Source organism: Aotus nancymaae, unplaced genomic scaffold (genome assembly GCF_030222135.1).
Source record: "Aotus nancymaae isolate 86718 unplaced genomic scaffold, 86718_ANA_hifiasm-v0.15.2.pri h1tg000008l, whole genome shotgun sequence".
Taxonomy (NCBI): domain Eukaryota; kingdom Metazoa; phylum Chordata; class Mammalia; order Primates; family Aotidae; genus Aotus; species Aotus nancymaae.
In genome coordinates, this window is record NW_026988419.1 from 6,543,750 (window position 1) to 6,604,697 (window position 60,948).

Genomic DNA, 60,948 nt, shown 5'->3' on the forward strand with positions numbered 1-60,948 from the left:
TTCCCTCATTAGGTTTAACTATAAAATTTGATCACGAGCATACTGTGCAGTGTTTTTTGGAGTCTCACTTTAGAGTCTCCACTTTAGAGACTCAATTTAGAGATTGTCAGTGGGTTACATGAAGTGTCCATGGGTGTCTGGAGCATCCTGAAACTGTATCAAAGTTGTACACTTTCCAAACATTTTTAAAGGAAAAGGCACTCTCATGTTCTCCTCACTCTGTGCACTTTGCTCTTGGTGTGACAAGGCATTTAAAGATGTTTCTGGCATTTTTTTTATTTGTAAGGTGGTGTTAACTAAATGGTTATTTGCTAGAAATCCTGAGTTATCAACTGTATATATCTATAGTTTATAAAAATAACAAAACAACCAAGAAAAAAAAAAAGGAAGATTTTAGATAGTATGATTACATGTAATTTCAGGTATCTTGGAAATAATTTGGGGGTTTGGACTGAAAATCTTAGGATTCAAAGCCACTCTGAGCCCACCATCAGAACTGTGTTTTTTCTAATCCATCACATGTAGAGGTCTTATCCAAAACCAAATAAATCACTGTCAAGCTGCTTAGGCATCTGTACGGATTAAATCAAGATTCCAACATGAAATAATTTGCATACTAAAAGGAAATCTGCCATTTGAGTTCATCTAAGTTTTAAAAGCATCTATGTAGCTCCACATTTTTTCAAGGGAAAAATTGTTAGCTGAATAAGCAACACCTGAAATTACAAGTCCCATTTGGACCACCTGTCATGGTCACTGTGTGGGACCTAGGGTCATTTAAAGTTTTTGCTATGTTTAGTTGGTAATATCCTGCATGGAAATAATGCCTTTTCATTGAATCACATAGTTTTAAAATGCTTGTATTTGTTTTTTTATGCAAAGAATTTTGGAAGGGACAAAAATAGTTCACATTTTTCATTTGGTTTCATTTTGTAAATAGATTCACGTTACAAATGTTTTAACTAAATTGTGTGGAAGAACTTTAACTATATGTGTCAGTCTTGGCTGGCTAAATTTAACATCCCAGTACAATTATTTAAAATGAATTAATTACAAGATTGAATGAACTATGAAAGGAAATAATTTTTGGACTTTCCAGAGAAATATTCACCAATTTGACTCTGAAATTGCTAATTCAGACAATTAATAATCTAGTAATTAAGTCTTTAAATAAGTAAAAAATTCATCACTCTGATCTGTTTTCACTTACTGATGTCTAAATTTTTTTTTTTTTTTTTTTTTTTTTTTTGAGACGGAGTCTTGCTCTGTCACCAGGCTGAGTGCAGTGGCACGATCTCAGCTCACTGCACCCTCCATCTCCAGGGTTCAAACGATTCCCCTGCCTCAGCCTCCTGAGTAGCTGGGACCACAGGTGCGCACCACCACGCCTGGTTAATTTTTTGTATTTTAGTAGAGATGGGGTTTCACCATGGCCAGGGTGGCCTTGATCTCCTTACCTCATGATCTGCCCACCTTGGGCTCCCAAAGTGCTGGGATTACAGGTGTAAACCACTGTGTCCAGCCAACTTTTTTTTGTCCAGTCAACCTTTTTTTTTTTTTTTTGGTGACAGACGCCCAGCCAATTTTGGTATTTTTTTGTAGAGACAGGGTTTCACCATGTTGGCCAGGCTGGTCTCAAACTACTGATCTCAGGTTATCCTCCTGTCTCAGCCTCCCATAGTGCTGGGATTACAGGTGTGAGCCACTGTGCTCGGTCTGATATGTCTACTTTTAAAAATGACTTACTAAACCATATTTATCTCTAACAATGTTCAGCGTTCTTTAGTTGCAGAGTATTTTGAAAATTTGGTTTAATTTTAGAATTGGTTAACTAGTTTTAAATTCATAGCATACTATATCCCATCCCATGGAATGTTAAAATACATTGTACCATTCCATTTGTCTATTTCTTCAGACTATCTCTGCTAAAAGAGCTTTTAGAAAGAAACTGTCAATAGAAACCTGGGCTTCCTCAGCAGAGCAAAGGCTTGAGAAGAACACAATTCACTGTTTTGTATTTGAATGCATGTGTGTGTTCTTTCTGTGTTTGTGTGTGTGTGTGTGTGTGTGTGTTCTTTTAAAAACTCTTTTCATTTGTACGATGACAGATTTCAGATGGGCATTAATCTGAGCGTGGAACACTATGCCCTGGTGTTTGGAATCAATCCCTTCATTGCCTTGATGATTCAGCCCATCATGACGATGTCTGTGGTTGACAACCAAGGACTGGGGCTTCCTGTTGACATTCAGGTAAGTGCATGGCCACTGTGCTCTCATGGACAAAGAGGCATATTTTCAAAACTATGTATCTGTATCTATTTATCTTTATACTTTTAAAATCAGATTTATTGATAAATAATTTACATGCAGTAAGTTCACACTTTTTATGTACAGTTCTATGAATTTGGGCAAATGTACAGCTGTGTGACCACCACAACAATGAAGATAAAACGGAGTTTCATCAGCCCAAACAGTGCCCTTGTGTTCCTCTGCCGCCAATCTCCTCTCCCCACCCCTCATCCCTGGCCACAACTGATTGGTTTTCTATCCATATACTTTGTCATTATAAAATGCCATATCAATGGAATTATTTTATATATAGCCTTTCGTTTCTGGTTTCTTTCACTTAGCATAATGTCTTCAATGGAATAATTTTGTATTAAGAAATAGATTTATGGTGTAGTTAAGGCACATTCTATTTCTGAAGACACTTTTTCATTAAACAGGTGGCCTTTTCACTTAACAGGTGAAGGAATGAAAGAACTGCATAAAATAAAGCTGTAAGGTCATTCCAGTGGAAGTGGTTCTCATTAGCTACAGCAAAAAGTTTTTCCTTGCCCTAGCTAAAGTTCAATCTCATTAAAGATTAGTTCACAAATTCCATAAATCTACTCCTCTCATGGACAAAATCGTCATTCTCACCTATCTCTATAAATAGATAATTCCTACAAAATGTTTAGAAGCTATCTTCTTTAAAAACAAAAGGCAAAAAGAAATCATTTCAGAATACAAAATTAAATGAAGTAACACCAAGACATTTTTTAAAAATCAATTTTGTCATCACACTTGTTCAACAGAGGAAAAGATTGCTTCCATTTAATAAATCTTAATGCTAAGATTCATGTATGCTTGTTTGAGGCCATTCAACATGCAAGTATTACTTTCCAAAATAAAACTTAAATTCTTAATTTACTATCTGGTTGGCAAATTGCTCTTCAGCTTTTCAGAAATCATTCTGTGTATCATATATTAGAGAGAGAACAAGCTTGAAATCAGCAAAATCTGGTTTTGAATTTTGATGTTTATTAGTGACATGTTAAAAACTTTTTATTTTGGAAAATTTCAAATACATAAAACATTTTGAAACAATAGTGTAATGAAACCTCACCTTCTCCTTACTCAACTTTAATGAGTATCAATTTATGGCTAATCTTGTTTCATCTGTACCTCATGAGATTTCTCACCCCTGCTTATAGATTATTTTAAAGTAAGCCCTAAAGTGCAATGCTTTTTTAATGTCTCAATTTTCTCATTAATAAAATGGAGACTATAAATAAGACTTCCTTATTCTTACACAGGTCAAGTGCTGGCCTCTAAACCACACTATTCCTGGTCTTTAGTGTTGTCAATATACAAACATCTCTCTCTCTTTCTCACTTTTCCTAATTGAAGAAAAATAACATCTATTTACATTAGTCAACATGGTTAGGAGGCACTTACCTTTTCTAAAGACTTTTACATTAATCAGCCCCAGATATTTCCTTTACTTTTCCACAAATCCATTATATCCTAATTTGAAATGAATGAATTCCTGTAACTGAATTAGGTAAAATAAGACTGGAAATGAAAATAACCCATCAATCCTATTCTCCTTTCTATCACTATTTTGTGTAACCTAATTTAAGTGTCTTGTTTGTTGGCAAATCAATACCTTTTGCTCTTTCTTCAAAAGGGAGGAGGTCACACAAGCATTAAAAGCTGAAAACAAATCTAAAATATGGCAGAAAAATTCAAGCTTTATCTTTTGTATCCCCTGATACTTCAAGATTTCCAAATCCTTTTATCTTCTTGACCAAGAGAAATATAGATTTAAGTCACTCCTCTAAAATCTTTGTATTGCTACCACATCTTCTCTGCTAGTCTCTGCTGACATCCTCGATGCTGGAACAACTTTCAATTCAGTTCTTCCAGGGAAAGTTATGTTAAAGCTTAGTTGCTAAAGAATAGACCAGTTTACCCAGGTACAGAGCAGGATAAGCAAAAACATACAGCTCAAAGGCATAACAGAAGACAAATCCTATTCCTATAAAATATTTCCCCGGACCAAAAAGAAAAAAGATGTTATTAAAAATGGCTGGTCCTGAACACTGTGCTTCTTACAAATTGGTTTTTGGTAGAAATCTAATTAAATATGCTTGCATTTGGTTTTTAGAGCTAATGATATGGAAATACATTGATTAGTAACTCCCAAATCTGTCTGAAATGTCCCTTTGTCCCTGACTCCGCACTCGTGAGATTCCACTAATAGGATGCCAGATGCCGTTTGTAAAAATTGGAATCTAAAAAGTAGAAAATACAAACTGAATCAGCATTTTTCTCTGACACAGAGATTCAGCAAAGAGTAGGCTGCATCAAGACCTCCTGAAGCAATTCCTTCATTTTCTCAGCTTTTTTCAAACTGCTATCACAACGTAAGCTATTTAAGGATTTTAAAAGATCTTAGAGGATTTATAAAGATCTTAAAAAGAGGTTTCATGACACATCTTTGAATATGACTGAAAGATTAGGGGAGGAGACCCATGAGAAAAGTTAAAAGAAGCATTTTTATCTCAACTGGAAAGAGCTGAGGAGTAATTTAGTAATAATTACTAAGCCAGTTACAGAAGAAGTGGTAGATATAATCATCTTTACTGAAGGCGTAAGAATATAATGTGGTTGCCTAATGATATAAAATGATTTTCTGGCAGAATCTTATTTCCAAAAATAGATGAAATTCACAAGTTTGAATATAAGAGGGATTTGGAGGGGGTGGGTAAATAACCACACATCTCAAATAAGCTTAATTTTTTTAAAAAAAATAAGCCTTTAATTAGGTAAATGAAGTAATAGCATCCCACAAACTTTACACCAGAACACCTGACTCTTGGCTACCTGTTACCAGACCTCTTCATCCCTCTCATCGCCCACCACTTCCCCATTTTCATCCCCTAATTTGCAGAGATAACTTTTGGAATGGGAAACAGATGGAGTAAGTGTCCATTTCTTCTTGATCATGGAAATTGACAGTAAGACCCCTCTGTCATTCACTAATTTCCTTCCCTTCACTGTCCTCCTCCCTGGATGCTGTTGAGGCTTAGGACGCAAAAAGCAACTCTTGCCACCAAGTTTGGGGAGTACACATAAATTTTTAAAAAATGGAAAAGGCCAGTGGTGCCAAGTACCCCCTTGATATCACAGAAACCACAGCTGCTGTGCTGCTCTGCCTTCATTTTCCTTATTGGAAAATGCACAGCGACCCTGCCCAGTGCTCACAGCCAGCAGCCGGTGACTCAGCCAATCTGGGACCAGCTGATGGCCTCTGATTGCACCCTCCATTAGATTAACCAGCCAGCATAACTGGTACTTTAATCTACCTTTAATTAAATAAAAGTTAGAACTATGAAAATGGATTTTTAGTTGCAACCCCAAAGGGATTAGTAAAGAGAGGGGCACTCTGCATAGAAAGATCGCCTCCCAAAAAGTCAAACACAGTGATGATATTATTTTAAGTGCATGAAATGAGGATTCGTTTGGATTTGGAATCGGCTCACATACATCAAATGGATATTTTCCAGTGTGTGTAGAGCATTTGGTATTTAAGAGTCTAGATAGCCCAGATGAGCGCTCTCACTATATTCATGAACTCAAATGCAGCATGTGTGTGGTCTATCAGCCTTAGGTTCCACTATTTCATAAACTATTTTTTGGTGTCTTAAAGAATAGCTAAAGTTGAAGGCCAGGTTCTCTTTCTTTTCTTTTTATTTTGAAAGTCTTGCTTTGTCACCCAGGCTGGAGTACAATCTCGCCTTCCAAGTAGCTGGGATTACAGACACATTCCACCACACTTGGCTGATTTTTGTATTTTAGTAGAGACAGGGTTTTGCCATGTTGGGCAGGCTGGTCTCGAACTCCTGACCTCAGTTGATCCACGCACCTCGGCCTTGCAAAGTGGTGGGATTACAAGCATGAGCCACTGTACCTGACCTAGATTTTCATTATCAAACAAAACAAACTCCTTAAATGGATTTTCAGAGAGTTTGGGTCCTGATCATTTAGACATTGCCTTGTTTTCTTACTTTTCTGTCTTAATGGTGATGGTCTCCATGCAATTACCTTAGGGGGAATGGGATTGAGGATTGAGCTTAAAGGAGAAGGGAGTACCATGGCTTGAATATGACATCAAAGCTCCTGCTGAGGCTTGGTGCCCAATGTGGCAGTGTTGAGAAGTGGTGTCTTTAAGAGGTGATTAGGTCATTCAAGAGGGATCAATGCCTTTCTCCTGAAAGTAAACTCTTCCTTGCTTGGGGATGGATTAGTTACCACCAGAGTGAATTGTTAAAAGCAAGGCTGTCTCTCATGTTTGGTCTCTGCATGCACACTTCCCCTTCCTTCTCCACCATGTTATGACACAGCACAAAGTAAGCCCTTGCCAAAAGTCAGCCAGGTGCTGTTGCCTGAACTTGGACCTCCCAGTCTCCAGAACCGTGAGCTAAATAAGCCTCTTTTCTTTATAAAAGTTTTAGTCTCAGGTATTCTTAGTCAACAGAAAATGGACTAAGACAGGGACTTTAGGGTTGTTTGAAATTTAAACAAATTTCAGTAAGTGTTTTAAATTATTTTTTAATTAAGAAAAGCTTATTTATTAAAGGCAGCAGATTTTAAAAAATAATAAACTCAGAAAAGCTTACTTTCATTAGGCAACAACAGACTGGATATCAGAAAAATCTTTACACCACAAAACCCTTATTTCATGGATATAAATTTAATTTAAAAAAAATAAATGGCTGAATGGGTAAGAAACTAAGAAAAATCCTCAGATGCCAAAGCAAGACCAGGATGCAGAAAGATAGATAAGGAAACATTGACTCTGCTGTGTGTGCTGGGATTACAGGCATGAGCCACCATATCTGGCCCAGATCCTCATCCACATCCTCAGTAAATGGTGAATCAGAACAAAATACAAAATGACAGGGAGAAAATTCCTAAAAAAGAAGACTAATCTAATCTGGGTGGAGTCTGAAGAATATACCCTAAGTATTTGCCTTTATAAACCAGCACTCACATAATTCTGGAGTCCAGTTCCTACAGGCTAGACTTTTTTTAAGCTGAAAACTTAGTTTAAAGTGGTGCTGATTGGCAATGTCTCCAGGCACCTATATGTATCAAAGGCAAATGATTTCTGAAAGAATGTACCTCAATACAGGAATCAAAATATTGCCACAAGAAAAATTCCATAGAATGTGAGATTATGCTTTTTAAAAATTCAGAATCATACAAGGATATGAAGTTTCATGAACAAGTCAAATGAAGTAATAAATAGCAGAATCAGACCAACAAAGATTTGACATAGAATTATCAGTAATAGAATACAAACTAAATGTTTAATATGTTTACACATAGAGGAAAATAACATCATAAGAACATAACAAGGTACATAATTAGAACGTCATAAGAATAGAACAAAATAATCATGGATTTGGGGGGAAATAGAACTACAGTCATGGGAAGCATAACTATGTTTTGGTTAATGATGGACCATGTATATCAGCAGCCCCAGCCTTTTAGACACCAGGGACTGGTTTTGTGGAAAACAGTTTTTCCACAAGCCAGGACAAGGGGAATGGTTTCAGAATGGTTTCAAGTGCATTATATTTATTGCACACTTTATTTCTATTATATTGCATTGAAATATATAATGAAGTAATTATACAACTCACCATAATGTAGAATCTGTGGGAGCCCTGAGCTTGTTTTCCTGGAACTAGACACTTCCATCTGGGGGTGATGGGAGACAGTGACAGATCATCAGGCATTAGATTTTCATAAGGAGCACGCAACTTAGATCCCTCACATGCACAGCTCACAATAGCGTTCACGCTTCTAGGAGAATTCAATGCTGTCACTGATCTGACAGGAAGCAGGGCTCAGGCAGTAATGTGAGCAATGGGGAGTGGCTGTAAATACAGATGAAGCTTCTCTTGCTCACCCATCTCTCACCTCCTGCTGTGCAGCCCAGTTCCCAACAATCCACAGATCCTGGTACATACAGGCCCTTGGTTGAGAACCCCTGGCATACATGACAGTGGTCCCATAAGATTGTAGTGGAACTGAAAAATTCCTATCACCTAGTGACATCGTAGCCATCATGATGTTGTATCACAAAGCATTAGTCATGTGTTTGTGGTGATGCTGGTATAAACAAACCTACTGCACTGCAGTCTTACAAAAGTCTAGCACATGCAATTATGTACAGTATTTAATACTTGATAATTATAATAAATGGCTGGGCGCAGTGGCTCATACCTATAATCTCAGCACTTTGGGAGGCTGAGGCGGACAGATCACTTGAGGTCAGGAGTTCAAGACCAGTCTGGCCAACACGGTGAAACCCCGTCACTACTAAAAAATATATATAAAACTTAGCCAGGCATGGTGGCAGTTGCCTGCAATTCCAGCTATTCAGCAGGCTAAGGCAGGGAGAACTGCTTGAACCAGGGAGGCAGAAGTGCAGTGAGCTGAGATTCCACCACTGCACTCCAGCCTGGGCGACAGACCAAGACCCTACGAAGAGCAACTTCCAGCCCTGAAGCTCCATTCATGTAAGTGCCCTATATGGGTGTAGCATGTTTGATCTCTTATACGCATTTTTACCGTATCTTTTCTTGTCTTGTCTTGTCTTTTCTTTTCTTTTTTAAGATGGAGTTTCACTCTTATTAACCAAGCTGGAGTGCAATGGCACAATCTCGGCTCATTGCAACTTCCACCTCCCGGGTTCAAGAGATTCTCCTGCCTCAGCCTCCCAAGTAGCTGGGATTACAGGTACATGCCACCACACCTGGCTATTTTGTGTGTGTGTGTGTGTGTGTGTGTGTGTGTTTAGTAGAAATGGGGTTTCACCATGTTAGCCAGGCTGTTCTTAAACTCCTGACCTCAGATGATCTACCCACCTTGGCCTCCCAAAGTGCTGTTCGTCATGCCTGACCTTTTACTGTATCTTATCTATGTGTAAATATGTTTGGATACACAAATGCTTACCATTGTGTTACAATTGTCTACAGTATTCAGTACAGTAACATGCTGTACAAGTTTGCAGCCTAGGAACATAGGCTATGCCATCTAGCCTAAGTCTGTAGTAGTCTATGCCATGTAGGTTTGTATAAGTACACTGCATGATGGTTACACAATGACAAAATCGTATAGCAATGCATTTCTCGGGAAGTATTCCTGTTATTAAGGATGCATGGCTGTAGTCAAGATTAGAAGCTTAATAAACAAGCTAAGAGCAATTTAGACATGTATAAAGAAGAAAATATTAAAGTGGAAGAACTCATTTAGAATATAGCACAGAGAGATGCAAGTGAAAAAATTATTAAGACACATGGAGATAAGAGTGAGAAAATTCCTCAGATATATATTTGGAGTTCCTTGGGGAGATAATAAGGTAGAGTGAAAGACAGACAAAGAAATATTCATGGAGAATTTTGCAGATGAGATGAAAGTCATGAATTAGATTTAAGGAAGCTCTCCAATAGAGTAAATGAAAAGACATTCAAATCTCAACACACTGTAGTGAAACTGCAGAACATCAAAGAAAAAGAAACCTTATAAACAGTCAGAAGAATAAAAAGAGCATCGCCTACAGAAAAATGATAATTAGATTGACAAATGACTTCTCAATGGCATGCAGTGGAAGCCAGAAAGTCAGTGGAATAATGTCTTTAAAATGCTGGAGACAATTAATTGCCAGCTTACCACTGGATACAAAGAGAAAAACATTTCAAAAATGAGAGTAAAATAAAGACATTCCCAGACAAACAGAAATGGAGTGAGTGAGACACGCTCACTGTGTAAGAGTGTAACAGACCCTTATAAAAGCAATTGCTAAAGGACGCAGTCAAGGAAGAAGGAAAATTACCCCGCATATGATGCAAGAGGGAGTGTGAAACAGAAAAGAAAACATGTGAGTTAATTGAAACGAACACTGGTCATGTAAAACAGTAGTAACGTTTTATATCTTGAAGAGTTTTAAAAACATAAGACTAAAATTCTGGACAATAATAAATTAGAAATGAGAAGAATGTCCAAAACCAAAGATTTTTGTACTGTTCTGGAGAAAGTAAAAGTTATTAATTAGACACTGCCAGGGTGGCATGCCGAGCAGTGGGGTGGGTAGCAGCCCATCTGGTGGGAAGCATACTTTATCATCATCATTATTTAGAACTGCTGGTTCGTGGCAACAATAAAATGCAGACAGGCTCTTCATCAGTTTCACTATTGCTTTTAAATTCTCTGCAGAGAGTTCTCCTCCTTACTGGCTGTACCCAGGGAAGACCACTTCATCACCAACACTATCATCCTAACTACTTGGGAGGCTGAGGCAGGAGGATTACTTGAGCCTAGAAGGCCAGTGCTGCAATGAGCTATGATTGTCATAAGGAGTGAGCAACCTAGATCCCTCACATGCACAGTTCATTATACGGTTCACGCAGCCTGGGCAACAGAGCAAGGCCCTGTCTCTAAAATATATGTGCATATGTATATGTGTGTGTACACATACACATACATACATATATTTTCATATGAATATAGTTGGGCATTCTTACATAGGTTGTTTTGCTTAACATTATGTTTGTGAGATGAAGTCATTTCTCTGCTTCCCTTTAAGGCAAAAAATTTTGGAAGTGTTATCTATTTCCTGTCTCTAATTCCTCTTCTCACACTTTTTCTTAAACCCATCCATGTTCATCTTTTGTCTTCAATACTTTGCCAACACCACTCCTATCAAGGTCACCAACATCGATCCAGCAGTCAGTCATCACTGCTCATCTCACTTCACTCATCTCACTGCACCCGTCGGAAGCATGGTCACCATTATCACTCTCTGCTCCTTGAAACCATTCCATATGCGCTTCCAGGGCACCAGGCATTCATCATTTTACTCTTTCTCCACTGAATTCTCCTTTCTGTCTCCTTTGCTGACCTCTCCTCTTTTTTTTCAGAGGTTCTAACCCTGGAGCGCCTAAGGTTAAGTGCCTAGAAACTCTTTTCTCTATACAGTCTCTGATGGTTTCACGCAATCTCTGTAGTATACTGATGACACCAAAAATGATAGCTCAGACCTTGACTTCTCCCCCTGAACTTCAGACCTCTGTATCTAGCTGCCTACTTCTCAGCATTTCCCTTGGGATGTCTAGTAGACATCTGCAATTCAGCACGCTCCAGATGGAATGCTCATCTTGCTCAAAATGGTGCTATCTACAGTTTTTCCCCATCTTTCAAGTTGCTTTGGCCAAAATCTTTGAAGGCATTTTTGACTCCTCCTCTTCTCTCTCATCTCAGATATAATATGTCAGAAAATACTCTTTTCTTTATTTTCAAACTAAATCTAGGAGATAGTTACTTCTCATCACCTCCATGGCTACCACTCTGTCTAAGTTGTCACTGTCTCTTCCACATGGATTATTGCAAGACCTTCTAACTCATCTCTGCTTTATCCTTTGCCCTCCTCAAGCCATCCTCAAAAGAGCAGTCAGAGCTCTCCTTATACAATATACATGAGATCATATCACTTTTCCACTCTGAACTCTCCATTGGTTTTCCAGTTCATACACAGTAAAAAAACCACAGGCTTCAGGATGTCTCTGCAAACCCCACCTGGTCTTCCTGCCCTCCCTTTACCTGTCTGGTCTCATTTTCTACTATTCTTCCTCTCACTTACTCAGCTCCAGCTACACTGGGCTCCTTGAGAGTCTTTAAACATTTCAGAAACCATCTTTGCACTTTAACTTCCCTTCCCTGGAATGCTCTTTCCCCCAGATATCCACGGGGCTTTCTCTGTGACTCACTTCCTTTAAGTCGTCATTCAAATGTCTCCCTTTCAATGAGGCCTGCCATGATTATCATATTTAAAATTGCATTTCTTCTTACCTTATAATACACTCTTTCTGAATCTTTATTTCTACATTCTGAATCCTTATTTTTAAAAACACAAACTGAAATATTTATTAAATTATATGACACGGGTTTCAAATTAACCCATGGGGGGATGGGTAAGTGGTTGAGGCATTGATGAAACAAGGTTGGCCATGAGTTGATAACTGATGGAACTGGGTACCATGAAAGACTGGGCCATCATGAGCCCCATCAAAACCACATCCATTGGCCAGTGAACTGGGTACAGTCAAATTATTTAATTGAATAGATTGGAACAAACCATCTACACAGCCTCAGTGAGCAACTGAAACCCCACATTCTGTCTCAACACATTCTAGTCCACCCCCAAAACAACATGGAAACTGAAAGAGTGAGCCCATGTAAGAGTGCCTACCTCGGGGTTGCTGTGAAGTGTTTTGCAGATATGATTAAACTCCATAATCAGTTGATTTTAAAGATAATCCTAGAGGACCTGATTCAATCATCTTGGTGGACCTGATTCAATCAGGGGAAAGACCTTACCAGGAGTGCTGAGGTTTCTCTGAAAAGGGAGATTCCGTCTGGGTTCAGGAGCTTCAGCCTGTGCCTGTGAGTCCTAGCCCACTCATTCTGATGACCTGTTCTGTGAAATTTGAACTGCCTTTCCCCATAACCATGGAAGCCAACTTTTAAAAATTAATTTCTTAATTTATATCTCCTACTTGTTCTGTCTCAGGTTGAACCCTGACTGATACAGATTCAAATACGTAATGCACTTTTTTTCACTTAGTTCATAGTACTGCTTTTGTTGAATAACCCATTAGGCTTGGGAGCTTAGGTAGCCAGCAGCACTGGATATGCTCTGCTATTACAGCTCAAATTCTCAGCTGTAGAGGGGCGTACCCCCTCAGACCACAGTGATGTTCTGTGCCACAAGCAGCCTATGTTAGCGCTTGTAGTGCACTACGTGGTGGGAACCATGATCACCAGCACCCAAAATGGTCCGAGGGCCCCACCCAGAAGCAGATAAGCACCGCAGGTCATCATGTTTGTCCTTAAACCTCCCAATGTCACCAGGTTAACTTTTCCCCTAAGGGGACCTGGAAATATTACCATATGGATTCCAGTATCCAAGAACCCCAGAAAAGTCTGAACTCCCCTTCCTTCCCTCTCTATATTGATTGGAGTAAAGGGCCATTGGCCTCCATTGGAGACCCAGAGACCTTGGCCTCAATCTAACCACATTATTCAACCCAAGACATTGGGTCTGCAACATCCCTTTATCAAACAAGCATGCCAAGCAGGCTGCATAAAGCTGCTCTGAACCATCTCCATACCTGTCCTTTAGCTAGAGAGTCTTCCCTTTTGTGGCAGCCTGCATTGCATGGTTGCTCCCTGCTCAGATGCCTCAGGACCTGTCTGAATACCTCTTTCCCCATCCTTCTCAGGTACCTCACGGTCCATCGGAGAATTCTCTCCCTGAGCTCTCCAGCTCCAGGAATGAATGATCGAATCAGTGCCTAACCAGCAGGGGGCCGTGCGCTGCGCTCCTCTGTTTCCACGTTCCTTCCTGGCAGCCTCAGTCCATGGCCAGCTCACTCACATCCATAGGTCCCATGTATAACCCCTCCTGACTCATAAGATGTCCAGCACTACTGTCCAGCTCTTGTGCCCCCAGGCTGACATCTCCACCTTTAGCCAGGTACTGGGGGGTATCGTCCCCTGCTTCTCCAATAAGCCATGATTCTGCAAGACTGGACCCTCCCCCAGTTTAGGGGAGCAGATTCACGGTGCAATTACCAATTTGTCTGAGTCCAGGGAGGCTCACACACACACACTCCATGAGTGACATGAAGCAGGCTGATTACTTAGAGGTAGATAGTGAGGGGCATCAGAAGCCTGAGATTCATTGTGATCAAGAAGCAGGGCACAGGAAAGCCATGCAGGGCAGATGAAGTCCCTCAGTGTCATCATTCTAAGTGCAAGGTGTTTTTGTTTCCATTTCTCTCACTTTCTCTTCTCATCCTATAACACACGCACCCTGACCCACCACCACCTGCCTCTACCTGTCTAGCAGTTTTGCAGTTGTCTTCTCCTATCCCAGCCCCAGGCCCCATCCCATAGTGCTAATGGGGATAATAATAGATTATTCTCAAGCCTGCAGGGAATTTAGATCAATCTGTAGTCTAAAACTGTGTCTGGGCCAGACGTGGTGGCTCACGTTTGTAATTCTGACACTTTGGGAGGCCGAGGCGATCAGATCACCAGAGATCAGGAGTTGGAGACCAGCCTGGCCAACATAGTGAAACCCCATCTCTACTAAAATACAAAAAAAAAAAAATTGGGCAGATGTGGTGGCAGGTACCTGTAATCCCAGCTGCTCGGGGGACTGAGGCAGGAGAATCTCTTGAACCCAGGAAGCAGAGGTTACAGTGAGCCGAGATCCCACCACTGCACTCCAGCCTAGGTGACAGAGCAAGACTCAGTCTCAAAAAAAAAAAAAGGACCCTATCCTCTATCTCTGTGTCTATATCCTCTAGTATCTGTAAGGCTGTGGTCCCCAGCCTTTTTGACACCAGGGACTGGTTTTGTGGAAGACAATTTTTCCACAGGAAGTGGTAGATGGTTTTGGGATGATTCAAGCACATGACATTTACTGTGCACTTTATTTCTATTATTATTACATTGTGATATATAATTAAACAATTGTACAACTTGCCATAATGTGGAATCAGTGGGAGCCCTAGCTTGTTTTCCTGCAAATAGATGGTCCCATGTGAGGGTGATGAGAGACAGTGACAGATCAACAGGTATTCGATTCTCATAAAGTACGTGCAACCTAGATTTCTCGCATGTGCAGTTCACAATAGTGTTTGCGCTCCTATGAGAATCTAATGCTGCAGCTGCTGATCTGACAGGAGGCGGAGCTCAGACAGGAGGCGGAGCTCAGGTGGTAACGTGAGTGATGGGGAGCGGCTGTGAATACAGATGAAGCTTCCCTGGCTTGCCCACTGCTCACCTCTTGTAGTGAGTCCTGGTCCGTGGCCTGGTGTTTGGGGACACCTGGTGTAACCGGTTAGCAGTTCAGAAGCCACAGCCCCGGGGCAGCAAGACGAAGGGGGCCCCACTCTAACACCTATCTTCAAAAGTGAGGCTGGCTCTGATCCCCCACTCTCATGGGGTATTTGGCCTCTCTTGTATTCCTACACCCCTCAGGCCTGTGACTCAGAACCCAGCAAGCCCACAGCTCCAGCCCTGCATTTTACATTTTCAATCTCTGGTCCACAGAGACAGATGTCTTGTTTTTGAGCTCAGCTATGTTTTCATTTAATTTTTATATGTTTCATACACGTATCTATCCTGTGTATATAAGACACACAAAAGCTATTTTTTTTCCAGTTTTAAACAGAGGCCGCATCAATGTATGAAAACATGAAACCATCTTGATCTCCTCAGCTTAAAGTCTCTACGGCAAACAAAACCGTAGAATCTCAACAGCCAGAAAAAGTGTGGAAGCTGGAGAAAACGATCAACAAGAAAAAAGAAAGAGAAGGGAAAGAGCAACGTGCTCATCATTAAATTGGAGCAGTTGAAGAAAAGACTTCCTCCTTCAAAGAAGCTTGCAAACCCCTTTCCCACGGGCTTTCTTTTATTAGGCCCTAATTTCATTTCCTACTTTTACTAAAGATAGTAGAGAAGATAGTGTGACTGGGAGAGCTTTTTCACAATTGAATGTATTTGATTTTAAAACATTTCAACAACTATTAGCCTGGCATGGTGGCAGGCTCCTATAATCCCAGCTACCCAGGAGGCAGAGGCAGTGAGCCAAGATGACACCATTGCACTCTAGCCTGAGTGGCAGAGCGAGACTCTGTCTCAAAAAATAAAATAAAACATTTCAAATGTCTTCCACAGAATGTTGCAGTATATGGGAAAAAAAAGGAAGAAAACCTCACACACAAGAGAAAGAGAGGAAGGAGAAAGAATATGAAACATGCAAATGAAAGAAACTTACCAAAACCCAGCTAAACTTACCCCACCATTAAATTCCACATTTGGTCTTGATTGGAACGCCCGAGTTTGGCATGTGGGTCTGTCACCGAAGGGCTGTGTCATCTTACATCAATAAAACAGGAGCCCCAGGCCAGGTGCTGTGGCTCATACCTGTTATCTCAGCACTTTGGGAAGCCAAGGCGGGCAGATCACTTGAGGTCAGGAGTTTGAGACCAGCCTGACCAACATGGCAAAACCCTGTCTCTACTAAAAATACAAAAATCAGCTGGGCATAGTGACTCATGCCTGTAATTCCAGCTACTTGGGAGGCTGAAGCAGAAGAATCACTTGAACCTGGGAGGCAGAGGTTGCAGTGATCTGAGATAGAGCCACTGCACTCCAGCCTGGGGAACAGAGTGAGACTCTATCTCAAAACAAACAAATAAACAAAAACAGGGACCCTGGATCTCCAGGGAGGAAGACACACGTCAGGCGTGTTCTGAGGCAACATGATGTGTCACTGAGTGGGGCTGGACCCCAGAGGCCTGGCCACAGCCTCTTTTTTTCTTTTTTTTCTTTTTGGGATGGAGTCTCACTCTGTCACCCAGGCTGGAGTGCAGTGGCACGATCTCAGCTCACTGCAACCTTCGCCTCCTGGGTTCAAGTGATTCTCCTGCCTCAGCCTCCTAAGTAGCTGGGACTACAGGTGTGCACCATCACGCCTGGCTAATTTTTGTATTTTTTAGTAGAAATGGGGTTTCACCATATTGGACAGGCTAGTCTCAAATTCCTGACCTCATGATCCGCCTGTCTTGGCCTCCCAAAGTGCTGGGATTACAAGCATGAGCCACCACACCCAGCCTGGCCCCAGCTTCTTACGTGATCCCTTGCTGTATCACTGCCATAGCAAGTGTTTCTCATTTTTTTTGTGGTTGTTTTGTCTGTGTGTGTGTGTGTGTGTGTGTGTGTGTGTGTGTGTTAGGGTCTTGCTGGGTCACCCAGGCTGGAGTGCAGTGGCATGATCTCAGCTCACCGCAGCCTCAACCTGCTAGGCTCAAGTGATCATCCTGCCTCAACCTTCCGAGTAACTGGGACTACAGGCACGCATCACCACATCTGGCTAATTTTTGTACTTTTTGTAGAAACGGGGGTCTTGCCATGTTGCCCAGGTTGGTCTTGAACTCCTGGACTCTCCTGCCTTAGCCTCCCAAAGTGATGGGATTACAGATATAAGCCAGGGCACAAGTGTTTCGAAAACTTTGTTCAAAGATAGAAAAGATAAAGTATCTCTCCAGTTTCTGAACAGACAAACCAGGATTCAGTGTGATCAACTGGAAGAAAGAAGGAGAACTTTTTATGGACCCTTAGTTTATTTTATTGGGAAATTTGAACAATATTATATGATAACTAAGAACACAAAAGCAAAAAACAAAAGAAGTATTGCATGCTGATGGGAAAAGTGGAACTAAGACGGAGCTGCATAGCCATGAGCATCTCCATCACACCAAACACGAGGAGCTGTGATTTCATTTCCCCAAGGTCAGCGACTTGGACAGTCACACAAGTGCTGCGCTGCTCTCATATTTTTCCATGAGATGGTTGCTATTAGTTTGGAAACTTTTCAGATGGAAAGGCATGAAACATCAAAGAAAAACAGCAACAGAGTTCAAGACCATAGAGGAGGGGGAGACCAGACAGGATGGGAAGGATGGGCATCTTACCTACAGGACACCGCAGCCACCACAGCCACCACAGCCACCACCATGGCCACCACGGCCACCACAACCACAGTAACCCATGCTGCCAGTAGAGAAGACTCGAGTGAAGTGAGGAGAGAGGTTTCAGGAGAGGTGAGGGGAGTCTGATGCCTCCTTCTACTGGGGGAGGCCCTTATGCACCATCTTGGGAAAAGGAAGAGAGTGACCCACGACACACGACCAGTGATCACTTCCTTCTTGTTGCTACTGCAGTTTCCATGATAAGGTTATCTGGGACTGTTTCTTGTTTACATCCTTAAGGACTATATTTGACCCAAAACATTTACTAATTTTCATTTGTCTCTGTTAAAACCAAATTACAAGCAAGCCAAGAGATGTTAACATGTAGGAGGGGCTCTTCATTTTCTCAGAACCAGTTGAATCCTTGAGACTTCAGGTTAAGCCGGGACTCAAGGTTGCTGCAAGCTGCTTTTCCATCTCTCTGCAATGGCTTCTCTCCAGGAAATCACCCTGCTTTCATGGAAACTCCCGAGATACAAAAGGGTAAATAAGAGCATCCAAATGGAACACGATGTTTTGACAAAAATGCTCACTTCTCAGCTCTATTTCTGAAGGGCTCTTTCCAGTAAATGACTCTTGTTTCTTCTTTGTTACCCCTCACAATTGCCTGTGATAAGGCTTGAAGCAACACTCCCTTCCCTTCTCACTCTGTCCTCCCGCCCTGAGTGCTCACATTCACACCCAGGGTGTGGATTTCCTCACGTGTAATCCCGGGTTAGTTCCTCCACCAGGTGCTCCAACTCAGACTCTCTTGTGGACTCCAAATCCATCAATCACCACTCTCCATTCCATCTTCTCCCCCTATGGTTTCAGAGACATCTCCAACGTCACATGCTCCAGACTCAAGTCATAATTTTCCCTGCCTGATCACCAACTCTCCATCAGAAAAAAAACTGCATTTTTCCTCCACTGTGCCATATCCATCAAGATATGAATCCATGTTAAAAATTATCTTTGAATCTTTATTTTTGTTGAGATGGAGGCTCTGTCGCCAGGCTGGAGTATAGTGGCACAATCTCAGCTCACTGCAACCTCCGCCTCCCTGGTTCAAGCGATTTTCCTGCCTCAGCTTCCTGAGTAGCTGGGACTACAGGCATGCACCACCATGCCTGTATTTTCAGTAGAGACTGGGTTTTGTATTTTCAGTAGAGACCGGGTTTCACCATGCTGGCCAGGATGGTCTTGATCTCCTGACCTTGTGATATACCTATCTTGTCCTTCCAAAGTTCTGGGATTACAGGTGTGAGCCACTGCACCTGGCCTGAATCTTTCTTTTCTCAGTTCCATTTCTAGTCTTTCACCAAATTCTGTTGCTTCTGCCTCGTTAATAACTTCAAACCTATTTACATATCTCCAGCTCCACTGTGCCCATCACCCCAGTTCATGCAACTCCCTGACTAGTTGAAAATGCTTTCTTCAGTCCAAATACCACACTGACAGCTTGGGGTCATTAATAAACAATTCTAATCAGTCATAGGGACATGATAGCACTTTCTCTTCTTCAAATTTCTGAAGAACAATTTTACAAAGTTGGGAAAACAGGCTTTGGGCAGTGAGTTTGTTTCAAATGAAGCTTGGGCAGAGATGCTGACTACTGTCTGCTGAGCACTGACTAATCAATCACCAGAAGCCTCTCCATCAGCATGCGTGGAGAAGACCTTGCTTGCACTCATAGTTTTCTTGCCTTTTTTACAGGCTCCTTGTTGGTCACAAAGTCTCAAACCCCAGCATGATCCATAGCCATAGGCTTCTTGGAGCCATAAACTCCTTTCCTTCCCATGTTGGGCCTTCATTCGGCTCAGCAAGCTTCTCTGAACTCTGGACCATACATCCCTCAATGTTCCCACCCTGCACTCTCTAAATAGCCCAAGAGCCTACCTCTAGGGAGCCCAGGCCAGGCTATTAAGCAGATTTGTTTATCTCAGCCATCAACTGACATCACCTAATCGAAGACAAAAATGAATTCCTGGCTGGGCGCGGTGGCTCACTCCTGTCATCTCAGCACTTCGGGAGGCTGAGGCAGGAGGATTGCTTGAACTTAGGAGTTCAAGACCAGCCTGGCCAACATGGTGAAACTCTCTCTACTGAAAATACAAAAATTAGCCAGGCATGGTGACACATGCCCATAATCCCTGCTACTAGGGAGGCTGAGGCAGGAGAATCACTTGAACCTGGGAGGCAGAGGTTACATGAACCAGACCAAGAATTACATCACCAGAATGCAGACTCCTGAGATGATTGATTTCTGCTTTTGAAATAACCACTAAGACCTGGTGCACAGAAGACAAATCACAATGATGTGCTTCAAATGAGGAGAGAAGGCAGCCCCAGAGCCTTCACTGGTTAATAAATGGGATGATGGCCTCTGACTTTGGCAGTGACCTTTGCATCTGTCGCCATTTCACCTCCCAGCTTGCAGTGTTACTCACTATTGCAAGCCCTTTGAAGTCAAGGACTGTGCCTTCCATATCACTATGCCTATTGCTGAGAAGCGCTCAGATTGTTCAGTCCAGGGGCTGCCTGGTGCTGTGTGGGGTTTGTAAGCCCCACCAACAACTCATGGACCTGTGCCCATGGCGCTTATTCCCCGACCTCTTAGGAAGAAGGAGAAGGCTGTCATTACTATGGTTACCGTGAACCAGACCAAGAATTACATCACCACACTCCAGCTCTCAGAATGCTTCCCTGGAAACTTTAGGCCTTTTAAACTTATAGTCTTATGAAAAAAAAAAAAATAAAACCAAAAATGTAGTAAAAACAAAGATGTCTGAAAGGATAGCCAATATGAGATGGAGAGATTCTTCTATGTACATCAAGTCAAATGACAAGGAAGTGGTCATGTGTCTTCCCTCTCCTCTCCCCAGTGTTGGTATATAAGGGCCTCCCCCAGCAGAAGGAGGCATCAGAGCTCCTCGCCTTCTCCTGAGTCCTCCCTCCTCACTTCATCTGAGACCTCTCTACTGACACCATGGGTTGCTGTGGTTGTGGTGGCTGCGGTGGTGGCTGTGGTGGTGGCTGTGGTGGTGGCTGCGGTGGTGGCTGTGGTGGTGGCTGTGGCAGCTGCACCACCTGCAGGTGCTACCGGGTGGGCTGCTGCTCCAGCTGCTGCCCCTGCTGCCGCGGCTGCTGTGGGGGCTGCTGTAGCACGCCCGTGATCTGCTGCTGCCGCCGCACCTGCAGCTCGTGTGGCTGCGGCTGTGGGAAGGGCTGTTGCCAGCAGAAGGGATGCTGCCAGCAAAAGTGCTGCTGTCAGAAGCAATGCTGCTGCTAGGCGAGGCGGCCAGCCTCTGGCAGCTGCTGCAGGTCACTGCTGTAGGTAAGCTTTCACCATCTGTCTGCCATTGACTAATAGGACACAAGCATGACCTGAACCTGTCACCTGCCCGTGAGTATTTCACATTTCTATAGTTTTTGGGATTCTGCCTGCATTTAATCATCACCAACAGGGGTAATAACCATGCAACCTTCTATGTGGATTACAATTCAAGTCATGACCTCAACAAAATGGAGTCAAGACAGTTAACGTTAGACCTTCTTGAAATGCCTCTAAGGTTGCCTTCATTTATGTGCTGTTTTTACCACTGCCTGGGTATATTTGAATACACAAAGCAACACCCATCTTAATAAATTATACCAAATCATTCTCAAAGAGCTGTCTTTTTTGTTCTTTCCAGTCTCTAAACTGTCTGTCCATGGGGAAAAATGAGTTTTATCTCAAAAGATAAATCAAAGAATAAAAAACAATATAAATTGTTTACGATAACTCATAGATTTATGGATGATTAATCCATTGTGGGTTTGTAAAGAAGGAAGGGACTGGGGGCACATCCTCAGCCTGACACTTCATTATCATAAACCAAAACTTTCCCCAAATCTCTCTGGATAGAGTCTTAGAAACAGAAGTCTGGAGTCATAAATACCTGTTCAGACTCCAAATGGTCATACAATCATTTAGAAGCCTGATCACGTTTGAGCAATGATGAAATCTGGCTCTTAGCCCTGTCAGGTATCATGGAAGTCTGTGGTATCACCCACTTCAAACTACAAAATTACCTTTCAGTTGTAATGTGAGAATATCAGCATTAGAATCAAAACAATCATACATCCTACTGAGAGCATCCCATACACAATAAAAAATGTTCCCGAACACACCTTCTGCTCATTTTTCCATAGAGATCCCCGATCCTTTGCTGTGTAGACTCCAGAGTCTTGATTTATTGTGTCTGGTTTAGCAGCAAAGTGAGCGGGAAATAAGGCAGAGAGTGGGGAATCCCAACTTGGGTGAGCAGTGGGGCAGGGACCGAGGGAAGCCAAGCTCCTTGGGTGGGTCTCCAGGTGAAGCTCAATCTTGCACCAGCCTCACAACGGCCATTCAGGGTGTTTCCTTCTTACTCTATCTAAGCAGAGCTGGACTCTGGATAGAAGCTAAAACAGATTGAACTGACCAAATGAACGTTATAACCAAAGGAAACATGAGTCGAATAACCACATCAAGCAAGATTTCCAAAGAGGGGAAGACGCTGTCACAGAAAGACAGTTTTCCTTCCACCTTGAAATTCAGAAAAGAGGGTTCGGAGTGGGTGTAAGATGAGACCTCAAAGTCGAAGCTGACAAGGTGGTTTTGGGCACTCACCTGGCTCTGCTTCTATTTCTTGTTCCAGCTCCAATAGCCCTGAACCTCTGGTACCCTCAGGCTACCCAAAGCCCGTTAGTTACTCTCAGCCTTTAGGCTTTACCTCTGGGGCCCCATCCTCTCACTCATTCTCCCTCCCAGGCTTCACCTGTAGAACTGCCCCCTCCCTTGTGATTGTTCTCAGCTGGAAGAGTAGGCTCAGGCGAGAAGCACCAGTTCATGTCTTAGGCTAAGGCAAGGGACATTCGCTTTTCCTCACTGAGGACCCCTCAAGTCGCTTTCCCCACACATAATGTTGACCAATCCAATGGGCAGAATTCTGGGACATGTGGCTTTTCCAGCCACCAAGATCCAACACTTTTTAGGCATTTGCCCCTCTTGTCCCACTCACTGAAAATGTGAATTTGTTTTCAGTCGGCGTAAATAGAAGACATGGCTGTCTGCCAGGATTTACTGGGTGTCGTTACTCGTGTTGACATCGATTTGTGAAAAAAGAACCCAGGTGGCCTGGTATGTGGTTTGTGATTGTGTGTGTGTGTGTGTGTGTGTGTGTGTTTATATATATATACACACACACACATATACTATGAGATAGTCAGATGGTCCATCAGGCATGGCCACAAGAAGAGACAAAGAAGGCTGGGCACAGTGACTCATACCTGTAATCCCAGCACTTTGCAAGGCCAAGGTGGGTGGATCACCTGAGATCAGGAGTTCAAGACCAGCCTGACCAATGTGGTGAAACCCCAACTCTACTAAAACATATATATACAAAAATTAGCTGGGCATGGTGGCATGTGCCTGTAGTTCCAGCTACTTGAGAAGCTGAGGCAGGAGAATTGCTTGAACCTGGGAGGCAGAGGTTGCAGTGAGCTGAGATTGCACCATTGCACTCCAGCCTGGGCAACAGAGTGAGGCTCCATCTCAAAATAAAAAGATAAAAAATAAAAATAAAAAAAGAAGAGACAAAAGAGAGGTTCAGGAAAACAGTGTATTCCACTCGCAGGTCCTAAAGAGATGACGTCACTGCATGCCAAGAGGAGAGTCACGTGGGAAGCAGCACTGGGGGAGTGGTCTCAGCCAGGCAGACAGGGAGAGAGGACCCACGGGCTCGCTCACGGGGGCCAGGGTGGAATATACGAGCAAGAGGTGCAGGGGCATCCATCAGGGCATCTGAATGTTACTAGGTCTCAGTCAGGGGAGGGCAGGGAGGGGAACCTGCGGCAGGGGCTAAACGTACCATGCTAAGGGCTCACCTGAGAGGGATGCGTGAAACTTACAATGCAGTGCACAGGGGCATCTGTCTGCATCTCACCTCAGTAGAGGAGTGGCTGTAGGTACCTCCCTGTAATCCAGTTGTGAATTTGAGTCTTGGTTCAGGTGTCAGAATAATTAGCACAAATGTAGTCAACTGCTCCTTACTGTAGGTAAAGGAATTTTCTTTCTTTCTTTCTTTCTTTTTTTTTTTTTTTGAGATGGTTGCTCTTGTTGGCCAGACTGGAGTACAATGGCACGTCTCGCCTCACCGCAACCTCCGCCTCACGGGTTCAAGCGATTCTCCTGCGTCAGTCTCCCAAGTAGCTGGGATTACAGGCATGCTCCACCATGCCCAGCTATTTTTGTATTTTTAGTAGAGACGGGGTTTCTCCATGTTGGTCAGACTAACTCCTGACCTCAGGTGATCCACCCACCTTGGTCTCCCAAAGTGCTGGGATTACAGGCGTGAGCCATGGCACCTGACCACTGTCGGGGAATTTATAGGTAGGACTTACAGGAATTTGCAAACCGAGTGAGAATACTAGCAGGGAGAAACTAGGGCCTTGGGACCCAGGGATGAGGAAACTTGCCGTACTGACATGCGGGATGACCTTCGCCTCGGGGGCTGGGGCCTAGCCACGCAGCTACACAAGCTTCAGCCTGAAACTCTCTCCAACACTGCCCTAAACAGGCCACGTGTGCGGGAGGGAGCATGGAATGAAAAGCCCACAGGGAACAAGAAGCCACAAGATCCAGTGCTCTGAAGCCATTCTAGATGGTTTCAGGGGAACTAGCTTCCCACCTCTGACAGTGACACCATGGCAAGTACCACAATTTGCTTAGGATTATAATTCTTTGTGCACAGTGCATCCCATTCAAAGACAGTCCACAGCACGGTGTGCTCCCTCTCTGAACTGGTCTCACTCCCTTAAACGTGCATTCGTCCATTTATTTATTTATCGAGATGGAGTTTCACTCTTGTTGCCTGGGTTGGAGTGCAATGTTGTGATCTTGGCTCACTGCAACCTCCGTCTCACGGGTTCAAGCGACTCTCCTGCCTCAGCCTCCCGAGTAGCTGGAATTACAGGCATACACCATGCCCAGCTAATTTTGTATTTTTAGTAGAGATGGGTTTTTGCCATGTTGGCCAGGCTGGTCTGGAACTCCCAACCTCAAGTGATCTGCCCTCCTCGGCCTCCCAAAGTACTGGGATTACAGGTGTGAGCCACTGAGCCCAGCCCAGCTTGTCTATTTTTAAAGGAACCTGCCATCTCAAAATTGAATACAAACTAGAGAGAGAATCCAGACTTTCAAATATTCTGTTTGGTAACTGGAGGCCACAAACAGTAGAGACAGGAAGCTTCTCTCAAGGTCTTCGACTTGCTCCACTATCACTGCCTATCCACCAAAGACTCTCAGAGAGATTAAGATTTTCTAGGATGTGAGATATGTTCAAACCAAAATAAATATAAAGATACACCTTTAATGATAAATTTTTATTTTATTAGGAAATTTAGAAAGTAGCTATTGACAAATAAGAATACGAGATAGAAAAGCAGCAGAGAAAGGCACACAAATGGGGATAAAATGATCATATACGTCAAAAACCTGTTGGGAATCATGATCCTCTTTGACTGAGCTCAGTGATGTGGACTCTTCCTGGAGAGGTAGGCTGTCCTCATGTCTGTGGTTGGCTGCTTGATATTAGAGAGGAAACTTTTCATACAGGAAGGCTGGAAACACCTGAAGCAGAAAATAGAAGAACCCAGAATTCAGCAGCAAAGTTACACAAGAGCATAAGTGCAAGAATACCCAGAGGACAGGTAAGGCAGCTGAATGGGGTGAAGGAAAGTCTCCAGCATATCTTGCCACAGGACAGAGGCCGGGGGCCCACCTAGCAGCAGCATTGCTTCTGGCAGCAGCACTTTTGCTGACAGCATCCTTTCTGCTGGCAACAGCCCTTCCCACAGCCACAGCCACATGAGCTGCAGGTGCGGCGGCAGCAGCAGATCACGGGTGTGCTACAGCAGCCCCCACAGCAGCCGCGGCAGCAGGGGCAGCAGCTGGAGCAGCAGCCCACCCGGTAGCACCTGCAGGTGGTGCAGCTGCCACAGCCACCACCACAACCACCACAGCCGCCGCAGCCGCCACCGCAGCCACCACCACAGCCGCCGCCGCAGCCGCCACCGCAGCCACCACAACCACCACAGCCACCACCGCAGCCACCACAGCCACAGCAACCCATGGTGTCAGTAGAGAGGTTTCAGGTGAAGTGAGAAGAGGACTCAGGAGAGGTGAGGGAGATATGATGCCTCTTTCTCCTGGGGGTCCTTAAATACTAACTCTGGGGGAGAGCATTGACCTATAAGACTCAGTGCCACTTCCCTGTTGTTTATGCAAATATCCAAAGCAGAATCTCACATGGCCTTTTGTACGCTTCCTTATTGGATCCTTCTGACTTCAAAAACTTGCTAAATTTAGCTTTTACTTGTTTTCTAAAGCCATCTATAATATACAGAACAGCAAACACCTAACTGAAAAACCCTTTTCTTTTTTTGGTGATTGTAGAAGTCAGAGTGGGATTGCAATTTCCCTCAGCTATGGTACATTTCTCCCAGCCCAGAACAAAGATTTTTTCATTCCTACATTATTTGTAACTATTTATTAATTCACAAAACATTCCTTTAGATGGAGGAGAGGACTCTCTATATTTAAAAGGAAAGAGTGATCTCAGGTTATGTTATTTTGTCCTCCCTAGGCAGAGCTCCTCAGGTGTTTGCTAGTCCTGTAACCTGAGTCAGAACTCTCTGATTCAGAGAAGAGGGGATCCTGCATTATCAAGGGTTACGACACAGCATCCTTCGTGTTGTACAGATGATAAAAGCACATCCTGAGCAGACATTTCCAAGTTACTTGCCAAACTCAAAGAGGCTGTTATCAGCCTGTTAAGGAAGGAGGATGATGCTGAAGGCATGCTTCTGGCAGCCACCTGGTGCCTGGTTGATCATGGACCAGTACCTCATGGAATGCCTACTTGAAATGATTAGTTTCAATTGGCCATCCCTATGCAGACTACTCCATTCTGTCAAAAGAAAGATGAAAATGAAAAATGGAATTGTGAAGGCCATCAAGGAAATCTATATGTTCTAATCCTGCATGTCTGTTCTCAGGATACAGTGCTCTTATCGGTCACCCCAGGCCTCACCAAGGAGAACAAGACAAGGAGAACCCAAGTGTCCTCTCAGCTCCCTGCAGGACCCAGAGTTGGAGGAACTCTGGGTCCCCTGCATGAAGGTAAATTTTATGTGTCAACTTGACTGGGTTAAGGGATGTCCAGATAGCTGGTAGATATTTGTGGATTTGTCTGTGAGGGTGTTTCTAGAAGAGATTAGCATTTGAATCAGTGGACTGAGTAAAGAAGACCACCTTCACCAACATGGGTAGGCTTTGCTATGGTCTAAATGTGTTCACCAAAAGTCACGTGTTGGAAACAATCTCAATGCAATAGTGTTGGAAGGTGGGGCTTAATGGGAGGTGTTTAGGTCGTGAGGACCCTGCCCTCATCAATGAACTAATACCACTATAAAAAAAGGCCTGTGAGGCTGTGTGTGGTAGCTCACACCTGTAATCTCAGCACTTTGGGAGGCCGAGGTGGGCAGATCACTTTAGGTCAGGAGTTTGAGACCAGCCTGGCCAACATGGTGAAACCCTGTATCTACTAAAAATACAAAAATTAGCTGGGCGTGGTGGTGGGCACCTGTAATCCCAGCTACTCTGAAGGCTGAGACAGGAGAATTGCTTGAGCCCGGGAGGCAGAGGTTGCAGTGAGCCAAGATCGCACCACCGTACTCCACCCTGGGCAACAGAGCAAGACTCCATCTCAAAAAAAAAAAAAAAGGCCTGTGAGAGTGAGTTCACCCTCTTCTGCTCTTCTGCCAGGTGAGGACACATAGTCTATCTCTGTCTTGCCCTTTTGCCTTCTACCATGAGAAGTTGCAGAAAGGCCTCACCAGATGCCAGTGCTTTAATCTTGGACTTCCCAGCCTCCAGAACTGTAAGAGAATAAATTTCTGTTCTTTATAAATTACCCAGTCTCAAGTATTCTGTTATAGCAACACAAAAATGGACTAAGACAGGGATCATCCAGCCCATTGAGGGACCAAATACAACAAACAGATAAAGTGAGGGGAATTCTCTCTCCCTCCTCTTAAGCTCGAACATCCAGCTCCTGCTCTCAGACATCAGCACCCTACCTCTCAAATCTCAGTCAGACTCTGATTGGTACTTACACCATGGGCTGCCCTTGTTCTCAGGCCTTCTGACTTGGACTGAATTGCACCACTGGCTTTCCTGGCAGAGAGCAGATCATGGGGTCCCACGATCTTGGCATCCATAATCACATGAGCCAATTCCCATAATAAATCTCATTTATCTATTCATGTTTCCTACTGATTCTGAAAAATACACCTTGGAATAATATTATAATCTGGATTTTTTTTTTTTTTTTTTTTGGAGATAGAGTCTCTCTCTGTCACCCAAGCTGGTGTGCAGTGGTGTGATCTTGGCTCACTCTTGGCTCACTGCAATCTCTGCCTCCCACGTTCAATCAATTCTCGTGCCTCAGCCTCCCAAGTAGCTGGGACTATCAGTGTGCACCACCACGCCCGGCTAATTTTTTGTGCTTTAGTAGAAATGGGGTTTCACCTTGTTGCCCAGGCTTGTCTTGATCTCCTGAACTCAGACAATCCACCCACCTTGGCCTCCCAAAGTGCTAGGATTACAGACGTGAACCACCATACCCAGCCATATGAGCTGGATCTTTAACACTGGACTTTCTTCAGATTAATTTTTAGTTAATGTGCAAGAAGTCTTAAAGATGATTTTTTTGAGAATGCAACTGTGTACTACTTTTCAAACCAGAAAGATACTGAAGTGGTTCAGCACTGTGGTTCCATTGTACAGCCCTCTACGTCCTGCCTGCACTTAGTTGGCTTCAGGTACCATGGTTCAAGGACGGGCCCCTGTGTAAAATAGTCAGTTTTTGGTTGATATTTTCCCCAAAAATTTTGGAATGTAATGATTTCCTGTAAATGTTTAGTAACTTTTTTCAATATTCCAGATTAAAGACAGAACCATTAAATTGCTTCAATAACTATCTTGTAAAAACACACATTGAACAAGCACGTCTTCTAGTATACATTCCTTTCCAACTCTCTAATCTCCAGGATTTGTCTGTTTTTACTTAAGGAGGCCCATGAACTTCTACTTTAATGCACCATAATACTTTCCCATCATATAAACTTGCAGGGAGCAGTGTACTCAATTTAACCAATAGCTGTTGGATTGTCCTTCTCTTAGGAGAAAGTGGTTCTGCAGGGCACTGTGAGAACCTAACAAGATGAAGCCACAAGCTCCCAGTCTGGTGAGAAATGCATGAAAAGAAATTCCAATAAAAGCACCTGCAACAAGAACCCTACAGATCAACTTTCTTAGATGTATGGGGAAAAATAAATCAAGCCTGAGTGTCTCTGGGAGAAAAGGAATTGGAAGGACTCTGACAGGGACTGTCTATCACAGGACAGGGCTTCAGTAAAGATTGGAGACACGGAAATATGAGGAGTAGTCGGGACACACCTACTTGCAACTGCTCGCTGTTTTCCTGCCAATCCTCCACACAATTAGATCAAAACGTAAATTTCTACATGCAGTGAATGTGCTCCAAAGTGTATTTACTACAAGTCAAGTAGGGAGAATTGTTTCATTAGGTTTCCCCACCCTGAAAGTCATCTTTCAAACCAAGTATTCAGATAAGGAATGAGGTATCGACAGGTATCACAGTCATGTGGAAATTGCCATTCAGAAGCTCTGCTCTTGATTGGACTGATATCGAATGGATTAACAACAATGAAAATTTCTTGTCTCTAGACAAAACGGAATTACTTGTTTGTATCTTGAACACTAACTGTGTACTTTGTTCTATATGTTGTAAGTGAAGTAGTGGGACAGCACGCTTATTTAAAAAAAAAAAGGAATCTGCTTCTCCTTCCTTCTTATAGGAAAGGAAAGAGGGGCTCCGTACGACTGATACACTGCCCTAGAGGAAAAAACAGACATCAGTGGATTTGGCAAAAGTATGTCCATTAAGGACACTTCACAGAGTATAAGAGATGATGGAAAGGAAGGGTTCAGTTGAGAAAAGGTAGACAGAGGTTGAGGAAATCTGGACTCTGGGCACTCCAACATCTTGGTGAATCCTGGACCACTATATATATATGTATATATAGTTTCACTCTCGTTGCCCAGGCTGGAGAGCAGTGGTGCAATCTCGGCTCACTGCAACTTCCACCTCCCAGGTTCAAGCAGTTCTCCTGTCTCAGCCCCATGTATATATTTTTAATTTTAATTTTAATTTTTAATTTTAGATGCAGGGGTTCATATGCAGGTTTGTTGCATGGATATATTGCTCACTACCACAATACTAAAATACTTCCTTCCATTGTAAGAGGAATCCCAAAGACTACCCAAAGAATAATTACCCAAAGGTTAGACTAGACTCCTACAGAGATTGCAAATACCATCTAATAGGTTCTTTACTTTTCTTGAACTTTTAAACCAAAACTAGAAAAAATAATGATATTGGGCAACGACTAGAACTCTGGTGTATCTGCACTGAGATTCACCTCCATACAGGCAGTCAGCGCAGCTTGGCTCCATGGGCATAGACAGCGGTCCCAACCCCCAATCAGCCAACCTGTAAAATCCAGGTCATTGGAAACCACAAGCGATTCAAATGTGTGACCTGTTAGTCAGTAGCATAAGTTTCTATATAAAGCATGGCTGAAGTGTATAAGCATGCCAGTTAAATATAACCTCTATCCTAAATAGAAGATGCTATTCAGCGCATCTATTCATTAACTTCCTGCTTGTAATCCTATTGTGAAAGATAAACATTTGAGCAAAATCAAACTGAATCAACAAGCATTTGCTAAACCCTTGCAATGTGCAAGGCAATACAGGTGATATAAAGATAAATATGTCTAAATTATTTCAAAGTAATAAGAGAGATGATGGCTGGGCACAGTGACTCATGCATGTAATCCCAGCACTTTGGGAGGCCAAGGCAGTTGGATCACCTGAGGTCAGGAGTTCAAGACCAGTGTGGCCAACAGGGTGAATACCCCTCTTTACTAAAACTACAAAAAATTAGCTAATCGGAGGCTGAGGCAGGAGAATCACTTGAACTTGGGAGGCAGAGGTTGCAGTGAGCTGAGATTGCACCGTCGCACTCCAGCCTGGGCAACAAGAGTGAAACTCCATCTCGAATAAATAAATAAATGGAGAAGAAATGATTGAGGAAAGTAAGGAAAAAAAGATTTAACTAATAGCCCAATAAGTGTTGTCTCAAAGTAGTTCCTGGTGAATACTGACTTACAAGGGAAGACAAGTTACTTCCAATCGGATAGTAAAGAAAGGGAGGTTTTATGAAGAAGGCAGAGCCTTTTTGAATGGAAAACTGGACTTGAATAGGTGGAGAGGAAGGAGAAGCAGAGGGTGGAGGGTGTGGTGCGGTGCAGTCTGGGATCATCCTGTGTAAACTGATGCCCTGCCTCTAGAAAGATGTCATCTGATCTTCTTTACCTGATTTCCCTGATGGAAAAATAATATCTATATCATAGGGTTATTATGAAACCTAAATGTGGTAACACATATAAAACACATAGAATAGGGCTTGGAACATAGTAAGCACTCAATAAATGTTTTAGTCATTATTACTATTTTAAGGTAGGCTACACATTGTAAGGGAAAATAGAAGACTTACTCAGAAAACAGAAAGGAAAGCAATTTACCTACAGTGGAAACTTTATTCAATGGAGTTAGTAGATATTTAAGCTGGAAATAAAATTTGAGAGTAGTTATGAACTTTAGGCTGTGAAGACTTCAATGTTTCTTCTGCAAATGAAATATATAGCACAGTAAAAATGGCATTTCAGGAAGTTACATCTGACAGTACCTTGTAGGATCAAAGTAAAGAAGAAAACCTATAGATGGGTCAGCTAGATGGCTTTAGAGAACTTCATCCCCATTAAAAATTCTCAAATGCAAACAGTCTTCTTGAAATTCTTGTTCATCATAATATATTACACTAATGAATACAATAAAGATAGTTCCCCAAAGTGATTACAGTCAACAACAGAAACACAAACTGAACATGTGCCCTGTTATTCTTTGCCGACAGAACCATCACACCGTGCTGCACACCTCTTTACCAGGTGTTGTTCTGGGCGTGGCTGGGAGTGAGAGGGAGGATCTACAAAGGTGACTGAGAAGGGGCTTCTGCTCCTGTGCTTTGGACATTTCATAGGCTGAGGGCAAACTGAGCAGATGTTCTTAGTGCAATGTCAAAAAGTTCTGTTAGAGATATGTGAGGGGACCGTGGGAGAGCAGTCGAAGGCTCTGTCTATGGAGGGAGATGAGATCTGAGCCGAACCCTGAGGAATGAGAGGAGAGCGCATTCCCTGAAAGAGATCTGGTGCCCCACGTGTTCCTGCCAAGATCAGGGTCTACCAATACATTGGAACACAAGGAATGCGTTCCTCCAGTTGCTAAGAAAATCAAATCTATATTAGGAGTACTTCCATAATGCTTATACCTTTCTGGTTCTCTGTAGAAATATTTTTGAGCTCTTACAATGTTGCAGGCACAATGCTAAGTATTTTACATGTATCGTTTGATGTAATTCTTGAAATAACTTTGCAAAGCATATACTGTTAATACCCTCATTTTACAGATGGAAAAAAAAACACCAAACCATTGTCCATAAGGAAAATTGGAGAGTTGGAAAATAAGCCCAGGCAGGTTGATCTCGGAGCCAGCTCTCTTAACTACTGTGCAACATTGCACTTCTCTTCACAGTTCAATGCCAGATCAGGGGTCAACAAACTAACGCCCACTCTTGGCCTGACACCTGCTTTTGTACACAGTGATTTCTTGGAACACAGCCACTTACACCTTTCAGTGCCATCAGTGGCTGTTTTAAACGTAGAATGGTTGAGTTGACAAGTTGCAACAAATCATGTGGCCTGCAAAGCTGAAAATATTTACATCTGATACTTCACAGAAAAAAATTGCCAAACCGTAGTCTAGATCACGAAGAATGTTTAGGCAAAATAAGATTCTGAATGCAAGCAAATTGCCTTGGGCCCAATACACTGTGGGTAGCTGCAATGCAATGCGAGTTTGGTGAGTTGTCCTTTCTCCCGCTTTGAGCATTACGTGTCTCTAAGCTATTGTAGCCGACCTCCCTCCTAAGCAGAGTCTGTTTCGCTGCCATAACCAGTGTTAGAATGACTTTCTTATTTATTTATGCTGACCACTGTGGTGTGATCACAACTCACTATAGCCTCAACTTCCTGGGCTCAAGCAATTCTCCTGCCTCAGCCTCCAACTAGTTGGGACTACAGGCGTGCACTACTATACCTGATTAATTTTTTATTATTTGTAAAGATATCTTTATATTACCCAGGTGGGTCTTGAACTCCTGAACTCAAGTGATTCTCTTGCCTCAGCCTCCCAAAATGCTGGGATTATAGGCATGAGCCACCATGACTGGCCCCAACTTTCTTATTTATTTACAGATCTTTATGACTACTGATGCCTAGTTGTGGTCTGGGAACAACCATTTGAAGGACAGACAGTCACCAGCTTACACTGTTTTGGCTTAAGATTTTTTGACTTTATGATGGTGTGACAGTGATACGTGTGTTTTTTTTTTTTGGTTTTTTTTTTGGTTTTTTGTTTTTTGTTTGCTTGTTTGTTTTTTGAGACGGAGTCTTGCTCTATTGCCCAAGCTAGAGTGCCATGGCATGGTCTTGGCTCACTGCAACCTCTACCTCCCAGGTTCAAGCGATTTCTGGCTAATTTTTGTAGTTTTAGTAGAGACAGGGTTTCATCATGTTGGCCAGGCTGGCCTCGAACTCTCGGCCTCAAGTGATCCACTTGCCTTGGCCTCCCAAAGTGCTAGAGGCTACAGGCATGAGCCACCGCACCCAGCCTCAGTGATACATGTTTAGTAGAAACCATACTTCCAGTACCCATGCAACGATTCTGTTTTTCACTTTTAGCACAGCATTCAGGAAGTGACATGAGACATTCAGTCTGTTACAAAATAGGCTTTGTGTTGGATGATTTTGCCCAACTGTAGGCTGCTGTTAAGTGTTTGGAGCACATTTAGGGTAGGCTAGGCTAAACTATGATGCTTAGTAGGTTAAATGTCTTTAGTGCATTTTTGACTTACATTTTCCAACTTACAATGGATTTATTAAGAGGTAACCCCACTGTAAGTCAAGGAGGGTCTATAGTCACTCTTCCCAACACGTGTCATGATTCCAGGTAGAATATTTATTTAGATCTGCATAGAAAAAACAATGGTGGGATGGGCAGGGAATATTTGGATCCATATAAGAGTTTTTCTCAGGGCTTGGACTAGGAGGAAGTAAATGAGGCACTTGCCTGGGATGAAGAATTTAAGGTGGCACCAAAAACTCAAGTGCATAGCTTCCCTGGGGAAGACAGAGGTAGTGGAAGGTTAATAGGGAAGATGGGATTTAAGCTGATACCATACCACTGCTAAAAGTTCTTGAGTATATTCAAGAAGCATAAGTAATAATATTTGCAAAATAGCTAAAGTCTTGCCATCTCAGGAGTGTGTCCTACACAATCTATTGTGGAACCCAGAATCAACACAGCAGCTTCAGGAACTTCTGGAGATGTCTGTCAGAAAGTACGTCTCCTTCCTGTGTTAAGCATCGGTAGACATTTGCATTTCATCAGTAATGAGTTGATAAAGTAGCTGTCAATTTGTAAGCAGAGAGCGTGCCTCTATGCAGCCCAGAAATATCTCTAAGCAGGGTCAAAAAGGAACTGGCCAGAGTGCAGGCTCCTACCCAGGAAGCAAGAGCCAAGGACCATCTGACACGGTAAGGAACAGCACGTGACGGCACGTGTGTGCATGAACGTGACAGGAAATGAGGCAACAGGAAAAGGAAATGGTTCTAAACTTCAAGAATCAGTACAGTATAGAAAGAGGATCATGGGTCGGTGTAAGAGAAACCTGGGATTGAATCAGTACTACTTGGTTGGGAGTGGCAGCTCACACCTGTAATCCCAGCCCTTTGGGAGCCCAAGGCAGGCAGATTGCTTGAGACCAGCCTGGCCAACATGGTGAAACCCCATCTCTACTAAAAATATGAAAAATTAGCCAGATATAGTGCACGAAAAATCAGCCAGATGTGGAGGCACATGCCTGTAGTCCCAGCTACTTGGGAGGCTGAGGCATGAGAATCACTTGAACCCCAGAGGTGGAGGTTGCAGTGAGCCAAGATCACACCACTGCACTCCAACCTGGAATACAAAGCAAGACTTTGTCTCCAAAAAACAAAAAAAAATATCAGGACTACTTGTGTTTTTTGGGACGAGTTTTTAAACTGTTCTAGACTCAGTCTCTTCATCTGTGAAATAGGTCTAACACAGCTCACATCTGGGGTTATTATGAGAAATAGAAGTAGCCATGTGTGTAGAAGGATTGCAAGGGAACTCACCATTACCCCTTCTTTTCTGAATGGACATGGGAGCAGAAAACAGATGGAACGAGAGGTCCCCTCTGCTGCATTGCTGGTGGAGTTGGACTTTGGAAACCAGACCTTGGACCCAATATCAATGTGGGGCTCCCACTCCTGCCCACTGGGTTGGATTAACCCACCAAGTCAGCAACTGAAGACCAGCAGGTCTCACTGCTCTCAGGGTTTGCCTGGTCAGTTTAATGCATGAAATCAGCAGAAGAGAGAAGAGACACACAGCAGTAGGAGGCCATGCCAAGGACACCAGCAAGGACATGAGCTACATGGAACCTCCCCACCCCCACAGTGCTCAAGCTCCTTGTCCTGGCAAATACTTTACAGTCTTTTCAGAAACCACTCAGTACAGCAAGGTAGAGGCTACATGCATTCCCCGTTCCTTTGGGGCTGATTTTTCATTTCCTAGATAATTTTTTTTTATATATAGTGTCTCACTCTGTCACCCAGGCTGGAGTGCAGTGATGTTATCATGGCTCACTGCAGCCTCAACCTCCTGAGATCAAGTGATCCTCCTGCCTTAGCCTCCCATGTAGCTGAGACTATAGGAGCACATCACCATGCCAGGCTAACATTTTGTTTTTTTGCAGAGATGAGGTCTTTTATATTGCCCAGGCTGGTCTCCAACAACTGGCCTCAAGGGATCCACCCATCTCGTCCTCCCAAAGTGCTGGGACTACAGACATGAGCCATCACACCTGGCCTCTTAGATGCATTTCAAGAAGAAATGGAGACTTATCACCACCATCAATTCACATCACCCTCATCCCACCCTAGAAAATCTTTGGGAGAGTCCGAGTACACAGACCCCACAGGTAAGACATGACTTCAGGGCAGCAGCACAGGGGGCTGTGTGCCTCCCTGATAAACAGCTACAGGTTCAGGGGCTGGGTCGATGGCCAGCTTCAGGAGGGTGCAAGAGTGTCAGAGCCAGAATTGGACTCAGTGCACGGGGCAGATGAGCTGATGAAGGAATTGATTTTAAAAATATGACTAATGAAGAGATTTTTGTTACGCACCAAGTCATTTTATTAGGAAATTTTAAAGAGCAAACAGACAAAAGAAATGGAAAAGACTGCACACAGGCAATGAACAGGAAAATGGTGAACCTCGGGACTATTTAGGAAAGATTGAACATTACGAAATAATAAACTGCTAAGGTTCCTGGTTGGCTCTGACTTTAGCCAGTTATCGTCAGCTGCTTGGTTGACCGTTTGTTTCACACTGTGTGGTCCTGGCAAGTTTGTGCAGAGTTCGGGCAAAGGAAGATCCCAGAAGGACAAAGCACAAGGCCCATGAAGCACAAGGCAAGGGGATCTGCTGGTGACAGATCGGTTAGAAAAAGGATTAGACAGAATGGGGTTAAGCAGAGCCTTACCAGCGGGAGACAGCAAGGGCTCCCAGAGCTCCTGGGCAGGGGCAGAGCCAGGCTGGCAGCCTAGCAGCAGCATTGCTTCTGGCAGCAGCACTTTTGCTGGCAGCATCCCTTCTGTTGACAACAGCCCTTCCCACAGCTGCAGCCACACGAGCTGCAGGTGCGGCGGCAGCAGCAGATCACGGGTGTGCTACAGCAGCCCCCACAGCAGCCGCGGCAGCAGGGGCAGCAGCTGGAGCAGCAGCCCACCCGGTAGCACCTGCAGGTGGTGCAGCTGCCACAGCCACCACAGCCACCACCACAACCACCGCAGCCACCACCGCAGCCACCACCACAGCCACCACCACAGCCACCACCGCAGCCACCACAACCACAGCAACCCATGGTGTCAGTAGAGAGGATTTAGGTGAAGAGAGGAGGAAGGACTCAGGAGAGGTGAGGAGGTCTGATGCCTCCTCCTGCTGGGGGAAGCTTTATGTACCAACTCTGGGGAGCGGAGAGGGAAGACACATGACCACTTCCTTGTTATTGTTTATTTCCATTTCCACAGGGAAACCTCCTGTGTATGTCCCTATTAGGCACCTTTCATCTCATTAAGTCACTTATCTTCAGTTCAGCTAAATTAGCCTCTGTTCCATCCAGTGGGAATATTCAGCCAAGGACCTATCCCTATTTTCAGATGCAACCAGTCCTGGAATAGATGAGCCAGAGGGATACATCTGTCATTGATGGTTTCTTGCTTATCAATATTTTCCCAGGGGAATCACATATTTCCCTTGACATCTCTCCAGAAAAAATTCCTAAGGTTTACTTCAGTAGGAGAAGGAGAACACAGAAGCTAACATAAAGGAAGTTCCCAATATTTGCTGTTTTCTATCACTGGTCTGGAATTCAAAGAGGCCACCTGCATGTAGGTTAGTGGCTATGTCTGATTCTTCTACCTGGGAGATGCCCTCAGCACACACAGTGAGCTCCTTTAGGGAATTACCAAGATTGGCCTCACTAGGGAAGCCCACAGATCTCAGATCCAGCTTCAGTACCTTCTAGTCCTCAGGTTTCTGCCTCCTAATTAATTCTTCTCACACAAGTCACATTTTGTAGGTCCCACCTTAACGACAGAGCTGGCAATAAGCCAACCACAGGTAAGGGTCCATAGGCCCCAGGAAGCTCCACTGTCTCCAAAGACACCCTCATCTGACCTTGCAATGTTGCTCAGAACTCAGGAAGAAGCGGATGAATCAGTGTCAGGCTTCCCAAAATGCCCAAAACGTGTATATCAGAAGCCTCGTTCCACAGGACATTAAAAGGCACTACACATTTGACTATTTGTGAGAAATAATGAATTTAAATAAAGCCAAACAGGCTTTTTGACTCTGTTCTTCTCGGTGGCTTGCCTTTGTCACGTGCTCTGTGACTCTCCAAATGGAAGGGGAAGTACGCGGAGCCCCACACCCCGCCCTGAACTTCTTTCAGTCTGGAAAGCAAGGCTTTCATTTACTTCTCAGGTGTGAAGTCCTGGGATGTCCCAGGTTCAGATTTTGATGGTGGATTTAGAAAAGCACATTCACACATTGACCAAAGAGAAGAGAAAGGGTAGAGCAGCGGTTCTCAAACTTAATTACTCTCGTGACCCCTATGCTCCTAAAAAGTAGTGAGAACTCCAAATTGTCCTTGTTATATGGCTTATATCTATAGATATTTATTGCATTCTAAATTAACACTGAGACTTTTAAAAAGTTTATTAATTCATTTTAAAAGAACAATATAAGCCCATTACATGATCACATACATAATACATTTTGGGGAAAAAGTAACTGTATTTTCCTAAATAAAAAAGAATTCATGAGGACAGTGGCCATTATTTTATATTTTTGCCAAACTCTTTAATGTCTGATTTGATCAAAGACAGCCGGATTCTCATTCTCCTTCTGCAATGAATCTATTATCCTACAGTGTTTTGGTTGGAGTAAAAATCCAGCGTGACACAGATTTGCAGCTGGAAAAAGGAGGAGTATCTTAATAAGCTCAGGGCCCCAGAGGTCCTTAGATCATACTTTGAAGACTGCTAGAGCAGGGACTTGGAAAATTTTGGTCTTTGAGGAAACAAACTACTTTAAAATAGTCCCTATTATTGACTATTTGTCATGGTTATACTTCGTGATTTATACTCAAGAAGTATAAATCCTTACACATGGTCAGTATATGGTATAATGATGGCTTAACACAATTTTATGAAATTTTTGTCCTTCTGTATTTTAAAAGCTACTTTGTGCTGCTCTATATTCTTCAACATTTCATTCCTACTCAACAATTCAGACTCACTAGTATGGCGTTAAAATGCCCTCAACAATCCAGTTTCACTGGGTGCGGTGGCTCACGCCTGTAATCCCAGCACTTTGGGAGGCCAAGGCAGGCAGATCACTTGAGGTTAGGAGTTGGAGATCAGCCTGGCCAACATGGTAAAACCCTGTCTCTACTAAAAATACAAAAATCAGCCTGGCGTGGTGGCACAGGCCTGCAGTCCCAGCTACTCGGGAGTCTGAGGCAGGAAAATGGCTTGAACCCGGAAGGTGGAGGTTTCAGTAAGCCAAGATCACACCACTGCACTCCAGCCTGGGCAACAGAGTGTGATTCCATCTCAAAAAAAAAAAAAAAAAAGATTATACACAAAAAAACAGGCACAGTGGAGCTGTAGTCCCAGCTATTCGAAAGGCTGAATTGGAGAATCCCTTTAGCCCAGGAGTTTAAGGCCAAGCTGGGCAACATAGCAAGACTCTTTCTCTTAAAAAAAATAAATAATTTTTAAGATTATACATAATAAAATTGTTGGCATGTCTTTTAAAATATAAAAAATACGAAGAAGCAAAATATTACCTATAATTCTATTTAGGTATAATTAGTGATAATTTTCTATTATTAAAGTTATACATGCTTATTGTAGAAAATCTGAAAAATACACAGAAATATGAAGAAAAAAATTATCCATAATCATACCTTATGGAAATAACCATTCTTCACTTTGTAATTTTCTTCCAGAATTTTATGTCCACCCATCTGCACTACTTAAAAACGAAATTGGGGATCGTTGTTTGTTCACTTACTATAAAAAATAAGAATCTTCGCCAAAACTTCCCCACTTCTCCCTAGACAACCCCTGCATAAGAAATGCTCTAACTCAAATCCCCAGTGACCTCCGTTGTGGCAGAGTCCACAATATGCTCTTTGGCAATGTTACAAGATAACTCCGTAGGCTATGTAATAGACAAATCTCCCTTTCTTAACACATTCTCATCTCTTGACTTTTATGAGACAAAATTCCTTGTTTTTCTCCTACCACTTCGGTTATTCTTCTTCAGTCTACTTTGTAAAACATGAGTCTGGGAGGCTTGAGACTTGGTAAATAAGTCTTCCTTGTTGTGTCTTTGGGAGAATTTCACTTTTTTAAGATCCCATTTACTTCTTTGTTGAATACCTTAGACTTGATTACATGGATGTACCTTTTTAAAATTCTGATTTTTCAGAAGACCTTCAGTCTCAAATATTTTCAATTATATATTCCTAAATGTAATATCGTTGTTTCTTTTTGGGGGGCAGGAGGTGGGGTATCACCAGGTCTTCTGATAATGACCCGATTAATAAGGGAGCTATAATTCTTCATCCACTTGGATCTGGACCAGAGCTGCCCAGTAGGACTTTCTGAGAAGATAGAAATATTCTATTCTGAGCTGACCGATATGGTAGCCACTTCCACATGTGTCTATTGAGTATTTAAAATGTAACTAATGAAGCTGAAGAACACAATTTTTTACTTTACTTATTTTCAATTAATTTAAACTTAATTAGCCTACATTGTGAGTGGCTGCCATATTGAAAAGAACAATTCCAGACTGTAGTTTTTTGAAAGGAGGAACCATACCTTGTCCTTACTGGCATCCATTTATCAAAAGTTTAATAACTGTCTGTTGTAATACATTTCAGACACTGTGTAGCACTTGGGAGAGTAAGATGAATGAGAGATGAAACCAGCCCTAAAGAAGCATGTAAGGTCCATCAAATAAGACACAAAAGCAAATCATAAGAATTTATTATGAAAACCCCTAAAACAGACGGCCAAGTAGAAAACATATGGGGTATCAATTATTTAATTCCCAAAGCCTAGCACAGTTTCTAATATATAATACAGTCAGTTCTGCTATAACACTTGTTTTTGGAAATGTAAATATGTTCCAAGGAGGGTTGATGCATTGGGCAAAAACTGGAGCATAATGCAAATTTTGCACCTGCTTGTATGCAATTTTGTCCAAGAGAAATACCAAGTAGATACAGAAAACTGCACCCAGCTAAAATGCACACATGCATACTTCAACTACCTGCTAGCTACCTGTTCACCAATGTGCTGAGTGAAACCCATCCACACATGCAGTTACAACTTTCTGTTTCATTTCAGATACCATTCCCTTCCTATCACTCGACAATAACAAAAGCTGCAACCCTTCTTATGCCCACTTCCATAAGCAAACTTCAGGTAAAGTGCCACATTTATTACAGGATATCTGTATATCCTGTAACTGTGCACGCTTTTTATTAAGTTCTCCATCTTGTCTTTAATGAGTCACTGATGAAGTTTTTTGAGTGCTGTTCCCAAAGCTCTATTTTAGCCATAAGTCCTTTGATTTTATTGCACAATTTTGTATTGTCTCATGATTTTTAGGAGCACATAGGTTGTGTTTTAGAAGAACTGACTATAGGTGCAGAAAAAAAAAATCTTAGCAATGAGTGCAGTTAGTACCCAGATCTTGGATTCTAAATATCATTATCCAATAAAAGAAACCAGAATCCTTGGAGAACAGGCTGATTCCAGATCTGGAACAGGAAAAGGGTGAAATGGGACCTTGAACATCTTATGCCAGAATATAAGTTAGTACTTCAAAAATTATGGAGATATTTTTAAAAACCACAGACCAGCTTGAAGGTGGTACCAATGGCAAAACTTGGGACAACTTGAGTATCAAAATAATGACAGTAACAGATTTATAATTCAATGAATAGAATAGGGTTCTATCACCCAATATTGATATAAATGATTACATGGGAGAATGCATATCTTTGACCTAGCCAGACATTCATTGCTTAATTGCTCCCAGAATTGGGTATAGCAATTTACACTCCCACCTAGCAAAGTATGAGAATTCCAAAGGTTTGACATTCTCACCAGTATTAGGTATTGTCAGACTTGAACATTTTGATAATCAGGTAGGTGTAAAATTAAAACCACATTGTGGTTTTTCTGTGCTTTTCTGATTACTACTGAGGTTGAGCATCTTTTCGTGTTGATTTTTGTCTTCTATAACTCCTCAGTTCATATTCTTCAGTCATTTTTCTATTACGTTGATTTCTTTTTAAAATTAATTTGTTCTTCAGCCTAGAGTTTATTTTAATCTTTATTTTTAGCATTTTGTTGTTGTTGTTGTTGTTGTTGTTGTTGGTTTTTGGGTTTTTTGAGATGGAGTTTTGCTCTTGTTGGCCAGGCTGGAGTGCAATGGCACGATCTCGGCTCACTGCAACCTCCCCACTCAGGTTCAAGTGATTCTCCTGCCTCAGCCTCCCAAGTGGCTGGGATTATAGGTATGCACCACCATGCCTGGCTAATTTTTTGTGTTTTTAAAATAAATGGGGTTTTAAAATGTTAGTCAGGCTGGTCTTGAACTCCTGACCTCAGGTGATCTGCCCACCTCAGCTTCCCAAAGTGCTGGGATTACAGGTGTGAGCCACTGTGCCCAGCCAATTTTCAGCATGTTTTTATGTGAAGATGTTTTCTTCTCTTTCATTTGAAGTATTTTCAATTTAATTCATAGTTTATTTTATTGTTTGGATTTTTCTATTCTAAGAAATAATTTATCCTGGTGAACACAGATGCAGAAATGCTCAACAAAATGCTGCAAACCAAATCCCACAGCACATCAAAAAGCTTATCCACTATGATCAAGTAGGCTTTATCCCTGGGATAAAAGGTTGGTTCAACACATGGAAATCAATAAATGAGATTCATCACATAAACAAAACTAAAGACAAAAACCACATGATTATCCCAATACATACAGAAAAGGCTATTGATAAAATTCAACATCCTTTCATGTTAAAAACTCTCAATAAACTAGGTATTGAAGAAACATATCTCAAAATAATAAGAGCCATCTATGATAAACCCATAGCCAATATTATACTGAATGGGCAAAAGCTGGAAGCATTCCCGTCAAAACTGGCAAAAGACAAGGGTGCTCTTTCTCACCATTCCTATTCAACATAGTATTGCAAGTTCTGGACAGAGCAATCAGCCAAGAGAAATAAATAAAGTGCATCCAAATAGAAAGGGAGGAAGTCAAACTATCCCTGTTTGTAGATGACATAATCCTACATCTAGAAAACCCCACGGTCTCTGCCCCAAAGCTCCTTAAGCTGATAAAGAATTTCAGCAAAGCTTCAGAATACAAAATCAATGAACAAAAATCAGCAGCATTCCTATACACCAACAACAGTCAAGTTGAGAGCCAAGTTAGGAATGCAATCCCATTCATGATGGCAACAAAAAGAATAAAATACTTAGGAATATAGTTAACCAGGGAGGTGAAAGAGCTCTACAATGAAAATTACAAAACACTCCTCAAAGAAATCAGAGATGACACAAACAAATGGAAAACATCCTATGTTCATGGATAGGAAAAATCAATATCATTAAAGTGGCCATACTGCCCAAAGGAATTTATAGATTCAGTGCTATTCCTACCAAACTACCAGTGACATTCTTTACAGAACTAGAAAAAAATAATTAAAAATTCACATAGAACCAAAAAAGAGTCTGAACAGCCAAGGTAATCCTAAGCAAAAAGAAAGAAGCAGGAGGCAACATGTTACCCAGCTTCAAACTATATTATAAGGCTACAGTAACCAAAACAGAATGGTCCTAGCACAGAAACAGACACATAGACCAATGAAACAGAATAGAGAGCCCAGAAATAATGCTGCTCACCTTTTGTAAGTGACAAAAACAAGCAATGGAGAAAGGACTCCCTATTCAATAAACGGTGCTGGGACAACTGGCTAGCCACATGCAGAAGATTGAAACTGGACCCTTTCCTTACACCATATACAAAAATCAACTCAAGATGGATTGAAGACTTAAATGTAAAACCCAAAACTATAAGTACCCTAGAAGAAAATCTAGGCAATACCATTCAGGACATCAGCATGGGCAAAGATTTCATGCCAAAGATGCCAAAAGCAATTGCAACAAAAGCCAATTGACAAATGAGATCTAATTAAACTAAAGAGTTTCTATTCAGCCAAAGAAACTATCAACAGAGTAAACAGAAAACCTACAGAATGAAAGAAATTATTTGCAAATTATATGTCTAACAAAGGTCTAATATCCAGCATCTATAAGGAACTTGGACAAGTGTACAAGCAAAAAGCAACCTCAGTAAAAAGTGAGCAAAGGAAATAAACAGATACTTTTCAAAAGAAGTTATACATGCAGTCAACAAACATATGAAGAAAAGCTCAGTATCACTAATCATTAGAGAAATTGCAATGAGATACTATCTCACAAGTCAGAATGGCTATTATTAAAAAGTCAAAAAACAACAGATGCTGGCGAGGTTGCAGAGGTAAGGAAATGCTTATATACTGTTGATCGAAGTGTAAATTAGTTCAACCATTGTGGAAAATAGTCTGTTGATTCCTCAAAGAGCTAAAAACAAAACGACCATTTGACCCAGCCATTCCATTACTGGGTATATACCCAAAGGAATATAAATCATTCTACCATAAAGATACATACACACAGGTTCATTGCAGCACTATTCACTATAGCAAAGACATGGAATCAATCTAAATGCCAATCAGTGGTAGACTGGATAAAGAATTTATTCATTTAGGAATTTCTTTATCCAGCCTACTATCATGGAATACTTTGCAGCCATAAAAAATGAGGTCGTGCAGAGGCATGGATGGAGCTGGAGGTGATTATCTTTAGCAAACTAATGCAGGAACAGAAAGCCAAATACTTCATTTTCTAACTTATAAGTGGGAGTTAAATTATGAGAACATGTGGACACAATAGGAGAACAGCATATGCTGGAGTCAGCTTGAGGGTGGAAGCTGGGAGGAGGAAGGGGATCAGAAAAAATAACTATTGGATACTAAGTTTAGCACCCAGGTGATGAAATAACCTGTTAACCAAACCCTCATGACATGAGTTTACCTATAACAAACCTGCACATCTACCCCTGAACCTAAAAGTTAAAAAGAAATAATTCATTGTATTTTCTTTAAATATCAAGCTTTGCTTTTCATTTTTAGATCTCAAAATTATCTGGAACTTTCTTTGATGTATGGTGTGAAGAAAGATGCTAGTATATTTTTATTCATATGGATAACCTGTTATATCAGTACTAACACTGAATAGTCAATATTTTCTTCTGATTTGTAATGGTTCTGCCATATACCAAATTCCAAAATCTCTGTGATTCCCTTTCTGGGCTCTCTATTCCTCTCTCAGCAACAAAATTTCTCATTGTTTTAATGACCATGGCCTTAGAATTAGTCCCAAAATCTGATATGGCAAACTTTCCTCCTCACGCCTCTTAAAATATGTATATGATATTATCGACCTTTTGTATTGTCAAATGTATTTTAGGGGCATCTGTCAAGTTAAAAACAAAACAAGAAAAGTATTTGCATCTCTTAGTGTTTTTAATAAATTGCAATTAATTTATTAATTTATTTGAGAAGGATTGACATCTTTTAGACATTGAGACTTCCAATCCACAAACCTCTATTTATTTCTTTTATGTCCCTCAGTAGAATTTAGTAATTTTTTCCATCAAGATCCTGAATGTCATTAGATTAATGTTATTATATTTTAATTTTAATGTTATTTTAAATGGATTCTCTAAATCCTTGCTTTGAGTAAACCCATTCAAAAAGTAATTTTTAAAATTACATTCTCTATTTGATATAAAATCTCTGTGTTGAATATTAATTTTTTCTTTTTTTTGAGACAGAGTCTTGCTCTGTTGCCCAGGCTGGAGTTTAGTGGTGCAATCTCGGCTCACCGCAACCTCCACCTCCTGGGTTCAAGAGATTCTCCTGCCTCAGCCTTCTGAGTAGCTGGGATTATAGGCACATGCCACCACGCCCAGCTAATTTTTGTATTTTTAGTAGAGACAGGGTTTCACCATGTTGGTCAGGCTGGTCTCGAACTCCTGACCTTGTGATCCACCCACCTCAGGCTCCCAAAGTGCAGGGATTACAGGCGTGAGCCACTGTGCCCAGCCTGAATATTGATTTTTAAGGGCACTATTTCTTCCAGGACTTCCTATTACCTTTAAAATATTAATGCGAATTTCCCAAATGGAGACAATATGCAAAATTTCCTGGGCTTCTTTGATGATAAAACTCATTTTAATAAAGACTCTATATACCTAAGGTGTTGGGTTTTTTTAAAGGGTGATTAAGGATAATACACATAAAATGTACATACTTAGAGTAAAAGACAGATAAACTTCAAATGAGGACTCGTTCCTCTGGGCAGCTATTACTGATTTGCAAAAGAGGAGAAAACGCTGGATCTCTTTGGCTTAGACCATCGACTACTATCAAAAGAATTTTACCCTCAGGCAGACAGATTGAAACAATGCAGTGTTTTATGAAAAAAAAAAAAAAGTCAGTTCTGATTTCATTTCTGAAATAGAAGTGAATTTATCTAAAGCTGAAATAAAAATCAAGTTGTGTACACCCTGAGGAAGTAACAAACAGGAAACAGAAGTTTGCCACAGAAAGTGGCCAAAACAACAAGGAAGTGACTGCAGTCAGGTGCCAAGTCCCAGCAGGAGTATTTAAGGGTCTGTTGCAGAGGCAAGCATCAGATCTCCTCACCTCTCACGTCCTCCCTCCTCACTTCACCTGAGTCCTCTCTACTGACACCATGGGTTGCTGCGGTTGTGGTGGCTGCGGTGGTGGCCGCGGTGGTGGCTGCGGCGGCGGCTGCGGTGGTGGCTGTGGTGGTGGCTGCGGCGGCTGTGGTGGTTGTGGTGGTGGCTGTGGCAGCTGCACCACCTGCAGGTGCTACCGGGTGGGCTGCTGCTCCAGCTGCTGCCCCTGCTGCCGCGGCTGCTGTGGGGGCTGCTGTAGCACACCCGTGATCTGCTGCTGCCGCCGCACCTGCAGCTCGTGTGGCTGCGGCTGTGGGAAGGGCTGTTGCCAGCAGAAGGGATGTTGCCAGCAAAAGTGCTGCTGCCAGAAGCAATGCTGCTGCTAGGTGGGGCACCTTCCTCTGGAAGGGGTTGCCGGATCTCACTTGCCCATTGTAAGCCTCCCCCCACCTCGCCCCGGTTCTCTCTCCATCACCGGGAGTCACGCGTGTCCACTCAAGGGCTGTAGATGTGATACCCTCCTCTCTGTCACATCGCAAATCTATAATTTCAAAATATTGAGTGATATTGATGTGAACAAGTAAAACCATGAAAGCAGGGGAGAGCCCAGCTCCTGCAAACAATTCACGTGTTGAAGAAATGAAAACTGAAATCATACTTTTATGTTTTTCTGAAATTCCTTAACACAAACTTCAGTGCCTGCCCTTTTTTTAACTGCACCATAAATTACATACTATTTCTACTCCATTTTCATATCCAGCAGTTCTGTACCACCAAAAATTAAATTCATAGAATAATGTACCATGTATTGATGGCTAAAGATCTCTTTTACCTTTACTTATTGTCTTGCTATAAAAGGACCTTTTGTGCTGTATAAATTCACCCAAATTAAATAAAGAAACCCTGTTGTGAAGAATTTCCTCTACTGTCAGATTCATTTCTTTTATGATCAGAGTTGTGCTAAGATGCATTATGGGCCCAATATCCAGGGCAGAAACACTTCACATGTAGAAGCAGGTCTCAGGGAAGCCTTATTTACCCAACTTCAATTTCTCCGTCTCACTGTTTGTGACATTCATTTCTTTGGTGTCAATGGAAATGTTATTTACTCCCAAATTGCCTACATCCCACTTTCACTCACTGGGTCAGGTCAAAGGAGCATGAACCCAATTTGAGTTGCTGACACTCCAAGAATAGCAGATGCTTTACCACAAATCATCCTAACCCATCCCTGAAAACAATAACCTTAAAACAAATGTAATTCATTTTCTAATCTGCCTTAAATCTTTCCTTTTCTAATCCCAAATGACCTATATGACCTTAGGGTTGGGCACGGTGGTTCATGCCTGTAATCCCAGCACTTTGGGAGGCCGAAGTGGGTGAATCACCTGAGGTCAGGAATTTGAGACTAGCCTGGCCAACATGGTGAAATCCCATCTCTACTAAAAATAGAAAAATTAGCTGAGCATGGTGGCAGGTACCTGTAATCCCAGATACTCAGGAGGCTGAGATGGGAGAATTGCTTGAACCCAGGAGGCAGAGGTTGCAGTAAGCCAAGATTGCGCCAGCCTGGGTGACAGAGCAAAACTTTATCTCAAAACAAAAAAAGGAAGCATATGACCTTGGATACAAAATACTTATCACAGAGAAGGATTTTCAGAAGAGGCCGCAACGAGGTCAGGCCAGCAGATATCTGCCTCATGCAGAATTGGCTCTGTGCTAGGATGGGTTGAGACATATTGGGAGCAGGTGTGTATGCAGGTGCTGACAAAGTCTAAAGACCCCAGGTTATGCGCACCTTGAAGATGTAGAGGTTTCAATTTCTTTGTTTTTACTCTAGCGTTAATCTTAGCAATGGTGATAATGGTTTAATGTTATATTTGCCAGTTTCTAAGAGCGATTCATCACCTCATCCCCATGAGAAAAAGAAAGCAAAAGTACAAAATGGATCTAAGAGGTTGATCAAGGATCCACCATACTATTTATGTGAATTCACGCGCAGGAGAGATTTTTTAAAGTCTCTCTGCAATATGCAGATAAAGACTGAAATTACACTTAGCCAATCCAAACTAAGAATATAGCATAAGTACCTGATGGTTCATGACCCAGGAAGTTGTTTCTCATGTGTAACTAACAGAATAGAAGTTAAACAGATACCTGGCATGGTGGCTTACGTCTGTAATCCTGGCACTTTGGGAGGCCAAGGCAGGTGGACTGCTTGAGCTCAAAAGTTCGAGATCAGCCTGGGCAACATGGTGAAACCCAATCTCTCCAAAAAATACAAAAATTAGCTGGTGTGGTGGCACACACCTGAAATCCTAGCTACTTGGATGGCTGAAGCACAAGAATCACTTTAACCTGGGGAGGTGGAGGTTACAGTGAGCTGAGAATGTGCCACTGCACTCCAGCCTAGGTGATAGAGTGAGACTCTGTCTCAAAAAAAGAAAAATAAATAAATAAGTAAGTTGAACAGAGAGAAAAGTTAAACAGAAAGAAAACATCTACATGATTGAAGAATTCAATGGCAACACCTAGTAAATTTAGAAATTGAAAAGAATTAATCTACACTGACTTTGTGGTATATCCTACATTTTTAATAATTTAATCATTTACTTTTAGGAGAATTTCTAAAATATTCAGGATAAAGGGTGCCTTTTTCTCTTTAGAAGAAGTCCAGGTATAGAAAATCCGTGTCCTCTATTGCTAGCCCATTTCAATGCACTGTTATCCTCCACTTAAATGTCTTCCATAAGCATAATTGAAATCTTCCCTGCTTTCGTGTTTCCTCTTGTCCTCTGTAGAGCAAAGAGCAACATCTAAAGATCTGCTCAACAAAACCTTTTGTAGACCTGGTGACAGTCTCATTTTTTTAAACAACTAGATCTCATGTGAACTCATTACTGTAGGGAAGGCACCAAGCCATTCATGAGGGATCCACCTCCATGATCCAAACATGTCCCACTAGGCCCCCCTTCAATACTGGAGGTCACACTTCAACATGAGATTTGGAGAGCAGAAATATGCAAACCATATCATTCTGCCCTTGGCCTCCTAAATCTCATGGTCTTCTCACAATGCAAATAGAATCATTCCTTCCCAAGAGTCCCCAAAAGTGTTAACTCATTCCAGCATCAGTTCAAAATTCCAAAGTCTCATTTGAGACTCAAGGAAAGTTCCTTCCTCCTATAAGCCTATAAGAACAAAAGCAAATTATTTACTTTCAAGACACAATACAGGCATTGGGTAAACATCCCCATTCCAAAAGGCAGAAACTGGCAAAAAGAAAGGGGTAACAGGCCAGAAGCAAGTTCAAAACACAGCAGGGCAAGGCATTAAGCCTTAAAGCTCCAAAATAATGCTCGACTCCAGGTCTCCTCATACCTTGGACATACTGGTACAAGGGGTGGGCTCCCAAGGCTTGGGCAGCTCTACCCCTATGGCTTTGCAGAGTGCAGCCCCCATGGCTATTCTCATGGGTCATAGTTGAGTGTCTGTGGCTTTTCCAGGCTCAGGGTATAAGCTTCTGGTGGCACTATCATTTGGGATCTGAAGGGTGGGAGGGTGGTGGCCCCTTCCCACAGCTTCACTAGGCAATGCCCTGCTAGGGACTCAGTGTGGGAATTTGATGTGGTTTAGATATTTGTTCCACCTAAATGCCACGTTGAAATGTAATCCCCAATGTTGGAGGTGGGGCACTGTGGGAGGTGATTGGATCATAAGGGCAGATCCTTCATGGATTGGTGCTGTCCTTGTGACAGTGAGTGAGTTCCTATGAGATCAAGTTGTTTAAAAGTGTGTGGCACCTCCCCCTCCAACTCTGTCTCTTGCTCCTGCTTTTGCAATGTGACATGCCTGCTTCCAGTTTGCCTCCTGCCATCAGTAAAAGCTTGCTGAGGCCTCCCCAGAAGCCACACAGATGTCAGCACCATGCTTGTACAGACTGCAGAACTGTAAGCCAATTAAACTACTATCCTTTATAAATTACCCAGTCTCAGGTTTTCTTTATAGCAATGCAGAGCTTCAACCCTACATTTCCCATCAGCACTGCCCTGGTAGAGCCTTTCTGTGAGGGCTCCAGTCCTGCAGCAGGATTTTGCCTGGGAGCTTAGGCTTTTTCATACATCCTCTGAAATCTAGGTGAAGCCGCCAAACCTCTGCATTCTGCATGCCTGCAGGCTTAACACCACATAAAAACCACTAACACTTATAGCTTGTGCCATCTGGAGCGGTGGCCAGAGGTATATCAGTTATCCTTTGAGCTGAGGCTGGAGCCAGAGAGGCCAGGATTCTGGAAGCAGTGTCCCAAGGCTGAACAGGGCAGTGGAGCCCCAGGACTGACCCCTGAAAACGTTCTTTCCTCCTAGGCCTCTGGGCCTATAATGGGAGGAGCTGCCTCAAAGAGTTCTGAAATGTCTTCAAGGCCTTTTTCCCATTGTCTTGGCACCTGGCTAACTTTTAGTAATGACAGTCTCTCTAGCAAGTGGTTGCTCCATAGTTTGCCTACATTCTTCTCCTAAAAATCTGAAAGTAATTTTTCCATTTTTTTTTTTTTTTTTTTTTTGAGATGGAGTCTTGCTCTTTTGACAGGCTGGAGTGCAGTGGCACAATCTCAGCTCACTGCAACCTCCGTCTCTTGGATTCAGGCAATTCCCGTGCCTCAGCCTCCTGAGTAGCTGGGACTACAGGTGCGTGCCACCATACCCAGCTAATTTTTCATATTTCAGTAGAGACAGGGTTTCACCTTGGCCAAGATGGTGTCAATCTCCTGACCTCATGATCCGTCCACCTCGGCTCCCAAAGTGCTGGGATTACAGGCACAAGCCACCACGCCCAGCCAACTTTTCCTTTTCTACCACACACCTGGGCTGCAAATTTTCCAAAATTTTATGAACAAATAATGACTCAGATCTCATTTTCTCCACTATAATGTCCAATTTGGGGTTTGGAAGTATGATCACTCTAACAATGCCAAGTGTTGAATACTCTTCTAATGATGTTAGTCAATTATACAATAAGAAATGCAAGAACAATTTTTGGCTTCACAGCTGCTGGTGAATTGTGCACTGGCCCTATCCTCAATGATCAGTGTTGCTAACCCCAAAATTACTTACCTTGTCATCAGTTCTTAAATTAGTAAGTGAAGGAAATAAAGCATGTTCTTACAGTAAGTACATTCAGTACTTTTTTATAGAGAAAATTAAAAAGCTTAGAAAGATACCTAGCTTGCATGAAAGTTTTTTAACCCAGCTGTGTCATTCTAGACACATTAGAAAAGCCAAAAACACCTAACTCAGATAGTGTGGCTGCGTGAATAATAACAAAATCTCTTTCTCTAGAAACCATGGTCCCTCTTCCCCAACACATGCAAACTCACAATGAACTACAACCAAATATCATGGGGTCCCATGGATGCAGAGGCATTCTAATCCTTACCCAGATGAAGATTCCAGAAATCATGTTTGAAAAATCACAGTTTTGGGACTAGCAATTCTCTTAGTGTTTTACATTCATAAAAATGGTACAATCTTCCACCTAACGAAAGGTTGAAAAAAAAAAGGAGAACTAAATATGAACTGCATACTAACAGCAAACACACAGAAACAAATTTAAACCAATACCATTTACAATTGCTCCAAAAAGATTAAATACTTAGTATAAATCTAACAAAACAGGAACATAATCTGTACCCTAAAAATCACAAAACAGATGAAAAAAATCAAAGAAGAACTCAATAAATGCAGGGCTGTATCACATTCATGGGTTGGGGAAGACTCGACATAGTGAAGATGTCGCTCCTCCCCAGATTGATCTACAAGTTTAATGCAACTCCCAATTTCCAGCAAGAGTTTTTGTAGACATAGACAAGTTTATTCTAAAACTTGCATGGGAAGGCACAGGACCTGTAATAGCTAAAACAATTTTTTGAAAAAGAAATAATAAAGTGAGAAGAATCACTCTACCTTATTCCAGGATTATTATTCACATACAGTGATCAAGACAGTATGAATAAAAAGAGGGACAGACACAGAGATCAATGAACAGAATAAAGGCTCTAGAAACAGACCAACACAAATGTGCCCAGATGATTTTTTTCTCTTTCTTTTCTTTTTCTTTCTTTTTTTTTTCTTCCAAAGGAACAGAAACAATTCAATAGAGGAAGGATTGTCTTTTCAACAGACAATGTTGGAGCAACTGGACATCCATAGGCAAAAAAAAAAAAAAAAAATGAATCTCAATCTAAACCTCACATTTAGACAAAAATTAACTCAAAATTGATCATGGATTTAAATATAAAACTATAAAACCTTTAGAAAAAAAAAATATTTGGGACCTAGGGCTAGGTGAGAGGTTCTTAAGAGACTTAACACCAAAAGCAAAAACCGTTAACAGAAAAAACTGATAGAATGGATCTCACCGAAATTAAAAATGCTTATTTTGTGAAAGACTCTGTTGAGAGGAGGAGAAGACAAACTACAGACTGTGAGAAAACGTTTACAAAGAGGACACACAGCTGGCAAATAAGCACATGAAAAGTTGCTTTAGATGTTAGGGAAATGCAAATTAAAACCACAATGAGACGCCACCACACACCTATCAGAAAGGCTAAAATTAAAAAAAATAGTGACAACATCAAATTCTGAGGAGGATGCAGACAAACTGGGTCGATCATTCATATTTTGTTAGTATGAATGCTGATGCTTTTAAAAAAAACTATTACAGTGATCCCCCAATTCATTTACAGTATTTGTTGTTACTATAATTTTTATCACTTGTTACCCAAAAAAACTATAATTAGATACAAGCAAAACTGAGTCACAAAACCAAATAAAAACCAGGCCAAATATGTGGGCAATGAAAAGAAAACCTTTGCAATGAAGTGCCTAAAATGTCTAATCTACATGACACTTCATAATACCCTTCATTTGACTGCCTCAACAGGGTTTCAATAGTCTGGAAACTCAGCCTCCAGAGAGAAGACTTGCGCACCAGTTGCCTCCCACCAAGCCAGCATCAGCAAATGATGCCCATCCTGTGATCAGCCTGGAGATCCTTTGTTCAGTTCAACCACCAGCCTCTTGATCCTGGGGTAAAATGTTTTGCAAGCAAGACCAAAGCAAGAACAAAGAGACACAGCTCTTTCCTGGGACCCAAGGCCTTCAAAATGGCTTTTGACTATTTTTCAAGGAGGACGTTAATGGATATTCTTTTCTCTTTCAGCTATTCTGACATAATACGGAATAAAGATTAGAAACTAACAGCCATTTAAGGAAACATAAAAAACAGGTGTCTGGGCAACACTGCCAACCCACTAGGAGCCAGCAGGTAGGACCAAAATCTTCATCAAAGACTTCTTGACGAGAGCAATAGGATAGGAAGCTGAGCACTTTTGCCCAGAAATAACCAGGTCTGTAATTGTTCATAAGACTGTGGGAACATGGTGTGGGAGGCTATAATTACCACTGGCAGCTCTAAGAAGCCTTTTGAACTTGAGGTCAGAAAAGAGCCTGGGTGTTGTAAGGCCAATGAACCAGGATGGGTCAGGAAGATATGAGCTAGACGATATGCACTGGAGTGTGCAGACAGGGCACTGAAGGGTCACATAATATAGAGCCTTAAGGGCAAATGACTTGTCTCACTATTTGTCTTTTTCTTAATACAGGAGTTGGTGCCTTGGAATGAACATGGGAGTGGGAAGCAGCATGCTCTGGTTTTGTCCATGTCACTGTGCAGATATCTTCTTGTCAATAAGTCACTAAACTTCCATTTCCAGTAAGTCTAAGCCTCTATTTCTTCCCTTGTAAACACTGGAGGTCAGGCTCTCCCAAGGGTCCTTTTTAGCTCTTAAATTCTTAAGTGAGTTCAATAAAAATACAGAATGATCCATTTTAACTAAAATGTATTCCCTGGATATATGCTTATTAAGGAGATTTGTCTAAAGGGAGTAGAAGGGGTTATTTTTATTTGATCTGGGTTGAAATTTTCATTTTTATGTCCTTGATACAATATAATGTACGAAGTGATTATAGTCAAACTTCTTTTCATGGCGAGAGGTTAAGCAGATAATGCTAGAATTATAATGTAAATTAATATAAGCATATAGGCCCTAATTGTACTCCCAATAATCTAGACCTAAAAGAAATTTAGACTCTGAACTTGAAAATAAAGCCTATGTTGACAGGGAGGAATAGTTAAATAGTTAATAATTGAATAATAGTTAATACTTATTGAGGGCATACATACATACATCAAACTCATTTAACTCTGATGACAACCATGAAAAACCATTATCATGACTCAAATTTTACAAAGAGAAGAACTGAAATTCAGGGAAACCAAATAAGCTGCCAAAATTGCAAGTCTTCAGAGGTATGGAGGTGGAATTTGAATAAACATTTGACAGATTGTACAGCTCACACTCTTTGTTCCTGTACTGTAAACACCAGCAGAGTCACAGAAACAGTGTTCCTGGATAAACATGGGCAAATGACAGGGTGGGGACAACTAGGCACCTGTGTATATTTTAGCAGTAACTAGCATTGTTCATTCTTTTTGGATAAGGATAATCAACTTGTCAGGAAATACTTGAAGGACAACCAAACTCTTGATTTGAGCTGTGTCAGCTTACTATTACACCAAAAAGTAGCAGAGAAACAGACACCAGGTTCTAAACTAGGGCAGGATGACTTTCCATTTGGACCTTGGTTAGTCCTCACCCCCTTTCTTTTCTCACTACCATTTGTATCTTCTCTTCCTCCCCCAACCTGTGATGTAAGAAGTTGGATTCTTTCATGACAAAAATATTCCCTCTGGCTTCTTGATCCATGTTATCCCGGTGTTCTATACGAAATCCTAGAATCATCATCAACAAAGTGCTGGACCATTATCCATGATGATGATGTTGCTCACATCACTTGAACAAGTGGATCATATTGGGTAAGTGGCTGATGGCAAAATCCATTTCAGGAAGGAAAGCAGTGGAACCACCAGCAGGGAGGGCAGACATCAGCACTGGAAAATGACTCATAGGGACCCAATTTTATCATCCCTTGGAAGAGACTCAAATAAATTTTATTTAGGATAAATCATTCCTTGTTAAATTGCTAAAAATAAATAAATAAAAGAAAAAAAAAAGGAGAGACAGAGTGCCTACCACCTGCTGGCTTTGTGCCAGTTTAGATAAGTCCCCATCATTCAGTAAGAGAATAAGTATTTGAATGTTTTTATCCACATATACAGTTCTTTAGTGTACAATTCAATGTTTTTTTTGTAAATTTGCAAAATTCACTATTTAATTTCAAAATATATATATATTTTTGTATATGGAGTCTTGCACTGTCACCCAGGCTAGATAGAGTGCAGTGGCACAATCTCAGTTCACTGCAACCCACCTCCCAGGTTCAAGCAATTCTCCTGCCTCAGCCTCCTGAGTAGCTGGGATTACAGGCGTGCACCACCACACCTGGCTAATTTTTTGTGTTTTTAGTGGAGATGGGATTTCACTATGTTGGCCACGCTGGTCTTGAACACCTAACCTCGTGATCCACCCACCTCAGCCTCCCAAAGTTCTGGGATTACAGGCATGATTACAGGCCCAGAATATTTTTATCATCCTATAAAGAAATCTTGCACCCATTAGTAGTCATCTCCTATTACTCCCTCCTCACAGGCCCTGGAAACCACTCCTCTGTATTTTGTCTCTTTGGATTTGCCTATTCTGAACACTTCATAGAAATGGAAACACAAATATGTGGCCATTTGTATTTGGCTTCATTCACTTAACAGAATGGTTTCAAGGTTCATCCATGATGCAGCATCAGTCAGTACATCGTTCCTTTATAGGCTGAATGATATTCCATTGTATGGCTACACCATTTATCAGTGGATGGACATTTGGATTGTTCTTACTTTTTGCTTCCTGTAAATAATGCAGTTATGAACACTTGTACATACAAGTTTCTGTGTCAACATGTGTTTTTATTCCTCTTGGGCATATACCTAGCAGTGGAATTGCTGGGTCATATGGCAACTCTATATTTAACTTTTTGAGGAGCTGCCAGGCTGTTCTCTAAAGCGGCTGCATCATTTTGCATCCCCATCAGCAATGCGTGAGGACTCCCATTTCCCCACATCCTTGCTAACACTTGTCGTCGTCCATGATTTTGACGATAGCCATTCCAGCTGGTGCAAAGTGGCATCTTGTTTTTGATTTGTACTTCTCTAATGACTAATGATGTTGAACATTTTATCATGGGCTTATTGGCCATTTGTATATCTTTTTCAGGGAAATGCCTATTCATATTCTTTGCTCATTTTTTTTTTTTTTAGTTTGGTTGTCTTTTTATCATTAAGTGGTGGAAGTTGCTTCATACAAAAGTATAAAAAGGAATATATTACACATTGTATTAACCCGTTTGAAATACATGCTTAAAATTTAAGTGTAACATCCTTGTCTTACAATTTGGATAATTTATAAATTGGTATTTAAGAAGCTGGGCTCCATTCACAGTTACTATAAAAAAAAAATAGAGACATAAGAAGTGCTTAAGCCTCAGGCTGGGCATGATGGCTCATGCCCAACATTTTGGGAGGCTGAGGCAGGCAGATCACTTGAGGTCAGGACTTCGAGACCAGCCTGGCCAATACGGTAAAACCCTGTCTCTACTAAAAATAAAAAAATTAGCCAGGCGTAGTGGCATGCACCTATAATCCTAGCTACTCAGGAGGCTGAGGCAGAATTGCTTGAACCCCGGAGGCGGAGGCTGCAGTGAGCTGAGATTGTGCCACTGAACTCCAGCCTGGGCGACAGAGCAAGACTCTGTCTCAAAAAAAAAAAGAAAGAAAGAAGAAAGAAAGAGAAAGAAAGAAAGAAGGAAGGAAGGAAGGAAGGAAGGAAGGAAGGAAGGAAGGAAGGAAGGGAGGGAGGGAGGGAGGGAAGGAAGGAGGGAAAAGAAAGAAAGTTAAAATCTCTACAAATAAAAAATGAGATAGTAAAAAAAGTGACAAATAAATTTAGATTTCAATACAGGAGATAAGCAATCTCTCAACAGCCATGATATTCAGTTATCTATTAAACTCTTTGTAGACTGGCCACATAACTTTTTCCAGTGATAAGCAATTAGATGTTTAGTAGCCATCAATACTTGATTAAAGGGTTTTCATATAATTTGATCACAAATCTTTGTCTATAGTCCATTTCAATATAACTTTTTATTCTCAAGATGTCAAGACAAATGCGTATTTATTATTTTTAATACCACTGAAATAGCTCAGCAGGAGTGTAAACAATTTCATTTTTAAGATAGAGTATCTTCTTCCAATATAGTTTTTAATGTTTGAGATATTGAGCTATCTTGGAGTCTCAGCAGAAATGATTTCAAAGTTTTAAAGTGGTCCTTTTTTTCTTAATCATCTCAAATGGATTTTTATATTTAACTCCATAGATAATTCTTAACTACTCCAAATGGCTGGGTGTTTCTGCATCACATATACTCTCCAGGTCCTGGCTCCCAAGTGAGGCCAGACCAGGTAAGAGTGGCTGCTCACTAGGATGAACAAGGACATTCATTTCTGGGCCTTGTCAGAGTGAGACGAGTCACCCTAAGAGTTTTTGAGAATGCACTAAACCAAGGACAACATGGCTAGATGGAGGCCAAAATCAACGCCAAGAGAAACTAACCCATGTGCTTAACTAAAGGGCACCGTGAAGATAACAGTGGATGGAAAACTCCTTCCTCACTAGGACTAAGTTCCATAAAGGTAGGGGTCTTGCTTTTTGTCTTTACTGTTGTTTATCCTAGCATGTGACACAATATAGGTACATGGTATATTCTGGCAAATATTTGTTGAGTGAGTGAATGAATGAATGTAAAGTTGGAAGCCTGAAAGGGGGTGGGGGACAAGCTGAAAGAACAGAGCATTTTTTTTCCCTGAGTTCAGAACAGATTCTACTACTGTCAAATGATCCCCCATGCTTCCTCAAAGGCTGTGGTAAGTTTTGCACAGGTGAGGGCAGCAGAAAGGGGACAGTTGCTGATGGACACAATTTTCTCTGTATTCTCCACACTGACCTTGCCATGGATCACTGCTGGGCACCAGCTCACGCACATCACTGATAACCGGAATGGAAAAAGAAGTGCCAACTTTCATACATCCAACTGGACAGTGATCTGATACTGCAATCTTAATTACGTTCAAGAGCTTCTGGGGGCCATCGGCTGCTGAGCTTCTGTAGAAGTTGAACCATGAGGCCACAAAAGCAGTCAAAGGTTCTGGGAATTCAGATCTGGGGGTTCACTTCAATCAGAACATTCTTCTGTGTGTGGATATAAACCTCTAGCAAGCTAGCTCGGTTCAGGGGACTATCCATCAGCATCAGCAAACTCTGGTGGGAGTAAATGATTACTTTCTGAAGAATCTATGGTGAACCCAGGCTCAAACCCTTGTAGTTAAGACATGATGCCATGCATGGGATCACAATACATTTTTTTGGGGATTTTCTAAAGCAATCAAATGGGCAACTCTTTCTGGCTCTTCCTTATTAACTTTCCACTAAATCGTCATGCTTACTCAGTGAATTACCACTTTAATCCCTGCAGTTACCTCACATATATGACTAAACTTCAGATCAGCACTAATAGCCAAAGTGCTTTTCCAGGAGGCTGCTTGGACAGTGTAAGCGTTCTAGAATACTAGCACTTTTGGTGCCTTGTCTGCACACAGAGAGAGCTACTGCCTACAAATACACTACTCTTGGCCTATTCCGTTTCCCCTCACACTCAGTCTCCTATCTTCCACCCATTCTATGACCTCTACCACTACCTCTTCATTGTAAGAGCTCCCCTGTCCCTTTTAAAATATATATCCATTGAACTTCTAGTGGTCCTTTATACCTTTTGTGAATTTTTGAAACTTTGAAGCTGAAATCATTCTATGCTGCAAGAGATCGTACCACTGTTGTTTAGCGTCCCCTACCCCGTTTTTTGGAGACAGGGTCTCACTCTGTCACCCAGGCTGGAGTACAGTGATGTAATCCTGGCTCACCACAACCTCAGCCTCCTGGGTTCAAGTGACTCTCCCACCTCAGCCTCCCAAGTAGCTGAGACTACAGGCGTGTGCCACTATGCCCAGCCTGTTTGGGCTTTTGATATAAGCTTCATATCCTTGACTTTTAAATTTCTGTAAGAAATGTATATTATACAATGAACACTGGACTTCCTCTCCAGTACTACTCCCAATAACATCCCCCCGAAGTTTAAAAATTTTATCAACATCCAATATTTACACAAAAACTAAACCAGAGAAAAACTATGAAAGCACACAGGTTTATATTTTCATAACATTGGTTTAGTAATTCTTATGCATGAATTCAAAGTTAGAGATTACAGAAAAGATTGCCTTTGGTACCAAATAAGCAACAAAAAAGTTATAGAAAAGATGGACGATTTAACTTTACACAAATATAAAACTTCATATATAAAAATCAAAACAGAAAATTCAAACATGCAAAATATGTTAACAGTGGTTTTACTATAAGGAGGTCTAAAAAAACAATTTTTAAAACATGAGTATACTAGGGAAGAGAAGTAAATCCCATGAAAAGGTAATTCACAAGCATGAAAAGATAACCAACATCACTAATAAGGCAAGAAACATGAAATACTCGATAACATCTTCCACCTATCAAACTGACAATTAAAAATAACCAGTGTTATGGATATTCCAGAGGAGTAAACATTCTCAAAACCTTGTAGGAACCCAAAGCTGGAAAAACCTTCTGGAGGACTATATGAATTGAAAGAAACGTCGACTGTAGGGACTGATTCATGTGGAAACTAGTGTTGGACAAAGATGCTAAAAGAATGGCTCATGACCAGAAACAATGTCAACAATCTAAAGGTTCCATTAGACAGGAGGACAAACTGACCTGCATGCCTGGTTTTGTATGAAAAGTTTCACTGGGACAAAGCTGAGCTCACATTTTGCTTACGACTGCAGCTGTTTTTGTTCTACAAAAACAGAGACCAGTAGTTGGGACAGAGAACACATCACCTGTGAAGTCTAAAAATATATACTAGCTAGCCACTTAAAAGTTTGCAAACCCCTGATCTACAGGACTAGTGAAGAAATGTATGCTCTGACCAGTCATATAGTGCAGTCACTACACATGCCTTTGTATACT

At 41.8% G+C, this 60,948-nt stretch overlaps 4 protein-coding genes across 4 annotated transcripts; 2 read left to right on the plus strand and 2 right to left on the minus strand.

Moving 5' to 3' along the window:
* Positions 1–20,910: 20,910 nt before the first annotated feature.
* Positions 20,911–21,213, plus strand: LOC135273602 (small cysteine and glycine repeat-containing protein 9). The gene has a single exon (XM_064372802.1). The coding sequence runs from the start codon at positions 20,911–20,913 to the stop codon at positions 21,211–21,213; it is 303 nt and encodes a 100-aa protein (XP_064228872.1).
* A 4,513-nt stretch (positions 21,214–25,726) lies between these two features.
* On the minus strand, positions 25,727–26,077 carry LOC135273603 (small cysteine and glycine repeat-containing protein 8). Its single transcript, XM_064372803.1, has one exon. The coding sequence runs from the start codon at positions 26,075–26,077 to the stop codon at positions 25,727–25,729; it is 351 nt and encodes a 116-aa protein (XP_064228873.1).
* Positions 26,078–36,900: 10,823 nt separating this feature from the next.
* On the minus strand, positions 36,901–37,221 carry LOC135273604 (small cysteine and glycine repeat-containing protein 8-like). The gene has a single exon (XM_064372804.1). The coding sequence runs from the start codon at positions 37,219–37,221 to the stop codon at positions 36,901–36,903; it is 321 nt and encodes a 106-aa protein (XP_064228874.1).
* A 9,601-nt stretch (positions 37,222–46,822) lies between these two features.
* Positions 46,823–47,155, plus strand: LOC135273605 (small cysteine and glycine repeat-containing protein 8-like). Its single transcript, XM_064372805.1, has one exon. The coding sequence runs from the start codon at positions 46,823–46,825 to the stop codon at positions 47,153–47,155; it is 333 nt and encodes a 110-aa protein (XP_064228875.1).
* Positions 47,156–60,948: the final 13,793 nt, after the last annotated feature.

What these genes read in the sequence shown, in the direction of transcription:
- LOC135273602 (XM_064372802.1), top strand. Translation starts at nt 20,911, where the DNA reads ATGGGTTGCTGTGGTTGTGGTGGCTGCGGTGGTGGCTGTGGTGGTGGC.
- LOC135273603 (XM_064372803.1), bottom strand. Translation starts at nt 26,077, where the DNA reads ATGGGTTGCTGTGGCTGTGGTGGCTGCGGTGGTGGCTGTGGTGGTTGT.
- LOC135273604 (XM_064372804.1), bottom strand. Translation starts at nt 37,221, where the DNA reads ATGGGTTGCTGTGGTTGTGGTGGCTGCGGTGGTGGCTGTGGTGGTGGC.
- LOC135273605 (XM_064372805.1), top strand. Translation starts at nt 46,823, where the DNA reads ATGGGTTGCTGCGGTTGTGGTGGCTGCGGTGGTGGCCGCGGTGGTGGC.